At 43.3% G+C, this 72089-nt stretch overlaps 2 protein-coding genes across 2 annotated transcripts; one reads left to right on the top strand and one right to left on the bottom strand.

The window, feature by feature from the left end:
• Positions 1 to 13516: 13516 nt before the first annotated feature.
• On the top strand, positions 13517 to 44913 carry slc41a1 (solute carrier family 41 member 1; the record flags this gene model as incomplete). The annotated part of the gene is made up of 10 exons (XM_080727520.1): positions 13517 to 13999; positions 23400 to 23507; positions 31348 to 31419; positions 36122 to 36266; positions 36358 to 36504; positions 38971 to 39118; positions 39691 to 39770; positions 41387 to 41521; positions 42884 to 43032; positions 44728 to 44913. 10 exons carry the CDS (start codon positions 13517 to 13519, stop codon positions 44911 to 44913), a joined length of 1653 nt encoding a protein of 550 aa, XP_080583646.1.
• Positions 44914 to 48998: 4085 nt separating this feature from the next.
• On the bottom strand, positions 48999 to 63177 carry LOC308287191 (EF-hand and coiled-coil domain-containing protein 1; the record flags this gene model as incomplete). The annotated part of the gene is made up of 10 exons (XM_080728309.1): positions 48999 to 49105; positions 50812 to 50976; positions 51331 to 51400; positions 51754 to 51864; positions 52832 to 52982; positions 54795 to 54966; positions 57045 to 57121; positions 58236 to 58370; positions 61233 to 61713; positions 62610 to 63177. The coding sequence occupies 10 exons, from the start codon at positions 63175 to 63177 to the stop codon at positions 48999 to 49001; spliced, it is 2037 nt and encodes a 678-aa protein (XP_080584435.1).
• Between the last annotated feature and the right edge of the window lie 8912 nt (positions 63178 to 72089).

Raw genomic sequence — 72089 nt, 5'->3', positions numbered from 1 at the left:
TTCCATTCTGACATCATGCTCTGACATCACTGTGATGTCAGGGGAACCACTCTAACAGAATGGGTTTGCAGCTCTGACATCATGCTCTGGCTTCACACTGTGATGTCACACTAACAGAATCCCTTTTATGCCCATATATGGAGTTCCCTGATGTCATCAATATTAAGCCCATAGGACTTCATATGGGAATGCCCATATATGGAGGCCACATCGGCCACATACCACACTAACAGAATCCATATATGGCCAATTAAGAATTGTTGCAGTTCTGTACATCCTGCAATAGTGCACATAATTACGGGTATGTAAGCTCTTGGAATTTGACTGTATACAGCAGATTAAAGTTCCTTGAAAGAGACGTCCTGCCCTCAGACAGTAGTTCACACAATAGTTCTGCTGTTCTGCCAACCATTTCATCAGTCTACCATCACAACAATGACACAGTCTATCAATGTACTCATCATGGACCATCTCCAGATCTCTCAGGTCATCTGGGAAAGGTCTGATTTCCAAAAATAAACGTGGGAAAGCAGCATTTAGTTTTTTTTATGCTCCACATATCTGGAACAAAGTCCCCCAAAACTGCAGGTCTGCATTTATTTAAATTAAAACACAAAAAATTTACTTTCTGTTTGCATGTATGACTCTTTCTCTTCTGCACTGTAATTGTATCTGTTATTTTAACTTCTTTTGTTTTGTGAATCATTGTATAATTACATTGAATTGCCCTGTTGTTTAAATGGGCTATACAAATAAAATGGCCTTGCCTCACTTCCTCTTTGAGGAAAGATCACCCATTGCAGCAATCGACTAGCACACTATTTTGCTATTTCTAATAACAAAATGTCATGTTTAGAAATATCTAAATATTGGTTTTGTGGGGGGGGGTACTGTACCTGTGACTCACCTAAATGAAAAGTTTCATCATTCATAAAGACTATTATTAATTCATATCAATAATCAATCATTATTAATTATTACAGAGCACACAAACACAGCTACATGTACATGGAAAGTTCAAGAGCACACACAATCACTCAGTCAGTCAGTGTGTGTGTGTGTGTGTGTGTGTGTGTGTGTGTGTGTGTGTGTGTGTGTGTGTGTGTGTGTGTGTGTGTGTGTGTGTGTGTGTGTGTCTCTCTATCTCTCTCTCTCTCTCTCACACACACACACACACACACACACACACACACACACACACACACACACACACACAGACACACACCCACACACACACACACACACACACACACACACACACACACACACACACAATGTACCGCTGTCCTTGGATGAACTTGTCATTACTGCCAAGACTAAAACGAGACACACCCCACTTCCATCTTCCACATTTCCATCTGTCAACTTTTACATAATTTTGTCCATGAAGTGATGATGATTTATGTTTAGGTTAATGGATGAACCAACCAAATGTTACCAAGGTTACTGTTTAGACCCCCAAACACACACAGACACACACACACACACACACACACACACACACACACACACACACACACACACACACACACACACACACACACACACAGACACACACACACACACACACACACCCACACACACACACACACACACACACACACACACACACACACACACACACACACACACAGAGAGAGAGGTCACACTAACGCACCGCCGTGGAAGGTGCAGTGGTTAATGTCTAACATTTTCGAGGAAGCAGGTTGAAGTGTCTTCCTCCATTCATATTCCATTACATCTCTCCTCTGCTGTATTTCAACCTCAATAACTAACAGTTGTAATCATCATACATGGCCCTGTGACAGTATGGCCCACTGTCCCACATAACATTCTGATATTGTACTTGGAACCCTGGCCTGAGCTGCATGCCTTTGTTATAGGTTACAGTAGAGACAGACTGGAAACAGGGAGAGAGAAGGATAGAGACCTGCAGCAAAGATCGTCGGGAACGGCAGTCGAACCTGTGATGCACTCTCAGGCTACACTTCAAACTAGCTGCCTGGACCACAGCACAGGCCGTGTTGTACTAAGTTTGATATGTTACCAGTAGCCTACATTCCCATGGCATGTCAGTTGATGTCTGATATAGAGCAGCTTAAAGGTGGAGACTGGTACTTATTACCATATCCATGGTCTTGGGGTCTTAGCTATGTTCATTCAAGTGTATTTCAACCTAGAGACCAAGGTTTCCTGAGCCAGGTAGACACCCCACCAGGAGCTCCGTCATTATAAGGTCACCTGCACAATGATATTTCACAGAGATAATAAATAGAGGGGAGCAGATGTGAATCCAGACTGTTGATGCAGATGACAAAGCGCAATGGGGACAATAGCCCCCCCTGGGGGACACTGGCTGATATTGCACAGGGATCAGACAGAAACCCCACTGCACAGCTCCTCACAATGAGCCAAAGGGGGGTGTCTGACAGACATGTCACCCAGTGCATGAAGCACTTGACAGTGCTTTACTGGGTCAAAACTAAAAGCAAAGGAGAAATCAACAAAAACAGCATGAACATCCATTTTGAGGTTGCTATTGAGTGCTTCCTGCCAGCATTGCAGGATCTGGATGAGCCCAGTGACAGTTGTTCTGTTCGCCATAAAACCATGGCGGGATGATCGTGCACTTTTTGAAATTGTGTCCTTCAGAAGGGCATCCCTTAGAATCCCTTCATACACTTTGCCAAGACAGCTGCTAAAGAGATTTGATGGTATAGTCCGCTGGAAAGCCGGGCTTTGCTTTTTTGGGAGCAGCTTTGACCAAAGCTTCTCTCCATAATTATTGTGTTGTCACAAGACTATACCCGGCAGCAAAGAGTAAAACGCAGCGAACAACCAAACTCTGGACTTGACGCAGCTGCTTTTTGATTTCTCCTTTCTGTGTTTGTAAAGGAGGTAGATTGTGGCTGGAGAGAGAAGGATAGAGGGAGATGGAGAGAGGGAGGGGGGGGGGGGGGGGGTTGGTGGACAGCCATTCATCCTGAGCAGAGTGTTCCAAATCTGCCCCTGACATTCTTCAGAGCTCAAAGAAGCCCAGGGACACAAGTGGCACAGAACTGGCACCGAACTGGCACAGAACTGGCACAGACTGCCTTGCTGTTGCCAGGGACAGCCACTCTCCTGAAGTCGTTGCTGGGGCCCACATGGTAAAATCCTGAGTATCGTTTAAACACTTCAACGTGTAGAAATGGACCAAGGAGGGTCAATTTATACACTTTTAGAGTTAAATTAACACTCAGGGCTTATTATGTGCACCACTGTTTTGTGTCCAGTCGTCACCTCACTTCCTGGTTTGAGGAGAGAAGAAAAAGGCGTCTGGAGGCTCATTAACTGTCAGAGAGTGCCTCTTACATGTCCAACCGTCCAGACCCCACCTCTGTACTCCAATCAGTTACCTATTCCTGTCTTTGCAGTCTATGGCAACTGCCCAGCATCGTGGCCGCCTGGCCGGGCAGAAGTGAGACTCAGAGGAAAGATTACTCATATCTGAAGTAGTTACACGGGCCAGTTGATAAATTGGCTCAGGCCAGACTTTTCCATGTCCTGCCTTTGTGTCCAGAGCTTACAGTATAACCTCAAAGGCATGTCCTCGACCTTACCAGCTTAAGACACAGTGATTCATATACAGTATGTCCAGAAATCTGTTCAGAGCAATTGAATGATAATGTTCCTTTGCAGCCATTATAATTGTGGAATTGTGTTGAAGTGAAAATACTGTGTCCCACTCACACCTCCTAAACATATCCCATACTGTAGGCTACTTTATATTTTACTGTTAACTCTAAGAGTGTAGAAGAAATTGACCCTTAGGGTTAAGCCACAGAGTTATTGAACTTTACATTTTACTGTTGAATCAAGACACTGTATATTGGGAAGAATCGATCAGATCACATTCTACAGTCTATTAGAGGCCAGCGCCTCAAGAAGTGCATGTGTGCATGTGTTGTGAGTGAGTGAGTGAGTGAGTGTGTGTGTGTGTGTGTGTGTGTGTGTGTGTGTGTGTGTGTGTGTGTGTGTGTGTGTGTATGTGTGTGTGTGTGTGTGTGTGTGTGTGTGTGTGTGTGTGTGTGTGTGTGTGTGTGTGTGTGTGTGTGTGTGCAGGTATCTGCATGCGTGCGTGCGCCGTGTGTGCGTGCGTACGTGCGTGTGTGTGTGATAGGGGAACAGTCTGTCCCCCAGTCTACACCTTAAACCCTACATTGCTGACCGGAGTCCCCCAGTCAAAAGACAGTGTGCAGTGCACATTGCAAATGTGCAATAACACTTTGTACTCGGCACTGTGCACTTTCTTTGACTGATATTCTTTCCCTGTGTTTATTGTTTATTGAGTGTTTCTAGGTTGTTTTATCATATTTAATTATCATCTTTTTATTGTATTGGCGCTTCCGAGCGTAAGTTATTCACATGCGAGTACCTAAACAGTTTAAGTGACAATAAAGTGAATCTGAATCTGCATCAGTCTTGGGCACCTTATTTTTTCCCTCTACACCAAATCTCTTCACCGACTTTTGGCCGATTTACAGGCTGCTATAAGCTTAGCTCACATTACACCTTGTAGATCTGCTTGATTTTTTCTGCCCAGAATCAGGATGCTAGGGTAGATGTGGTTAAATGCTTTTTAAAGGGAATGCTAATTATTTGCTCATATGATGATACTCACATCAGCAGGACGAGGTGCTGCATCATGTGTACTGAATCCAACAATGAATCCTCTTAACACATGAATCCTCTTAAGGAGAACCCGTGAGTTTCCATGCAGTGCGCCTGCATTCCTACAGGGCTGTGGTTGACATGTGGGGGGATACATTGTCACAGGACTACAGTAGCTCTCCCTTTATAACCAGTGTTTGATTTGTTGGGAGGAATGGGTGCATGCTAACCCTAACGCTAACCACACCCGTAGCCACGTGGTTGGAGTAATGAGATGTCTGACTTTCGTATTCCTTGGGGACATGACCTCTGGTCATCCATTTCTATGGCCGGTGGAGATGTTTTACCCCTGCTTCTGATAAGACTAGCATTTCCTATTGGGAGATGTTTGATAAATATCACAATGCATCAATTTAAGCTCACTGCCTCGCTGTTGCCAGGGACAGACACTCTCCTGAAGTCGTTGCTGGGGCCCACATCACATGGTAAAATCCTGAGTGTTATTTAAACACTCAAATGTGTAAAATGGACCCTATGTTCCCTGTTTGCAAATATGTAGATATTTGTTTTAATTAATAAATATTGAAAATACAAACTCATCGGGACTTGTTGTGAGCTTGTACAGTAGCTCTTTTCACTATTTGTCATACAAAGAAGTATGTAGAGCTTAAGAAGTTAAGTTATTGTTCTGAAGAAATTATACATTTTTGGTTGAAAAGGTCAAGGTCACAAATCACAATCAAGATCAAGGTCAAAAAGACATAATCGGTAATATCTCAGGAACTAAGAGACTTTGGTGTTTGGTCTGGTGAGTTGGATTCATCCTGCAAGATGGGTCAAGTAATGTAATCCTCACTTGTGACAGCACACAATGACATCAAATTATTTCAAAACGTAAGAATTATGTCTGATGTCTGTGTACAAAATAATTCAAAAACTTTGTATTTTTCACAATATTTGATGCATGACAAGTAAGAGATAACGTTTTGGTCAATAAGGTCAAAGGTGAAATGCCAATGTCACAACCAGCATCAAAATAAAAAATGGGCGAGCGTATTATCATGAAACTTGGTGGGAATGATCAGTAGGCAGTACGCTGATGAACTTTAGTGTAGGAATGGCCAAACGAAATTGGGCACAATCAATGGTGAGGGCAAAATGACTCACTCATAACTAGCTGCAGTGTACACGCAGCATATAAACGTCCAATGTAGGATGCACAAGTGGTTGTCAATCCATTTCACCTGCTTTGGAGCAAATTAAAGTAAGGTCCAAAGGAGAGGCAAAAGCAAGCAAGCACTGTTCTTCTGGTGTCCTTGTCAATGCTAGCTAAGCTCCTTCAGGATGGCACATCCATCCATACATGCAGTTAGTTGCAAGATGATTTGCTGGGTCTCCCAACACAGTTAAGAGCATGGAGAGGATACCAGAAGACCGTCCGTTACACAAAGAGAGCTGGACAGGGCTGTAGAAGGGCATCAACCCAGCAGCAGGACCTGTACTGTATCTGCAAATGTAAAGGTTGGCAGATGGGGGAGCACTGCCAGACCCCTACAAAATGACTGTGTGCATGATTCTGTCAGAAACAGACTCCATGAGGGTGGCATGAGTGCCCATAGTGGGACCTGTGCTCACAGCCCAGCTCCGTGCAGCTCGATTGGCATTCACCAGAGAACAGCAGTATTGGCAGGTCCCCCACTGGTGCCCCGTTCTCTTCACAGATGAGAGCAGGTTCACGCTGGGCACATGTGACAGGCTTGAAAGAGTCTGGAGACGCAGTGGTGAACATTATGCTGCATTGATTAGTCTATGTGGAGCAGTGGGGGACCTGGTGTTGTTGGAAGCAGCTCTGACGTCACAGTGCTGACATCACAGTGTTGATGTCCCAGTGCTGACATCATAGCTGACTGCCATAGACTTGCCTCGAACTACCATGCAATAACCTGCATGGGCAATGCTGGTATACCGACATCATGACGGCCATGAACAGAGCTGATGGTAAATTTATTTGCACTTATAGGTCTTAGTACTGACACCATAGACTGGCTTCCAAATACTCTGACCACAGGTACTTTAAATCTACTAGCTGAAGTGACACGATTTCAGAGACAATATCACTGATACTGGATACTGATACACAGAGGTTGTCTGGAGGGACAGAGGGACAGAGTGATAGGTACAGTATAAATGAGTGACAGTGTTGTTGAATTAATCTATGCTGGAATCCTCACCTTGACATTCATATCTGTAAACGTTTGTGTGCGTGCGTGTGCAGTGCGTGTGTGTGTGTGTGTGTGTGTGTGTGTGTGTGTGCGTGCGTGCGTGCGTGCGTGCGTGCGTGCGTGCGCGCGCGTGCGTGCGTGCGCGTGCGTGCGTGTGTGAGTTAATGTGGCTGTGAACAACCCAAAGGGAGGTCAGGTCCTCAGATACCCTCAGGACAAATACAGCCCACAGAGCCTCAAACACACCCTCTCTGTCCTTCCGCCTTGTGCCACTGCCTTCTGTTTATACATTATTATGTATAAACAAATGAAAAGGTTAATTTGTTTTACAGATGAGAGGTCAGATAATAGACAGGCACTAATACAGTAGTATCTTTATTCAATGGTTCCGAAGGTCGAGACAGGACAAACCTTTCTGGATACAGGGACTCTGAGATATATTCAGTCAAAACAGTTTGGCCCTGCTGGGACAGCAAGGAAGCCTATCTCTAGGGCCTAGGGAGGCTATAAGGAAGGTTATCCCTCAGCAACAGCAATACTCAGATGTTAGCTTGGATGGATATGAATTACAGTCTCCAAGCTAGAACTGCACTGTGTCATGGTGCCAACTTGCGGCTTGAGCACAAGTAGGCCATGCATGATCTACTTGTGTACCAGCAGAGAGCGCCATGAGGTGTGTTCACCACTGGCATCACCACTGGCGATGCCAGTGACATCACCACTGGCATCACCAGGAATGCTGGTCCCTCATTGGCTGTTTGGCATTTGAGTAACTTTATAGAGTAACTTTTAGCCAATGAGGAAGCAGCATTCTCCTTTAGTCACCTAAAGTTACATACCTACATACGCAGCTGAACGCAGGCGCAAATAACTAGATAGATGCAATTCTGGGAAATTGCAAGTGTGGTTGTCATTTTTGCATTCTCCCATTCAAGTCAATGGGGTTACTCTATAAAGTTTTGGGGGTTACTAAAGGTGACGTTACCGAGAATGCTTCTACCTCATTGGCTAAAAGTTACACAAATGCTGCTTCCTCAATGGCTAAAGGTTACTCTATAAAGTTCCTCGAAAGCAGCTTCCTCATTGAGAACAGTAGTGTGTTGCCTATAGCAACCACACTAATTACAATTGATGAAGTAATAAGGCAATTGAGTCAATATAGGCTCTCGGAGCCATGTCATAGTTCCAACCTCCTGTTTTTCTGACCTCCCATTAGGAGACCTCACAGGTAAAGAGAAACAGAGAATCCTTTTCGTAAGAGCAAAAAAAGAACGAAAGATATATAACTTCCTGCACACCCACAAGTGTGCATGCAAAGCCACAATGGTGCAAAACTCGCATTCCAAATACACACTCTCACAGACCATAAGCCACCCTGGCATGATACTGTATATAGAGACTTGCAGTGGGTTTTCTTTTCCCCCTCTGTAATTACTGGCTGTTTGGCTGCATAGCTTCCTTCACCTCACCACTTATTCTGCTAAGCAGACCAAGCGTGGCGTGATGGAGCTGAGCTGAGGTGTCAAGAGGCACCATGGAGACCTCTGATCTCCGCGATACAGCACGGCTCTCGGGAGATCTACCTCTCATAGGAGCAGGGTAGCCTAGACAAGAGCATGGCCTAGGTTACTGTATCTCTGCCTATTATCTGCCTATACAGTCAAATCCTCAGTGTTCATTTAAATGGATAAATTAACACTATAGGCTATAGCCCAGTGTTTCTCAAACTTTCAATTTTCAAGGTCTTCCCTTAACTTTGACAGTGTACAAATGGAACCAAATGAACCCGTTAAATGAACCCTAATAGGTTCATTTGGTTCAATTTGTACACTGTCAGAGTTACAGACTTGTATGGGTCAATTTAGACCCCCATAAAGGAACCCACAGAGTCCCTGGAATCCACATTGAGAACCAATGCTATATAACTGGTATTTCATTAGAGGATTTTACAGTGTATGTCTTTCCCCTCTCCCTCTCTCTGGTTTGTTTATCTAACTAACACGACTAATGTCATTTCTGAACAATCTCTTATGTAAGGTTTCTTTTCTTTTCGGTAGGGGCGGTAGGGGTAAGTGTGTAAGTGGTTGTTGGTGGATAAGTGACCAAAGTCGCTCCACTCCAGTTACCTTACCACAAGAGTCTAATCATTCTATTCTAGGATGTAGGATTAAAACTTCAAAATGTCCAGTTAGTAAATTAGTAGACTTGTGGAGACTGGCACCTCATGGCTGCAACTTTTCCACACAGACACTGAACGGCAGTGGTGGAAACAAATACTCAAGTTTTAAGTAAAAGTATCAATACTGCAATGTAGAAATACTCTGTTAAAGTGATCCCTGACTAATACGACAAATATGCCTTAATACATTATAATTGTTCTCTATAACTACAATGTAAAATTAAAAACACCTTAATTATTTTATTTCTTCTAGAAATAGCTAATCTTTCACTCAACAGGGGAAATGCCCGTCGCAAGTTGATGATGTCATAAATGTCATGTCACATCTATCCCTATGGAATTTATGGCATGCATGTGCAAATAAAAACAAACTTAATACTTCATATGGTTAATATGAGCATCAACTCAATATTTCAAATGTGTTTTTTGCACATGCATTCCATAAATTCCATAGGGTTAGATCACACATGACATTTATGACATCATCAACTTGCGACAGGCATTTCTCCTGTTGAGTGAAAGATTAGCTATTTCTTGAAGAAATAAAATATTGAAGGTGTTTTTAATTTTACATTGTAGTTATGGAGTACAATTATAATGTATTAAGGCATATTTGTCTTATTAGTCAGGGATCACTTTAAGTAAAAGTCCGGGATTCAAAATGCAATTGAATAAAAGTACAAAGTATTGGCATCAAAATGTACTTAAAGTACCAAAAGTAAAAGTACTCAGTATCCCATTTCAAGTTTTCAAATGTATAAAAATCTTTTGAAAATGGCAGATCTACAAGCTCACAATGCGTGTGAGCTTGTAGATCGGCTATTTTCAAATGGCCAAAATGTATACAGGGCTGAAGCGGTTACTGTAGGTTTTGTTTAATAAAAATCGACAAACTGATGAGGTAGTAGGCCTAAGTAAAGTTTTCAAATAATTGTAGTGGAGTAAAAAGTATAATATTTGGATCAGAGATCAGTGGAGTAGAAGTAAAAGCACTGAAAATTGGAAATACTCAAGTAAGCTACAAATACCTCAAAATGTTACTTGAGTAGGCTACAATCAGGGGCGTCACAAGGGGGGGGGGGGGGGCAGTGGGACTGAGTTACTATAGGGCCCAAGGTGGAGAGGGCCTTAGTTATTTTATACTTTAGCTATTGAAAAATAGCAGAACTACAAGCTCACAGCGCTGCGAGCTTGTAGATCTGAAAATGTGTTCAAATCTTTGAATATGTATTTTTTAAGCGAACATTTGTAACTCAAATCTGGCTTCTGGGGGGTCCCTGGAACTAAATATTTTGAGATGGGGGTCCGTGGCCAATCATGTTGTGGGTCCTTCACATGAAAAAGTGTGAGCACCACTGACATAGAAACATAGGTTTTTCAAAAAAGATTTGAAATATTCAAAGACTTGCCCAGCTTGTATTATATGCTATTTTTCAATAGTTAAAGCACAACATAATGCGTAATAATGCGTTCCCAGTTTAAATGGGTTAAGCCCCCTCTCCTATGAAGAACACTCATGGGGGGCCCGCAGTGAATCCTTGTACCCAGGGCTCAGAATTTGGTGCGACACCCCTGGCTACAATTTATTAGCCTACATGTACTTAGTTACTTTACACCACTGCTTGTGGAGACTGGCACCTCATGGGTGAAGTTTTCCACACAGGCACTGAACGGGCAGAGGGAGGGGGGCCGAGCTGTGCAGGGGGTCTCTCCATCGTCAGCAGAGTGCGTGGAGAACCCGCCTCGATCGTTCCTTCCTGCCCTGCATCTCACTGAATGCCTGATCTAGATGCGCCTGCAGCTGCCGGCGTGGTAAATGGAACAATGTGACGGGTCGGGAGCGACAGCCTTTAACCGCGCGGGGTTAACGATTAAACGCGGTGCGGGCCGTTCTGGTACATAAGGCATGCACACCGGTGCCCACACGCCTTGACCACATTGGTTGCTGGCACATCCAAGCGGACGATCTGGCTCCTGTCCTCTCTTCTTGAAAGGTAAATGTTCTGGTGTTTTACTGTTTTCCCCTCGCACCTGCTTGACATAGCCTATTAGTTGTGCTATTTGAGAAAAGCTGTAGCCTCCAGCTGTGCCCAGCGCGTTGTCATAGCCTATAGTGGAATTACCCACTGACCAGTGATAGCCCGGGATCAGCCGGTTTACATGCGGCATGCATGCCTCATGGAATCAGTTTAGTTTAATCTGGTCCATAGCGTTATAAGGAGTTCTCCTTAACGCTATGTCATCGATGATCCCTTGCGCTCACAGGCGCTCAGCCTCGTCTGTATTAAAAAATAAAAAAATACACTTTTGCTAATCATCAAAACAAAGACGGTTCTAAGATGTTGAAAGCCTACTTTCCTGAGTGGGAACACTCGGAGCCCCCTACCCCACGTCTAAAATACACATTTTTGTCCAGAAAAGAAAATATTTGCTACTCCACACCGCCCTCTACAGATCTTTTCAATAGAATATTCCCATTCACCAGGTTTTGCCTTCCCGTGAAATATTTTCCTTTCTGGCTAAAAGGTGTATTTTAGACATGAGTTGGGGGGCTCAGAGTGTTCCCACTGAGGAAAATAGGCTTTCACCTCCCCAAAGGCGTCTTTGTTTTGGCGGTTAGGGAAACGGTATCTTTTATTTGTACTACAGACGAGAGGGTGGCAGCCTTTCCTGCGACACAAGGGCTCATCAGTGACATAGCGTTAAGGATAACTCCTTCAAACGCCATGGACCAGTGCTAAGGCTCAACCACTGACTGGCAGTGTCTGCTTGATTTGAAAATGTCGAAATGTCCAATAAACAACAACAAATTGGTGACATTTTATATAACACAATGTTTGCTCGCATTATTATAGCCTAAGTTGCAATAGCCAGATACCGGCGGTGGTGGCAATGACAAATAGCCTTGTCTTGTGCTGAAAAAAAGAAATGAGCAGTAGAATAGGAGGGCTCCTCTATTCAGCCATGACCAGGGGAGCACTAATTTACGCCTTTGCCATGTAGGGTTCGCTAGTGTTGGTCCAGACTACTAAGCAGAGAGGATTGTTTTAGTGGTGGGGCAACCAAGTGCAAAGCACTGACGTTATGCAGCGGATCCTCTCTGCGGATGTCGTAACATGCGGGGAGAGAGGATCTGCTCCAGAGGATGTACACAGCATTTAATGGCAGAATATTTATAGCTGAAAGGAAATCGCACGTTTGGAGCTAGATTTTTTTTTAAAGAGAGAAAAAAAAAAGTTTCAAACACACAGGAGGTCACTTCTTATAATTACCTCTGCCATCATCTTTGAGGAGTTCGGTAAAGCCACCTGTTTGGATGATGGCACTGACTGGTGGACACCGGGGATGGTGGCGCTTCCCGCTGGTTAGGCCTATAGCTTTAAATACAAATTAACCCGATGATTGTCCTCCTGTTAACATAAATTAAAATAAAGAAACATTTAATTGACCGTTTCTTTATTTTATTTTATTTTTTTTAATTATGGATCTGGCATAAAAGGAAAGATCACAATAGCCTATTAGCCCTCTGACTTTTTTGGATGTTGTAGACTATCCTTTTGACAGATAGGCCTAAATGGTCATAATATGCTTTTGGGTGCACATACATCAACCAATCAATACCCCATCAGTGCGTAAAACTAAGTGATTATTGAATTAAAACTACATAACTTCATCGAAAACTAAAAGTACTATAGTCTCCTCTTCTCTGCTGTGACTGCGAGTGGAAAATTTGATGACACTCTCTAGTCTAGGCCTACCTAGTGTGGTTCTTCAAGATAAGACAATAGTGATAGTGGTATAGGCCTTTTTGAGATAGCGGAAAAGGTGTGCGCTGAAATCTGAGTAAATCTCTTCTCTTGCAGGTGACGGGGTGCTCTAGTTGGAGAGGTAGGCCACTTTTGCCCAGTCCAGTAACTCAATCTGCATGTGGTCTGTAGGCCTACTCTGCAGACCTTTAAATATCACTGCAAAAACCCTCCCATGCAGTGACCACGTGCGGTAAGGTGAGCCTGTCCCTTCCCCGGTACACCGACTAAAGAGAGCCAGTGTGACATGATCAGAGAACTGTGTGTGTGCTAGTGCATGAGGAGAGAAACAGACTTTTGAAAAGAAGATTTGAACCGACTATTGCCTAGCCTTCGAGTTTTTTTCAGGCTTGCTTTTGGCCTGTCCCCAAACAGCAGTATTTTTTTCTTTTTCTCATATATTACAAATGTTTTATTCTGCTTTTCGCCTGTTTACCGTTAGCTTGTAGTGAATGGAGAACATACTCGTCCTGCTCCCCAAGCACCGACAGGAACACAGTCGCGCCTGGAGACGCGCCTCGCACTTGCTCCTGCAGACGCACGGCTAGCATCTTAGCATTGCTTCTCCTTGATAGTGACCACCACGCCACAGGTGCCACTCACTAACTGCTCTTTAATGGGATAAATCAAGTCGACTGACAAGGTTAAACTCCCGCATGGTACTTTGGTCGAAAGATCAAGACAAACTCCCCGACATCGACATGTCCTCCGGGGCAATTGAGATGAAGAAGGAGGGGGTGCCTCTGACGCCGACCTTCCTCAACTCCAACGGCTCGGTTCACCAGGTCATCCTCGCCAAGGACCCAGAGGAGGTTAGCCAGGAGCCCGGAGGCGAGTACGAGCTCACGGAGGTCACCTCCTTCGCGGACAGGGCGAACAGTGAACACGGCGACGACGATCGGTCGGAGATCGTGGTGATAGACTGCCTCGCCAATGCCAAAGGTCAGCGCGAGGAGGACGCTCTCCTGGAGAACGCCAGCCAGAGCAACGAGAGCGACGACACCAGCAACGACCGGAGCCCTGAGCCACCGGCACCACTGAAGGAGACCTCCTTCACCATCGGCCTGCAGGCAGTGATTCCGTTCCTGCTGGCTGGGTTCGGGACCGTGGCAGCGGGCATGGTACTAGACATTGTTCAGGTGAGAAACGTCAGCTTCGTTTGTGTGACAATGTTGTTTTCTCATGACCTCTAGTCACCCATTTCAATCAGCATAGAAAAGTCAAAGATGGTGATATTAATGTGTAGCTACATAGGCAGTAAACCCATTGGTGTTATAAGCTGACTTTTGAGAAGCGTTTATGGTAATAAGGGTTGGGATCTAAAAACCTCTGCCCGTATTTTCACTATTAAGTTCCTGACCTGTGCTGTGAGTGTGAACACGACCGGTGCCTCATGCTACAGCCCATGTATAGTGTAATGAGGCAGGGAAGGGGCTGGATCTGACTGGGATCCCTGTTGGCTGAGGCATGTCATGTGTCATTTTGCTGTGGGCCTATTTGATCTCCTGCTGGTGGTGAGGGTGGTGGGCGGAAGGGGAAGTCATCACACACTGGATATTTACAACTGTATAACATCTTTTCCATCCATGCTGAGCACCCCTTAGAGGCCTACATAATATGCATCAAGCAGGTAGATGGGACCCGTACCAACAAAACCAGGCGCATATACTCATTGATTGCTCTCACATTATTATAAGAAATCATTCATTCATCCGTCCATGTAAAATGACTGATTGCTCAATGGGGCAGTTGGCAGTGGCACGATCGTGTACATTATGTTGGCATAGGAGTAGAAATGAGTCAAATAGAACAGAATACAGTAGGGGAAAGGTTAGACGTAGATTAGAGCAGAGTAGACTAGAATACCGTGTCTTGTGTTTATTACTATGGAGCAGCTGAACAGCATGCAGTCACAAGACTGCTGGGTCCACACAGCTGCCCAGAAAAGAATCAAACTCGAGTTATAATTACTCCCCTTCCTTCTTTCCTGTTGACTTGACATACTTGCTCTCCTTCTCTGTGTGCTGTGTGTGTGTGTGTGTGTGTGTGTGTGTGTGTGTGTGTGTGTGTGTGTGTGTGTGTGTGTGTGTGTGTGTGTGTGTGTGTGTGTGTGTGTGTGTGTGTGTGTGCGTGCGTGCGTGCGTGCGTGCGTGCGTGCGTGCGTGCGTGCGTGCGTGCGTGCGTGCGTGCGTGCGTGCGTGCGTGCATGTGTGTGTACTGTAACAGTGGCAGTGCGGGCTGACAACTCATATATTTCATTAAGGTCAGGGATCTGGTGGAGATAAAGCTAGAGGTGTCTGGTTGCCTGGAGACACAGGCACTGGCACACACACTGCCCGTTCTGATGCCAGCATGGTGCAGCTACCCCAGGAACTCAGAGCAGGGCAGAGGAACGGAGGAAAGGAAAGGGGGGATTACTTACTTATAACTGAGCACCTAGAATGGCAGCGTATAGCATTTGAAGACTATGGGGCTTTTAAGCCGTGACATCATTTTGTAGTCAGACCTCCAATCAGATTTATTGTCAATATCTGTCCCTCGCTGTTTCAACAGATCCGAGACAAAAATAACGACTAAAGTATAATTCTACCACTTTCCTTTCAACAACAAAGAGAAGAAAAATTAGTAAGTAGTAAAAATAGGAAAAAGATTCACGGGCGCTGGGGCCTTTTGGCCCCAAAAGTTCTCCTCTGCCTACAAAATGATGTCAGACTTAACAGCCCCATAGAATGATGCAATTCTGGGAAATTGCATGTGTGGTTGCTGTGATGCGAGTCACACTTGCCTATGAATTCCATCTTACCATTTGAAAATGTCCCATTCAAGTCAATGGGGAAAATGTATTCACTAGTAAAGCCTGATTTACACTGCAGCCAAATCCAGCCTGAATCAGACCTGTGTCACTTCCAGATTGGAATCTGATTGGTTTCATATGGCCATGTGACCATTTAAACCAATCAGATTCCAATCTGATTGGAATCCCCCCCCCCCCCCCCCCCCTAAAAACTATTTTTGAAAAAAAAGATTTTTTGAAAAAAAAAAAAAAAATCTTCAAAAACGGTTGTCGCTGATGTCAGCGACGGCAGCAAATCTGGACAGTCTGTTTTGAGAACCCTTGGGATGCTTTTAACCTCCGCCTTCCCAAAACCAGAGAAAGACACAACGGTCAGAAATGAGACTTTGTGAGGATAGAAGGTGCTAGTGGTGGGACCCCCCAAAAAAGGTTTTAAAATAGGAAAAGTGAAATGTCATGGTGTATCACCTTTAATGTGTCCAGAAGGACTGTCTAGTCTAGTTACATAAGTTAGGATCGGTGCATGACTTGGATCTCTGCTGTGAAATGTGACCTCTAAACATCAGCTACTTTCCCTCTCAAACACGCACACACACAGTCACACACACACACACACACACACACCCTCTGGCTTCATTCCCATTGGGGTGCATGGTCAAGAGTGAAACGAAGCAGTGCATTGGTCTTCTTGTGTAGGACAGCTGACCTGGTAGCACGTGTGTGACAGTTTTAGGTCACCCTGCTGATCAGAGGATCAGGACTCACAGGGATACCAGCTCAGTCCAAGCACAGTGTCAGACAGGTAACTGTTTGGTCATTGGTAATTAGGCGCAGTATCAGACCACATCATGCACGTCCCATTCCTTCAGTCAAATTGAAAAACAGAGAACGCAGGAAAACATGTACCGTAAATCAGTGGTTCTCAAAGTCGGACATGGATTAAAGTTCTCGGTCAACTTTGTTGTACACTTGAATTCAATGACAAAATAAAATCATCCATCCATCTATCGAAGTATCTCCCATAAAACGTAGCTTCAACTGATCAACTGTATGCAGAACAGCAAGAAAATACTGTAGGTTTAGAATGATAATGTCCTAACATCACAAATCACACATTTTCTGTTGTGAGATTTGTTTTTGCTTTAATCCCTGAGTGGAGTCCAGGGACCCCTAGGAGCCCTTGTGGGTGTTCCAGGGGGTCCCCAGCAAAATGAGTTAAAGGGATATTCCACTTTCAAAAAAACTTTTGGTAATTTTATAGTCTAATCAGGCTTTTATGAACACCCTGGATAGTTTTTAATTTACTTAATTCAATATTTAGATATTTGATGTAAATGTTACTAGGCCATCCAGGCCAACTTCCTCTCCACATACACACCCATTGTAACTTCAAACTCCATTTTAACCATGATAGATTCATTAAAAACACCCATTATTTTTTCTGGTGACTCATACTACCCTCCTAATACGTGAGCAGGCCGTGTCTTTTCGATAACCTTTTCTATTTATTTTTAATAATTCATTTTTGTATTACATATGTTTCATTTTCCCAAAGAATTATTAAAAATAAATGAAAATAGTTAACGAAAAAACACGGCCTGCTCACGTATTAGGGTGGTATTATGAGTCACCAGAAAAAATAATGGGTGTTTGTAATGAATCTATCATGGTTAAAATGGAGTTTGAAGTTACAATGGGTGTGTGTGGGGAGCAGCTCAAGCCTCCTGATAACATTTACATCAAATATCTAAATATTGAATGAAGCAAATTAAAAACCGTTGAGGGTGTTCATAAAAGCCTGATTAGATGATAAAATGACAAAAACGTTTTTTTTTGAAAGTGAAATATCCCTTTAACTCTTTCTGTGCGAAAACCGAATAATCTCGGTTCTTTTTTCCATTCCAATACTAATTTTTTAATCTATTTCGCTTACCCTGAGCTGCTAGTAGCGACGTGGGTGGTCCTGCCTCCTCCACCGCTTCCCAACGAGCCATTCTACTTGTCCCGATGATTTATTCCATTGAAAATGGTTTAGAAAAAAGTTTAGAGCCCCCCCAAAAAAACGCTGTTTCAGCAAGACGTATTAAGGATTACAAGAACCGACATTTTTCGGTTCCTTTAGTAAAATGAATTAAATAAACGGAGGCATCAACGAAGCCCCGGTCTAATTTAGCATCCTAGCACAAGGCCGCGATTCTGTTTACACGGCCCGTAATGGGAAGAAAAGGCCGCGCCACGCCGCCCACTCCAATAGAAAAACACATCTTTACAGCGGATTTTCTCCGGATTGTGTTCCGAGGCCAGCAGACAAGTTATTTTGGCGGCTGAATAACTTAAGATCGCTCTTGTAAAAAATTATATAGTCGATTGCTAACTGATAGCTAACTTCCTCCGGCTCGCTAGCATAGCACTCATTAGAGTGAAAAGCCAAGCCAGTTCAGGCTGGCGACCCGGATGTGATAGTGAATGCCTACGGGAGAATGGCTGGCACTCTAGCGGCACCTAGCGGCGCCCGGCAGTTATTGAGTTAATATAGCATCCAACTCTGTTTAACCCTATCACATATTTGAAAATAGCTGATACAATATACAACTGCACATCTGCTATTTTCAAAAACATCTTGAAAAATGTTGAATATCTTTCAACACAAAATAAAACAAAATATTTTCTGACGGGGGTCCGCAACCAGATACATATTCATTCGAGGGTTCTTGACATGAAGCAGTTAGAGGACCACGGCACGTGAATCACTGGATGGGATTGTTGCCACCTGTGTCCCTTTCAGCCAGACGTGTCTGTCTGCCACAGAGTCTAGTGGTTTCTCCCACGTTGTGGTGTCGGTAGACATTCTGAACGCCAAACTGAAGTGAACGAGTTGAACACTCAATTTGTCCTCAAAAACAGACAAACAGTCTAAAAATACGTGCAGACGGTAAACAGCAAAACACAATCAACACAAAGCTCCTGACACCAGCCAAGCCCTCCCCGCCCACCAGACACCATTTTGGGGTCGACCACATCCAGTAGCCTGGTTTTCACAGGAGCCACAGTGAAACCATGAGCGTGGGTTTCGGGCATCAAACTGACTCATCATCCACTTACTCGCCCCTGGCTTCCGGACCTCTGCTTTCTCTTTTGACGGGGGAGTATAACTCTGACCAGCTGCAGGGACGTGCAGAGAATGTTAGAGAGGCAGGGGCTGATATTTCTAAAAGGCCCTTTTGGTGAAAACATCGAAAATAACAGACCTCCAAGCTTACAACGTGTCGCACTGCTACACGTTGTGAGTTGTGAGCTTGGAGGTCGGCTATTTTCAGTGCTTGATACCACACTGAACTAAGCATAATGAAGTCAATACTGGAGATGTGGCGTACGGCATGGATTTCTACACAGAGAGGGAAATTCTTTCAATATAGGATGCTGCATTCAAGTTCAGGAGAGTTTGGACAAGGCAATTCTCTTGAATGCTGCCCTCGAGTTTGGCATGGAAAGAGGGCGTTTGCATTTCTTTCACCATAGTAAAAACTGCATTCATGGTCTGGAGAGGCCACTTTTTACAGGCAGAGAAAAGGGCAGGGGCTCAAGCCCCCTTTGATTTCTATGTGTGCACGTGCCTGACTCTGACCACATTCGATTGTGGTCCTTTTTTCTCACTGTCTGGCGGACATTTTCATTCCATGTATTGCAGGACCTGTCTGTTTGCTGGTTGACAGTGTCATAAAACAAATGAAGTAGCTTGATGATTGATGATATGAGTATAATCAATATTGACTGCAGTATATCCTGTTGCATTTGCTTGCTTGCTGAGTTGTTCTGAAAAAAGATATCACCTAGATCAGTTGTTCACAGATCTGTGGTATTATGACACGAGAGAAACCTCAAGGACAGAATTTCTGAATTTGCTTTGTGCTGTCATCGCCATAACGAGGACTACACATCCTACGAATCCCATACCCCATTGTCTCAATTTCAGACGTTCTATTGCACATTATTCACACAGGCTTATCAGTCATTTAATGATGCTAGCATCCTGTCAGATCAGGTTGGTCCTTTGCTTACGACGGCTAGCTGGTTAGTGTCTGACTGATGGTGTTTGAAAGGATCTGCATTAGGGCTGTCACAATTATTACATTTTACATGACGATTAATCACTCAAATAATTGCGGTTAACGATTTAATTGTGTTTTTGTGGTTGACAATTACATTTTTGTTTGGCTTTTAGGCTTTGAAGTTGCACATGGTAGATATGACACATAACCTAAATATACAAAGAAATTACTGACATATTTGACAACTTTATACTTAAAAAAGAACATTGATAGTGGAAATAGCCTATCTACAAGCTCACAACGCGATGCGACGCATTGTGAGCTTGTAGATCTACTATTTCCACTATTCTTTACTTAAAAATAAATCTATGAACATTTTTCAACATGGAAACGATTATGACGATTATGAAAAATAATCGCGATTATGTCAAATAATTGCGATTAGACGATTATGTAATAATTGTGACAGCCCTAATCTGCATGCTAGCCTGTTATTCTTGACTCCAGGATACTTTGAGTTAAATGCTGGTGGAGGTCGGGTCTTTCCTTCCAGTCTGACCCTGCCTGGGGCGCAGCAACGTCCCATGACAGAGTACTCGTCGTTACACATGCCCCGTGCTACATACCAGCAAAACACGCAACTCTGATGTCGATCATGTCATTGCTGTGACGTTGCCCTCTTTGCGTTGACACCGTGTGCTTGTGCACTCGATGTACAGTATTTACGGTGCGCTGTATTACGTGAACAAACAGGGCCATGTTACTCAAGTCAAGCGGGCAACCTGAGCCTGCCAGGCCGCATACCAGAGAGTGCATAGACCTGTAGACGGGAGATACTGGGACAGTCCAGTGGAGTTCCCAGAACCAGGGAGGCAGCTAAAGGGCTGAGAGAGAGAGGGAGAGTTTGTTTGGCTGGCGGCCAATGTTCCATGGAGACAACAACATATATCACTGCAGGGGTCTGCGGGGGGTTAGGAGAGAGAGCGAGAGGAGGGGAGAGAGAGCGAGAGAGAACATGAAACTGAGCAGGGGCCCTGAAAGCAGAGAGCAGCGCTTTTGGGGCGAGCAGTGCTGAGAGAGGTGCTCACAAGCTGCTGGGTTGGCAGGGAGCAGGGAGACGGGGCTCAGAGGTCTCTGTGGAGCTGGCAGCTTGAAAGGAGCTCTGGTTGGCCCGCTGACAGGAAGAAACAGACAGGGATGGGTTTTATCCACACTTGAGTTCTTCTCGCTACCACTCCTACTGTTACTGTACCTCACCTTCTGGCCTATTATATCTCTGCGAATGCCTCAGAGATCCTCACGGTAAAGTTGAAATAATGGCCCATTCGAGGCTCTGAAATTTGTCACACAAAATCCTCTCTCCTCTCTAGGGCTGTCACAGTTATTACATAATCGTCTAATCGCAATTATTTGAGGTAATGGCAATGATTTTGCATAATTGCCATAATCATTTCCATGTTGAAAAATGTTCATATATTTCCAAACATTTTCCAAAACATTGGAGATAGCAGATCTACAAGCTTGTGAGCTTGTAGATTGGCTATTTCCACTATCAATGTTCTTTTTTAAGTATAAAGTTGTCAAATATGTCAGTAATTTCTTTGTATATTTAGGTTATGTGTCATATCTGCCATGTGCAACTTCAAAGTCTACAAGCCAAACAGAAATGTAATTGTCAATGACAGAAACACAATTAAATCGTTAATCGCACTTATTTGAATGACAATTAATCGCCATGTAAAATGTCATATTCATGACAGCCCTAATAAATGGCCCATTCGAGGCTCTGAAATGTCTCAAAATCCTCTCTCCTCTCCTCCCTTCCATCCCCATCCCCTGTCCTCCCCTCTCCTTTTTGAGCCTCCGTGATTATTGATTTAGTTTTGGGCTGACTGGACAGTAAGTGCCCAGTGGGCCTGTGGGATGAGCTCCAAAGATAAGCACTTTTACTGGAGATGGATCGATGGGTTTATCCCTCGCCCTCGGCGTTCATTGGCCACCGTGAACCACGAGACCTCCACTGCTGCTTGGGCTCTAATGGAGACTCAGCAGAGAGGCACTTCACCACATTCCCCTGCCCAATCAGAGTCAGAGAGACACTCAAGGGCTGGACAACGGCCAGACAGAGAGGGCATCGAGGGACAGCTAATATAAAAAAGGGGGGGAAAAAGAAAAGACTAATCATCACCAAGACTGGTGTAAATGTGATTAGAATCAATCTCACTGTGTGTGTGTGTGTGTGTGTGTGTGTGTGTGTGTGTGTGTGTGTGTGTGTGTGTGTGTGTGTGTGTGTGTGTGTCAGCATACAGTATTGTGTGTCTTACAAGTGATTTATTTTCTTTCTGCATCGTTCCACTCTGCAAAAATTGTCTTCAGATTTAGCTTAGCTAGCTCTTGGCTGACTTTAGTCCCTGGGATGGTTGTCATTGGCTTTTATGCGTGTCCGTGTGTGTGTGTGTGTGTGCGTGTGTGTGTGTGTGTGTGTGTGTGTGTGTGTGTGTGTGTGTGTGTGTGTGTGTGTGCACGCGCGCGCGCGCATGTGTGTGTTTTATGCTGATAGAGGGTGGTAAAGGAGGTACGTTGATTGTGTTTACCCTAAGACAATGAGTTTTTTGCATAAAGATTCGCAGTTACAGTATGGGTAAATTCTAAACATTATTAAACATTATTGTATGTGTGTAAAGTGGATAAACTAAATGGATGGGGGGCACAGAGGAGGACCATGATCAATCATTGTACTACGAAGTCAGTGACCTTGTCCCTGTTAAGTGATGTGATACATAGACAGTCAATAGAGACACAATATACACCCCCATCAAACAGCACAGGTTTAAATATAGAACGGGCAATAGGTGAGGTCAGACAGACAGAGTGTGACTGACTGTACAAATCTGTAGGTGACACTGTCCTGTTCCTCTGTGAACATTACACGATGTTTCAACATGATGGTATTACATCTGAGTCAGTAATTCACTTTCATTTCATCTTTCATGTCATTGAAATTCAATGACCCAGGCTGTAGGCTATTGGCCCCCATTTGATATGTTGATCTGTTGATCTTTTTAACTGTGACCCCAATCTGCAAATGGACCTGTCCTGTAAGTGTCCATTTGGTTTAATTTATACACTCTCTTAGTAACAGACCCGTACGGTACAGGTCCACTTGGTTCCTAACTATCAATCATTTACACACGATTCAACAATGGGGTCCGCAGACCTCATGCTGAAAAAAACAGTTCTTGCTGTGTGTTACATTTATTTATTTTAAGAAGTACATTTTATTTTTTCCCCCCGTTTCTACGGTTTCTTGGGCCGTTTCTATGGTTGTTCAAGTGCAGCTAAACTTGGCATGTTAGTAAACGTGCCACAATTAACAATAATGAATTGCACCTGTGCAGCTGAACTGCGGAACATGGGAATATACCATTTTGTCAAGATGGGGAAAATACAAGTGTGGAGAATATAATTATAATACCTTGTTAAAGGGACCATTTTGATAAATGTTGCATTTGTAGTTATTTTACTGTAATTTAACAACATAATAACCAGCACAGATAGACAAAGAGACATTCATGGATTCATATTTAATATTATTATTATTATTATTTCCCCCCCCTGGACTGGCAGCTGTATACCCCTGCCATACCCAGTTGACGCCCCTGGTTACTGACAGTTGTGTGACGGTTTGCGTTGCAGCACTGGAGGGTGTTTACTGAAGTGACCGAGGTCTTCATACTGGTTCCAGCACTACTGGGGCTCAAAGGCAACCTGGAGATGACACTGGCTTCAAGACTGTCAACAGCGGTAAGAGAAGTGTGTGTGTGTGTGTGTGTGTGTGTGTGTGTGTGTGTGTGTGTGTGTGTGTGTGTGTGTGTGTGTGTGTGTGTGTGTGTGTGTGTGTGTGTGTGTGTGTGTGTGTGTGTGTGTGTGTGTGTGTGCGTGCGTGCGTGCGTGCGTGCGTGCGTGCGTGCGTGTGCATGCGCATGCGTGTTCGTTTGAAAAGCATACTAGAAAAACATGTTATTCTATTCTACAGTATACTACAGTATATCGTCGTTGTCGGGCGGAAACCTTTTATCTCCAAGTTTCAAATGTGTGCGTTCTTTCGCAAAGTAAAGCCCTGCTTCATCATACAAGACCGTCGCACAAAAGTAGTGAAAACAGCCGATCTACAAGCACACAGTGCTTGTAGATCGGCTGTTTTCACTAGTTCAAATCATTTTAAAAATTATAAATGCAAAACAAACGGTTTTGGACCTATATATTCTCAGTGTACCTTTACAGTAGGCTACATGACCTGTAATCCGTTCGAACTACAGCAAAGCACCTTGTTGGAAGAAATGTTAGCCTGCAATGTGTTTTCCCCAAAAAAAGTTGCTTAATCTATGTAGGTATTATTACCCAGCATTCCTCAGGCTGATTTATCAAGCTAGTGGCCTGTCTGAGAGATCAGGGGTCGTGTTGCTTAATGTGACTGGGGTCACCATCTCTGGTTAGGATATCCTCACTGACCTCCACCTGACCACACCCCTGGCCTTGGATCATCTTGGTTGAAGTAGATTTACTGCCAAATTTCCTCTTCAGCATTAAAACCTAACCCTAACCCTAACCCTAAGGATAAGTAATTGTTTCTCAAATGGTTTTCTATGAATACCAGAAGAGTCACGGAAAGAAACTTGCCTGGGCTGATGGTTTATGCCTTTTGATTCATTGATTGAGGAATTTGAGGTATTTATTAGAAGTTTTGGATAGGAAAAGGTACAGTAAGGCAAGGCGTATTTGTTATTTTCCATTGAGTTCCTCGCAGTTACTATCAAAACCTCCACCGGCTGTCAGTCACACGTCACACTTTTGCCCTTCTCATATCTCCGCCACCGTTGCCCCCATCCATGCCAAAGTTTGCACACACAATCCTTGCCTGCCAAACCACTACCTCAATTCTCACATGGCCCTCTTCTAGCGCCACCATGAGGCCGATTCTTGTCAAACACATTTTTGGACACTGCTCCTACAAATTCTGCCCTAAAATCACGCAAATCGGTACACACTTGGTCTACACTCATGTCTTCAACATGAATCTGTCCCATATAGTGCCACCATCAGGCAGATTTTTGCAAACACATTTTTGGACACTGCTCCTACACATTTTGCCCTAAAATCACGCTGCGACCTGATGGTTGCTTATCTCCCGATTAGGGAGTCTTACTGGTATCCTTATATACCTCTGTAAACTATGCGGTTTATAACTATAACGGTTAAACCTAACCGTATTCCTAATCTTAACCTCAGAAAGATATGCGGAATCTTGAAGTTATTTCTAACCTTATTCTCAGTAAAACAAATACAAGAATCTTTCCGGCGACTCTACCAGTTACATTTTCTGTTGTCATCTCACACTAATCAGCAACATTACCACGCCATGTTATCACATTTTCAACACAGTTGCTGTGATGAAAAATTGCTAATTTACACTGTCAGTACTCAGTATAGTATTTGACAACAATAGCTGCTTGCTTATTGTCATGCTAGCGTGGGTTTATAATCCAACCATTGGCCTTGGCTTGAGGGTTGTTGTACTTGGCACAAATGTTTCAATTTGACCTGAACTAATAGGACTACTAAATGCAAAATACGATATTGTAGTGAGATGGTTCACTGACTTGTTCATTACTAGTTTTGGTTCTAAAACACTTGTATGTTCCCAGTGTGTTAAAGTGATCCCTGACTAATACGACAAATATGCCTTAAATGTCAAGTGTGTTCTATCCCTATGGAATTTATGGCGTGCATGTGAAAATAAAAACAAACGTAATACTTCCTATGGTTAATATGAGCATCAAATCAATATTTCAAATGTGTTTGTGTTTTGTTTTTTTGCACATGCATGCCATAAAAATGACACATGACATTTATGACATCATCAACTTGCGACAGGCATTTCCCCTACTGAGTGAAAGATTAGCTATTTCTAGAAGAAATAAAATATTTAAGGTGTTTTTAATTTTACATTGTAGTTATAGAGGACAATTATAATGTATTAAGACATATTTGTCGTATTAGTCAGGGATCACTTTAAGCGATTTCGTTTTTTTGTTCAGAATACTTTGGCCTAACGGCTGAGTAATTAAAATCTAATAACATTAGGATTACAATATTGGAATCAGTGTTTACACAAATGCCATTTAGAAACTCGATAAGACCAGCCAAATTGCTGTGAAGGCAAGCGGCTGAGATCCAGATTGTTTCAGTTTACAGTTTACAGTTTAGGCATTTAGCAGACGCTTTTAATCCAAAGCGACTTACAATAAGCAGATAATACATTACTATAATAACAAGACAACATGTCAGAACATCAACAACAATATAACAAATGCATATGAATATCAATCTAAAACAATAAAATCAGTAAAGGGAAAAATAAAAAAAGAATGTTGACTAGCTTCATGTATGGTCATTGAGTGTTTCAGTGGTGCTATGGGTGGGAGTTAAAATGTTTTATTTAAATCTTATATTATATATATATATATATATATATATATATATATATATATATATATATATATGTGTGTGTGTATGCAAAAACTTTTAGGATTTCTCTATAATTGCAGATCTACATGCAAGTGAATGAATATCTGTTGTTTTTGTCTTGACACATATAGCTAAATGCTTTCCTGGTTTTAATGGGTTAAAGTGCACCAATCCTCACATTCTTTCCACTGGCCTGTGTGTGTGTGTGTGTGTGTGTGTGTGTGTGTGTGTGTGTGTGTGTGTGTGTGTGTGTGTGTGTGTGTGTGTGTGTGTGTGTGTGTGTGTGTGTGTGTGTGTGTGTGTGTGTGTGTGTGTGTGTGTGTGTGTGTGTGTGTGTGTGTGTGTGTGTGTGTGAGAGAAACAACACCATGAAGCTGATTAGCCACAGTGTTGCCTACCCAGAATGGAAAGCTGCCTCAGACAGATTCAGACCTCAGACTCTGTCCCAATTACAAGGACCTGTCAATAGGCATGGTCTTTAACCTGGCATGAAGGGGGGTCCCAGTGTGCGTGCTGGCTTTCTCAGACAGTACCTGGATCAGCAGGCCACTACTTGGCTGGCTGCTGGTAATTATCAGCAGATTAAGAGTACTGTAAGTTTCCTAATGCGCTTATAAATGAAAGGGGCAAAAGAAAAACTAATCCAGGGCTAAAGGGGTATTCATTTCACATGATCTTTTGCATTTACTTGTTTGTTCTTTCTTTTGTTTGTCTATAAACATTATTATTCCCATAATTATCTACATTATGTAGGTCTTAGGTTATGTTAGGTCATCAGGTTGTAAACCTTCAAAACAGAAGGTTAACAACCTTGCCATTTTCAACAACGTAAGCATCTCTTTTAAATCACTCGTCTTCAAAACAATGTTTTCAAATAATTCAAGTAGTAAATGTCTTCAAATAAAGTTTTTAAACTTTAAGTATTGTGAGGTCTGAACCCAAACCAGCACACGGAAACAGTTATCAAGGTGAAAACGCAATAAGCGTTGTTTTATTCAAGGGGGCGTTCCCCTAAAACACGAAATAAAGTTTTTCCCAAAACCGGGGATTTTAACTCAAAATATGCTTCTTTCAGGACTTAACAAACAGGGGTTATGTTCGAAACACGTGTTTCACAGTATGCCGTTGCTTCCATAAACACATGCCATTTCTCTTCATTTTTTTCACCACTGGTTAATGTAAACAGGTGCTGACATAACTTGATGAGGTTCCCCTCCAGTGATACTGTTCATATTGATACTGATATTAAATGTAAACATAGGTTAATGAGGCTTCTTGCCTAACTGGTCCACATGCAACCATTAGTCCAGCACAGAGAGGAAAAGGTCTTTGGGATATTGAACATTTTGTGCAGAGCATATTTGCCTGTGCATACCTGCTGTATTCTTATGTTTGTTTTGTATAACTGCTGACTACAGTACATGCCCCTGTCTGTCTAAAATATGCCACAACTAAAGCTCCTTTAACAAAAACATTCCTCAGGTTTTTTCACAACCATCAAACTCAAGGGAATCACCATGAAAAGAAGACATCTTACTAACGAATACCTCTCTTATATCATCATATTTATAGGGCTTCAAACAACCAAAACATAAAATATCTTCTTTCCTCTGGTTTGGCGTTAAACCTGCCAGTCTCCAGAGCTAATGGTAACGTTCCTGGTGAATTATGTAATAATAATAATAATAATAATAAATATAGCTGCAAGCAGCGATAAAGTTAACTCCTCAAGGTCTTAACTCTCAATATCTTTATTTTCCAACTTTTTCATTTGTTGTCTTCTTTGTTGAAGAGCTGGTCATCAGGTTGTAAACCTTCAAAACAGAAGGTTAACAAACTTGCCATTTTCAACAACGTAAGCATCTCTTTTAAATCACTCAAGTCTTCAAAACAATGTTTTCAAATAATTCAAGTAGTAAATGTCTTCAAATAAAGTTTTTAAACGTTAAGTATTGTGCAGTCTAAACCCAAACCAGCACACGGAAACAGTTCTCAAGGTGAAAACGCAATAAGCGTTGTTTTATTCAAGGGGGCGTTCCCCTAAAACATGAAATAAAGTTCTTCCCAAAACCGGGGCTTTTGACTCAAAATATGCTTCTTTCAGGACTTAACAAACAGGGGTTATGTTCGAAACACGTGTTTCACAGTATGCCGTTGCTTCCATAAACACATGCCATTTCTCTTCCAAGATTCAGATGCGGCTCCTAAATTGCCTACAATGGAAACAGATAGAACCACCATTAGCAATGTGGCAAAATACAGAGCAAATGTGCGACCGAGGAGAACATAGTGGAGTTTTGCTTACTGCCCGATGGAAGAGTCCCTTCTCTGATGAGAGCCAGCTACACAGTGAAGCAGAGCTCTGTGCTTAAGATACAAACATTTGGATTGCCTGACTCGGCCGCAGCACAGGTGCTGACATATCAACATCTCTACATCTTTGACCAAATGCCATGAACGTGTGACTTTGCATGTATGATTTAGAGGCAGAATAATTTGCTTAAAACTGCAATATTCATTGAATTATTAAAAAATAATGTTTCACTTAAAAAAAAAATCCGCCAAGACAGATCTGACCGTATTGGTTCAAAGTTCATGTAAAAAAAGTTTTGTGCTCGTGATGTGAAAATCCCAGGAGAAGATAGATTTTTACTGTCTTTCATATCATTCAAAATGGTGGGAGAACTAAAGGTCAGAGGTCAAAAGTCAGAGTGTAAAAGTTGTTCGGCATGAGGAGACGCATATGTGTGTCCAGGTTTCATGGCGGTGCTTCAAACAGCACATGAGCTATACCTGTTCAAAGTTTGCTCTTTCAAAGGCTTCCTACAGCGCCACCTTTGGCCAATTGGTGCGAGCTTCGCGTTTTAGCCGTTTGGCATAGTCCTCTAACATACTGCCGAGTTTCGTAAAAAGCAACTGCACGGTCAAGCCACTAGAGAAAAAGTGGCGGAAGAATAGAGAAAAAGTACAATATCAATGAGTGGCCTTTGCCACTGCGTGGCTTGGCCACTAATAATAATACCTAATAATACCTGGAATATATATAGCGCTTTTCTGAGTACCCAAAGTCGCTTACAAGTGTGTGGACAGGGGCGGGGGGGGGGGGGGGGGAGGGTATGCTTAGAAGCCTCATCACACCTCATTCTGGCTCCTCTCGGCTCTTTATCTGTCTAATCAGTTTGTTGGAATGTGCATCTCTTTGGGAACGTTTAGTTGTGTGTGCATGCTTGTGTGTGTGCGTGCGACCGTGCGTGCGTGTGTGCTTAAGTGTGTGTGTGTTGGCTGGCCCCTATGTTGCCCTGGTGCTTTACAAAGATGTTTAACCTATGCTTCTCTTATCTGTTTGTCCAAAATCACTGCCTTATCACTGTTGTGTGTAGTAGTCTGCCCTTCACTGGCCTCTGACATCACACACACATGCACACACGCACACACGCACATGCTCTGATGGTCCAGGAGCCAGTGTTGTTGGCTGGCATCACATATAGATACCCAGCGAGTCTTCCCAGTGTCACAGCCAGGAATATTTGTTATGTGGAGATGCTGGCAGCTCGATTTATTTGGTAATCAGAGCATATTAAGCAAATAATTGTGTGTACACACTACACAGAGGAACATGTTGAAAGGATTAAGCCCACGCACCAAGGCAATTGCACATCTCTCATTCAATTATTGTGGTACACCAGAAGTTGTAATTAGGGGTTGAAGCCCAAAGGGCTGAGACCCTATTGTGTTATTGTGTATTTTCTTCACATTCTGCTGGAGAAAAATAATAGCCCTGAAAACTTGTTTTTCTACCTACGTAGAAATACTGTACATTCTGTAAGTTCAACATGCTGTACCTTACCTGGGGTTAAGCTACAGCACTCTGAGGAATGTGTGGAAGTGAAATTGCTTTTGTCTCTGCGTTGTTTAGAAGCAAAAACTGTTTTGAAGAAAATCAATATCAAGTCAGGCATAAGCCGTTACTTAGGTATTTTAAAATATTTTTTGCGTGAACGGAAATGGCGAACGATGACAACTTCCTTTGTACTGCTTTCAGGGGAAGTACAGATTGTAAATTATATAGCTATCATACTGTAGCTTGAGAGACTGACAGATCTTTGACATATCTATGAAGTATGACTCCACATTTGGGCAAGGTTCCAGCTTGATCAGAGCCCCTTTGACTTCCAATTCCATAATTAAAGTTAAATGTTTCCTAAGGTATACATCATGGGAGAAATGGTTTGTGGAGGTACTTCTATACTGGAAGTCTGCACCAGAAACATTTGGTCCAGTGGTTTGAGAGATTAGCTCAGGACAGACCCCTCACAGAAGGCTAGTCTCCTGCAGAGCCACATAGTGAAGGCCTCTTTTCCTTCAACAACTTGTACTTGTCAGACCATTGGTCCCAGCTTTTAATGGCTGAAAGAGGAGGACAAAAGGTGTTTTCTGACCAACCGTGCTGCGAGCGAACCTGTTTCTTCCTATTTCTGTGAGTGGAGATGTTTAGTTGAACCTCCATTCTAGGGGTCCGCGATCTGTCCACAACGGGTGCCTGTGTGTAGGGAGGAAGGAAGAGAACTGCTTCTGTTTGCGTCCTCTTGCTATGAGCTGTTAGGATCATAGTAGTGGATACACAGTGGCCCACTGTAGCCACTTGATTCTGCAGACCATGAGGGCGTGTGTGTGTGTGTGTGCGTGCGTGCGTGTGCGTGTGTGCGTGCGTGCGTGTGCGTGCACGTGTGTGTGTGTGCGTGTGCCAATGAGAGATGAGATAAGTGGAGTCGGCCGCAGGGTAAGGGGGTGGAGGCGTCACAGAGATCAGAACATCTTTGTCTCCAGAACTGTCACCTCTTTGTTCTGACAGAACTAAGAGGCAACAGCATGCGCACACACACACACACACACACACACACACACACACACACACACACACACACACACACACACACACACACACACAACCCATAAAACACAAATACACACTCATTCACTAACACAGCACATGCAAATACTTGTGCGGATAAATATAAACACTCTCAAACTCTCTCCCAACCTCTCACACGGATGATAATCGAATATGTTAACATTGTGAAGTTGGAATGACCATGTGTGTCTGTCTCTCCGCCAGGCTAACATTGGCCAGATGGACACAGCAGAGGACATGTGGAATATGATCATGGGCAACTTGGCCCTCATCCAGGTAAAGCGTACACTGTATTAATCACATGAAGCCTCTAGTGCCCCTATTCCGGGGCAGAACATTCAGTGAAAATAGCAGATCTACAAGCTCTGTGAGCTTGTAATATGCTCTCTTTCAGTGATGAGATTTAGTGTAGAGGGAAAAAAGGAGCGGACCAAGTATAGAGCCCTGGGGCACCTCAGTCAACTAAGCATACGTAGTTAGTTACTCTCATCTTAAAGTGATAGTTCGCCTATTTTGTAACCACAGCTGTAATAATAATAATAATAATAATAATAATGGACTTGTTTCGAGGGCATTATTTAGTCAACTGAATGCAGTGGTCAGAGATGTGGTCAGTTTTCTGCTGAATTAAAAGTAGTTCCATTGAGTTGCCCGACCCATTTTTTTGTAATAAACTAATCCACAAAACCGCCGTCATTATTATTGTTGACATATTTCTACTTCTACGAGTAATGCTCGTTCAACTTTGACCCCTCTGTAACATGGTACTATTTCTTCTCTTGAGTAGATCACTGCGCCGCACTATAACTCTATGGCGCCGCATCACTCACAGCGTATGCTCTGTGCTGCTGCGAGCTGCTGCAGCACACGCTGTTTATTTGTTGTGTGGTCGCTGCTGATCGCTCCTACTAGCCTTGAATAGCAGCTTAGCTAACCTTATCTGCCATTGCTAACACAAGGGAGATATATCCACGCATTTCTGGGTAAAAGAAAAAACGTCTTCACCGTTTCCCCAAGGATAAAGACAGCCAGCGAGCTTTCCCCTCTGGTCCCGTATCTAACACTACGCTATGTCACTGGTGAGCACTTGCGCTCATAGCCACGGCAGCCCAGGCTGCTCAGCCTCTCGTCTGTAGTAAAAAATAAAATATACACTTTCACTACTCACCAAAACAAAGACGGTTCTAAGATGTCGAAAGCCTACTGTCCTCGTAGCCCCCCACCTCACGTCTAAAATACACATTTGGTCCAGAAAAGAAAATATTTCACTGGAAGTTTTAGCTACTCCACACCGCCCTCTACAGATCTTGTCAATAGAAAAGTCCATTGACCAGATTTTGCCTTCGGATGAAATAGTTTTTCTTTTATGGCAAAAAGTGCATTTTAGACGTGAAATTTAGACAGATTGCCCCCACTTCTGAAAGCAGGCTTTTTACTCTATGGAGATGTCTTTGTTTTGGTGAGAAGCGAAACTGTACTTTGTATTTTTACTACAGAGGAAAGGGTGCGCAGGCTTTCCTAAAGCGTAAGGGCTCATCGGTGACATAGCGCTACGCTATGGACCAGAGCTACCGATTGCCGAGCGTAAAACAACACTGGACTAATAAAATATATCGTCTGTACCATTGGTTCTCAAAGTGGGATCCGGGGACCCCCAGGGCAGGGTCTTTGAGGGAATATAAGGGGGTCCACAGCTAATAGTTAGGACCGAAGGCAAGATTTCAGCTTTCAGGAGCGACCAGGCGGATATCAGTGCAGACTGTTTTGGGGGCGTGTGCTGCGGCTGCCGCGGGACGCGCCCGTTGAGTTGAATGCGGCGCAGTGATCTACTCAAGAGAAGAAATAGTACCATGTTACAGAGGGGTCAAAGTTGAACGAGCATTACTCGTAGAAGTAGAAATATGTCAACAATAATAATGACGGCGGTTTTGTGGATTAGTTTATTACAAAAAAATGGGTCGGGCAACTCAATGGAACTACTTTTAATTCAGCAGAAAACTGACCACATCTCTGACCACTGCATTCAGTTGACTAAATAATGCCCTCGAAACAAGTCCATTATAGGTGAGTACTCCATACAGCTGTGGTTACAAAATAGGTGAACTATCACTTTAAATGTCTTATGATAATCATATATACACTACTGGAACAACAATATACACTATACAACCCATATTGACATGCTATGTGGGTCTTTCTCCAAGTTTCTACAATGTCCATAATGTACTTTATGGGGCAAGCACCAGTCTGCTGTCTAGTATGTATGTAATAGCAGCCCATTACATCAACCATATTAATAGTTTCAGGATAGCTATTTGCCTTGTCACAAATTATGACACAGCTGAAAAACAAGGGTTGTAGTTTTCACTGTCACAGAACTTTACCCAGTGGCAGTGGCATCACTGGGGCAAACGGGTCCGCGTCAATATGCCGACGGGGTTGAGTAACTAACCTGCCGACGCTGGTGAGTTCCTACTCGGAACAACGGACCGGCGGAACAATGAGCGAACCCCGCAAACAGGTGGCATTTCAGAGACACAAAGACTGCTCAGTTCTATAAGCAATTCCAAAAAAGATTGTTCGTTAAGTTATACCTGACTTATTCTTATTCTAAACTCCTCAACAGACCCTCTGTGTTAGAGGATATGTGGTTAATCCCAGATCAGTCCAGAGTCGACATAAAATGTTGGAGATTTTTGTTAGAAATATTTTGCAATGCTATTCAAAATATTTCCAGCTGGTTTCTATACATATCATTTATTAAAAACAACTGTCCTGGTGAATGGAGAGTGTGGAGTCAGGCATTATATAATATTTGATAAGCCTGTAGTTCCTGGAAAACGTTTAATTGTGTCTGAGGTGCTGAGTGATTGTGCGTGCTGGTCTGTTTGTGACACAGCCTGCCACGAGTGGTATCGGTACTTGTCATACTGGTTGGATTACATGTGCGGGTGATTTGTAGTCACCCTCACATACATGTGCTGTACTATGTACTATGTACAGCACATTCACTCACAAAAGCACAGGTATGCACACACGTGCACATGCATATACGTACACATGCGCATACACCAGTAAGATGCCCTAAGGGCGAAAAGCGACCTTGGAAACAACAGAGACTGACACAGTATTATATAAATAAAATAAATGTGATACGTTTGATTGAATGTGTCCATACATTCCCAGATATGGGCTTAATATTGATGACATCAGGGATCTCCATATATGGGCATAAAAGACGCAATTTATTTGCAAGTGTGACTCGTGTCACAACAACCACACTGGTTATAATGATACTGGCACAGTATGTCCATATATGGGCATTCCTAGATATGGACTTAATATTGATGACATCTCTCTCACATCTCCATTTATGGGCATAAAAGGGTCAAGGACAGAAGCAATTTGCAAGTGTGGTTACCATGACGCAGGTCACACTTGCAAATGAATTCTGTCTTGGCCATATATGGAGCGTGACATGAGGCGTGACTGACTGAGTGACGCACATGAGCTGCGCAGGTTTTCATAGTAAATGCGACCTACGGTCGCAAAAAAACACTCAAATGTCCTCTCTTCAGCTCCATGTAAGTCATTATAAAAGGAATATTTGCAAATTATAACTTTTAAATGGCAAATACACTAATCTTTAAGTTCACTTTTCTGTTTTTCTTTTTGGTTGGTGCTGAAATAACTTTACTCTGCCCCAGGCCCAGGGCCAAGTGTCTGACAACATACTGATCACTATTAAATATTATTGCCAGAGGCGCTGCTTTGTAGGGGAACCAATTATTTGAAGTGCTCCATAATTTCATCAGTTTTTAAGAGTGGATTATGCTTTCATCATAAAATGACCAACTCAATAACTTATCAAAGTAATTGATAAGTATATAGCATCAATATCAATGTAATAAATAAGTGAATCTGTATATCCATGTATGTGTGTGTATATGGGGGAAAGAAAAGGGGTAAAAAGTCTATATGAATTTGAATGCAAATAACGTATGTACCGGTATGAGGCAACCAATCACTTAACTCATTGATCGCAACCCCTGATAGTCCCAAGAAAATCCCTATGTATCTCACTGCCTGTCTTCTCTTACCTTTTAACGTGGGCGCGAGAGTATCCATCGTGCACGATCGGACCCCAACCATGCATCGTGCATGTTTATGTTGTCCTGTGTTGTATAAACAGTGTGTGAACCATCCCATGGCTCAGAGGGACGAAATCTGCTTCCGGTTGCCGGTTGCCATGGTAATAGTGCCGCGATCAAATGGGTCTGTGAAGAAACCGTTCCGAGAGGTTTAGTTCCGCTTTTTTAGTTCCGGGGGTGATACAAAAACGATTTTAATTAAAGCTTATTAAATTCTCGGGTTTATCGGGCCTGGCAGGGAGCTACATAGACAAGTGAGTTTTAATATACTGTATATAGAAAGTGTGTTATTGAAATATATAAGCTTATATAAGCTTCGGCTTCAGCAGATACCTTTTCGGCCAAATAGTCATCTTGGTGACTAAATTGCACTGTATTTTCTGTTTTGTTTTTAAAAACGTATGACTGAAATAAATAAACTAAACTAAACTAACTAAACTCAAAATCAAGGGTTTTCCAAATGATGCATCACTTCATTTGACAGTTTGCCCAACCTAAAGGCCTGTCCATACTCCCTGTCCATATAATCGTACTTTCCTCAGAGAGTTCCGACTTTCCGATGTGCAGCTTTCTAAACTCTAATTCGGGGTAATGGTTTTCAGAAGTTCCGATTGATGTCATTTTGTAGTTGAACCGGACCTTTCCGACGAAAAGTTCGGTTTCGGAGAGAGTATGGACAGGCCTTAACTGTTACTATGTGCTTGTGTGTGTGTGTGTGTGTGTGTGTGTGTGTGTGCGTGTGTGCGTGTGTGCGTGTGTGCGTGCGTGCGTGCGTGCGTGCGTGCGTGCGTGCGTGCGTGCGTGCGTGCATACGCGTGTGTCCTCAGGTCCAGGCCACCGTGGTGGGTTTCCTAGCCTCCTTAGCTGCAGTTACGTTTGGCTGGATTCCAGACGGTCACTTCAGGCTGGGTCACGCCATACTGCTGTGTGCTTCCAGTGTGGCCACTGCATTCATAGCCTCTCTGGCACTAGGTAAGACACCTCTGGATAGGTCATTCTTGAGACACTGCACCAATGTGATTGGTTTGTTGGAAGCTATAAGATCCCGCCTTTGTGATTCCAGGGCTGATCATGATTGGTGTGATCATTGCATCCAGGAAGGTGGGCATCAACCCCGATAACGTGGCCACGCCCATCGCTGCTAGCCTGGGTGACCTCATCACCTTGTCTTTGCTGGCGGGCATCTCAACTGGGCTCTATAAGGAGTTAGGTAAGGTGTGCGTGCACACATCTAATCATTTATTTATGTCCACATAAGAGATGCAATACATTAAGGACACAAATATTACAAGGTGCTGTAAATAATGTAGTGTCAGCAAATCTTGGACAAATATCCATTACCCACACACCCTTCAATGGTACAAGTAACAACGTCTTCCCCATATTTGGCAGCTACCGATTGCACATAATTTTGCAAGCCGTTTAGCCGCTTTTTTGGCATCCCAAGTTGTTGGAAGCTCTTACAACCAACCTATGTACATGTCCAAGACTGCCGAAGATGAATACAAGTAGACTAGCTCTGTGATGGTTTGGAGAAGCGGCTGGTATTTAATGAAGTTGGTCATAAAGGAAGAAGCCTTTATAATAAGCTAGAATCAAAGGTGCAGGCCACTTCAAGAATGGAAACTGATTTGTTTCCTTCATTGAAAAAAAGCCTTTATGATTTAGCAGAAAGATTTTCGGGATTTTCAGTACAGAGATAAAACATGGAAGGTTTGACACAGGAATGTTTGTACAATCTGAATGACAGTGAATTCATACACATGAACATGTGTGCGCGCGCACACACACAGCCTTTCTCTTCCTGGAAAGTTAGCATGCTGAAATGATGACGTCATTGGAAGGCATGTTTCTGAACTGTCCACGTCCCTCCTCTGAGACACAGAGCAGTAGACAGAAATGGCACCATCTTAAAGTCTTAAACGTAATGGGCATTAGTGAGAACCAATTAATGTGTATGAAGATAAGGATGGAAATGAGTGAAGTGCATCTTTAAAACCTTCATGTCCAGTTATCGTATCCGTGTGGAAAGCCATACCCATACATTCGAAGTCATTTATGAAATGTGCATAAATGCTCAGATTTGCACTTAAAGGCAACTCTTAACCGCAGAGATTCGGCCACGATTAGCCGTCTGAAAAGTCTCCTGCCGATAAAGCTGCCGTCTGCAGATTGTCATCAGCGAATCGACTTCTATCGACGCGTCGATGGGAAACCGGACTTGCTCAGTTTTGATGAGTTATCCTTGCCCCATCTGGAGTGAGTTTTGGTGAGAGAAAAGACAGGATAGGAAATCTCCGGTTGCCAGTTTCTGTGAGTGAAACAAGCGACCAGGTCTATACAAACCCAAAAGAAGGGACCATTTTCACCACTTAAGCTATTACATCAGCTATTTTCAAAAAGAATCTTGAAAGCGAGGCCAAATAAGCAACTACACTTCAGAAACAAGTCCAAACAAAAGCAACTATGAATGTTTACAAGAGACTTTACAGGAAAACAAGACCAAAGTCACTTAATAATAAGCAGACCTGGCAACCCTGGCAGGCTAGTGTTGTCGGCTACCGAGGTGTCATCTGAATGCAATGTTTCATTGCCTTACCTTTTAAATGCTAACTAGTGCCAGCAGGCTACAACAAACTAGTAGTCTGTTTGGTGGAGAGAGGCCTTAAAAAGTTTTTTTTCCCATAATGTATTTCTGCCAACAGAATGTATTTGTTCGTATGTGTGTTTAGAAACATTTGGTAAGGTATTATTCTGACCTGGCTTTGATCAATCCAGCCTTTAAAATGGGTATATTTTCTATCTATAAGGATGGATAGACAGACAGACAGATCAATTATGATTATGAATTCCTGTTATTCATTCATTCACAGTGCTTCTGCGCTGTTTAATTGCAGTTCCCTGATTCTGTCAGGAACAGGTGTTTGGACCCAAGTACAGGAACTCAAAACAGACACAGGAGACAACAATGATGCAGTCGAGAGACTTTATTTAGACTTTGGCTTTTTGTGTTGGTTTTGATGAAAGCCTCCCATATTTAACCTCACTGGGTGGGAAGGGAGAGAAACCCCACAGCGATATGTGCTGTTTTTATCCGGTTGATACTGTCCTCACCACACCCAGGTTTTCTGGGCTGTCCGCTGTCCCATGGTTTCCATACCACAGATAAAGGGGAGGGGGGAGGCAGACAGATAAGCAGATAAATAAAAGTCACATGCAAACTCACACATGGAACAAGACCAAACATTGTGAAGACAATCACATAAACTCTCTGAGTTTACAGTCTAGTGGGTGTATGACGCATGCACAGTTTTATAATTGGGTATACTGGACATACTGTTTTTGAATGCTACGTATATATACTGTATGCTGTGTTTGCGGGATCGTTATTTGATGTTGAGTCAATTCAGTCGTAATGCCCGCATCCTCTTGGAGACATTAAAGTAGAATGATTTATCTTGGTTCATTTTAGTCTACATCACTGCAATTCAACCAGACTCAAATAAAATCAATAGAAAAATGTGATAAAAATAAAAGTACACTGCAAAGAGACACAGGCCACGTTAGATTGTTGGCAACATTGTCCCCTGTCCTCTCATAGCATAATGAAGTGCATAATAAAATCACTTGTCTGTCGGTATAAGATCCCAACTTCTGTCGATGGTTTTCTTGTCAGATCACAACGACTATGCCAACCCGTTGGTGTGTGCCGTCTTCGTGGCACTGTGTCCTGTGTGGATTTTGATTGCCCGGAAGATCCCCTCCACCAGAGAAGTGCTGTACTCAGGCTGGGAGCCTGTCATCATCGCTATGGCCATCAGCAGGTAACACACACACACACACACACACACACACACACACACACACACACACACATTCTCACACAAATGCACGTAGACACATGTACACAAAACACATACATACACTTCAACACACACAATCATCAATGCGTGCGTGCGCACACACACACACACGCACACACACACACACACACACACACACACACACACACACACACACACACACACACACACACACAATACACACAAGACACATTCGATAAGACGTCGCACACACTAACAAAAAATCACACACAGGCTTTTGAAAGTTTCATGCAGATTAGAGATTACTGATTGCCTAATTACAGTCAACAAATAATCTATAACGCAATCTTATAAACAGTTTCCCAAACTTCGTGAAATGACAATTTAAGACAAAGACAATAATAGGACAAGCAGCACCTGTTTCATCAAGACAGGCACATTTCTGTTCATTACAGCAGAAGTCAGAGTACAGACAGACAGGCCCCGTCTGTATTCGGATGCATACAGTACTTGCAGAGTATGAATGGGCCGTAACTCACACCTTCCTATTCACACCTGTTGTTGTTCCTCAGTGTCGGCGGTCTCATCCTGGACAAGACCGTGTCCGATCCAAACTTCGCTGGCATGGCGGTCTTCACTCCGGTCATCAACGGTGAGCAGCCACAAAAAGAAGACACACCCTCATGCCTCATTCTCTCTTCACGTAATTGTTATGCGTGTATCAAAACACCGTCTGGGTTAAGATAAGACCCGCCCGCGGAAGCTTGTGATTGGCTGATCACAAGCCAATCACGCCAATCACGGAACACTCCACTGTGTTCACTTAGAACGCACAGAGGTGCCGAAAGTCGGGGGGACGAAGATTTACTATTCTGGCCCCTAGAGCTTGGATAGCCGAGCAAAAACCTCTTCCCCGATCCCAGCTCTTTGGTTTACAACTTCTAACAGCGCTGAGTCGGCTCATGCATGCGACCTTCGCAACGCTCGACACGTGGCTCAAGGTCGCCTGAGATGGCGTCATCTCCACCGAAAACAAGCGCTCCTTTATCTTAACCCAAACAGTGTTTTTGATACACGCAAATTGTTGCGACCGTCAGGGAGCAGTTTACTATGAAAACCTCCACCGGCCGTCCGTCCGTCCGTCACACGTCACACGTCACACCTTTGTTTGTGTACGGTGTGATGTCATATATCTTCAGTATGACATCACACCACATGTGTACACAAACCTTTGTGTACGTTGCTGTGGCAACAGTCTGTTGTTGCTGGTCTGTTAGTGTACGTTAGCAACCACCTTAGCAACCATGGTTTTACCCTAGCAACCAACTGTTTACCCTAGCAACCAACTGTTTACCATAGCAACCATGTTTTTTTACCCTAGCAACCAACTGGGCATAAAAGGGATTCTGTTAGGGATCTCCATATATGGGCATAAAATGGATTCTGTTAGGGATCTCCATATATGGGCATAAAAGGGATTCTGTTAGGGATCTCCATATATGGGCATAAAAGGGATTCTGTTAGGGATCTCCATATATGGGCATAAAAGGGATTCTGTTAGCTGTTAGTGATCTCCATATATGGGCATAAAAGGGATGCTGTTAGGGATCTCCATATATGGGCATAAAAGGGATTCTGTTAGGGATCTCCATATATGGGCATGAAAGGGATTATGTTAGGGATCTCCATATATGGGCATAAAAGGGATTGTATCCCAGATGATGCCCTGTTAGGAGATCCACACTAACAGAATCCACATATGGTCCTACCGACAGCTGCTATAAGCCAACCCTGGCGATAAGGTCTGAGTCGAAGAAATGCTTCTTTCCTGGCAAGAATTGCCCCTTTATACTGTAGGGCTCGTTTGTGTATTGTATGACATCACGCCACATCATCGGCTGAGGACTGTGTGATGTCATCATATCTCCATATATGGAGACATAAGTTGCTCATGCCCAAATATGGGCTGGTGAGGTCAGACTTAGTGTGATGCGTAGGTTATCTCCATATATGGAGATTCAACTTCAATGAGTAACCATGGCAAACTGTCAACTGCCCGTATGTCTTGATAATTGGTAAAACAAACTTTTGGCCTATTTGTGGAGATAAGCGACCAACGGTCGTTGGTCGCTTATCTCCCGATTAGGGAGTCTTACTGGTTATACTGCTGCAATGGGGGCATTTTAATGTGTGTATTTCTGTGTTTTCCCCACACTCCTGTGTGTGTGTGTGTGTGTGTGTGTGTGCGTGTGTGTGTGTGTGTACCAGGGGTGGGAGGAAACCTCGTTGCAGTTCAAGCCAGTAGAATATCCACCTATCTGCACATGAACGGCGTTCCCATGGGGGAGCCCAGCACCAATGCGCGGAAGTGCCCCACGCCCTGCACCACCTTCTTTAGTTCCAGTAAGTGTTGTTGGGTGGACTGTGGAATAACACTGTCACCGTTTAATCACGTGATGTTACTCCCTGATAAAGTTGTCATGGTGGTCCATGTCTGTGAATAGAATGGAAACACCATTGAAAAACTACGGTCCAAATTTGGGCTAAACTTGCATTACTGCTGTTTAGTCAGGAGCACTCTACGTCAAAGTAGATTTAACCATTTATTGCAACAATGGAATGCAGTTAAACTTGGCGTTTAAGGGCTCCGCGTTCAGAGATGTTCACTGACTTTTGTACATGCATGCCTGCTAAGCAAAATCAGGGAACTTTAAGCAAAACCCCCTAGGAATACACTAGTAGTACAATAGCAGTACATTGACATATTAGCTTGAATCAGCAGGCATAAAATCATAAGTACCGGTATTTGAGCCTATGACAGACTCTGATCATAAGGTGGAGGCTGGGGTGGAGGAGGCAGCTAAGCAGCTGCGGATCGAAGACAAGCAGAGTTATAGTGAATGCAAGCCGTATTTAAAGAAGCCTCCCTTACTGGGCGTGAGCTCTGATTAGATTATGACAGTGTGATGTAATGACCAGCAGATCTGTGAATGAGGAAAGGATCTGGCTGACAGCTGAGGCGGGCGAGACTCACGTGTCCTGCATAAACTAACACTATGCTTCATTTAGCCTCTGCCCTCATGCCTACGTACAGCGGAACTTTTCTCAGGGAAGGACAGCTTGTTGTGATTTGACACTTGAATACAGTGGTCTTCAACGTTTTCAGGCCAAGGACCCCTTAGTTGAGAGAGATGAAGCAGGGACCCCCATAATAGATTCCATATAGTTTCATCGTTTGACAGCACAATCATCAGTGTATTTTGGATTCATGTCAATTTGTGTTTTCAGATATTTAACCACTTGAACCGTCAATACTTAAAGGAGCTATTATAGTCAACTTTCTTTTGTAGGGCCGACACTTTGTTTACATCCTAGTCTAACATATACAAGAATGTAAACAAAGCGTCAGCCTGACAATGGCCAAAATGATTATGTTATCATTATTTTACGCTTTGTGTGGTAATTCTTCAACAGAAACACATATATGAAGCTTATTTTTTCATAAAATATTATATAATATTTATAATATAATATATTTTTGAAACATTATTTTTATTTTAGCATCCGTTAAAAAAAAAAGAAAATTGACCATAGCTCCATTAATAAACTTGACCTTTCACTCTGTACTTAGTCTGCTCTTTTTCCCCTCTACACCAAAGATTTGGAGGACCCCCTGTAGTAACTCTGGGGACCCCCTGTTGAAGACCCCTGCTTTAATAAAAGTGAACAGAATCCCTCACTAACCCCCATTCCCTTCTCTATCAGCGTTGAACTCTCGTTCGGCCCGTGTGCTGTTTATCCTGGTTGCCCCGGGACACCTGGTCTTCCTCTACACCATCCACTCCCTGAGAGGAGGCAACACCAGCCTGACGTCAGTCTTCATCGCCGTCTACATGGTTGGTGCTCTTCTGCAGGTAACACACACACACACACACACACACACACACACACACACACACACACACACACACACACACACACACACAGTACACGGGCACAGCCACACTGCAGCATTGTTTAAAGCAGCTTTTCTTTTGTCTTGCCTGCCAATTTTCCCCTTTTTCCTCCCAAATTGGTTCTTATGCCAATTCCGAATCCCCCAGACGTTTGTGTAGCCTTGTCACTGCTGACTCCTACTGGTTTGTCTTTAGACTGGTTCCTAGGGTTGGTATTATTGAGACCACATGCCTCCTCCGATACACATGACATTGCAATGCTGTCAGTCTAATTCAGGGGAGGGCAACTTAAATGATGGAGAGGGCCACGTTATGTCCACACTCACTTCAGAGGGCCACATTGCATACTGTATACTATCGAGCAGTTATCTCGTATTTTAACTTTTTTGGTAAATTAATGCACTACTCCATCATTCTACATTCATATTCTACAAAAGTAGCAAAAATAGATAGGCCTATAATAGCTGCTATTTTTTGCTATTTTTCAAATGGAATCCTGAATAATCTTTTGCTATTTGAATTGGAATCCTGAAAGTAACATTTTCATTTCAAATACATTTAGTTATACTTTTACTTTATGAACTTAAATACAAATACATTTGACATAAAAGACTATTTATCATCTTTGTACGTTTGGAATTGGAACAGCTGAAATCAATAAAATATCAGTATTCCGATATTAACTCATCTACTGCTTATGACTAGTTTGACGAGTTATATTTACTAGAAATTTGCGGCCGCTCATATCTAGAAATCGCGCCCTAACGGGCGCTCACATTTGTAATCTGGCGCTGTTGTTTGGCATTGCGTTTGGAAAGATAATCTACTGTCCCGTACTGGGAAAGATCATAATGTCTGCACTACACTGTTCCTGCCACCAGGGGACACAGTAGACCTACTACACTCATAAGTACACTGCACCGTGGAACTATTTGTAAGTCTGTGTTTCGGCCGGAAGGTTTATAATGGACGTACTATGATGTAGTTCGCGTCATAGCATTAAATTATTGTTTTGTTTAATTGTACATCGTGCAAGTACAATACGTTCAGGGAAAGCAGCTAGGAATGTAGGGGGGAAATGCAGCGATGTATGTGTGAAAGGAGGAATCTGTAGAAGCAGTGGTGTGAGAGTCTATCAATGACATGCTTAAACACCACCATGAGCTGGCTTGTCAATTAGTTGTAAGGATGGGTCCACTCTGCCTATGATGAGTATGACGAGTTTGAAAAAAAAAGTAAAAAAAATATATTTTTGGACCCCATTAAATCTAGTAAACATGATTTCAATCGCGATTTTGCATGTTCCACCCCATACAACCCCATCTTTCATACAGGGCAGCCATCTTTGTTTACATAACATGTAAAACATAATGGCTATTATCTCAAGAATGCCTGAACGGATTTCCAATCGGATTTTTTTGTTTGAAGCTGTGAACAGCCTGCACAAACATGGTGCATGATCTGTGCATGGGCGTGCATGATCTGTGCACTATAAATTACATGGAAGTCTATGGAGACTTCTGGCGAGATAGCCTGAAAAATGGCATTCAAAATGGCAGGAAATGAGTTTTTAACCTGTGGGCCGCATTAAGTGAAGGCGGGGGCTGCATGTTGCCCATGTATGGTCTAATTCATGTTGTCTTTCTGTCTTAGGTGATGATCCTGCTCTACTTGGCTGACTGGATGGTCAACTGGATGTGGGGCCGAGGGATGGACCCTGACAACTTCTCCATCCCCTACCTGACAGCCCTGGGAGACCTGCTGGGGACCGGCTTCCTGGCCCTGTGCTTCCACATCCTGTGGCTTATTGGGGACAAAGATGCTGATGTGGGAGACTGAAGACACACTCTCACACACACACACACACACACACACACACACACACACACACACACACACACACACACACACACACACACACACACACACAGTACACACACACACAGTACACATACACTGACAAACACCTCCTGTATGCCTGTACCTTATATGAAACTGGACATGAACAGTCCTAAGGGCTAACTCTCTGATGACTCGCTTCACACCCCATCCCGATCCAATTGATCGCATCTCGATTGGAGACTCCGTTTGGGACATCGCTACACTGAGGAAAAACAAACAAACTTCTCAGTATCTGGACAATATCTGTGTTGCTTCAGCATGGCAGCAATCTGGACGAGTATATCTCAACCTCAACGTACTCGACCGCCAACTCGCTCAAGACAGACGACTGGACCTGCTGATCGGCAGTCAATTCATCAGCTTTCACCTCAGCCTTCCCCTGACTATGCTAGTCCTTTTTTTGTTATTCTACTAAATAACAAAGTCCTACTACTTTTCTTTTTGTTTTGGTGTCATTATCGTTACATTATCATTTGGACGATGATTTTTATCCTTGGTAATAGCGTATTTGATATGAATCGATATCTGTACTATTTTCGTAGGGCCAGTTCCTCATTATTTTCAATGGGGATGCTAGCCTTGTGGGCCGCGACGGCGGCCCACGTTTGAGATCAAACCTTTTAACACTTGAAGATAAATGGAAAGACAGGCGGGAACAGCAAAGAGACAAAGCAAAAAAAATATACACACATGAATGCTTCACCAAGTGCTATATTGTTTATAGAGAAGTTGAATGGAAATGATTTGAAACGTGCACCTTAAATGAGTCCGACTTTGTAGTACAGTGCATAGGGCTATGGCAGAGCATTGCTCTCTGTCTCTGTCTGTCTCTTCCTGTTTCTTTTTTTCTCTTGGTATCTACCACTTTCTCTCTCTCTCTTTCTCTCTCTATGGCCTTGTGTCAGTAAGAAAGGGCGATTGGTTGCAGTGCTACGCGGTTATAAACCGGGATTGTAGCCAAACAATCTCTTTCGGCACCCCTCCCATGTGGATCGCTTAATTCGAGCAGGGACAGGAACAGGAAATCAAGGTTGTAATATCCCACTCTCCACTTCCTCCGAACAATCCCTCGGGCCTCTGTTGCAGGAACAATTTGCCACGTCTGACCTTAGATGGCCCCTCGCCTTGCTCTAATCTTAACTACTACAGGGATGGATTGCTGGCTAGAGTCATCTTTCTCCTTTGGACAGGTCCACAGCTTTTTAAAGAATAGGGGCCTTTGTTTGGAATGTTTCACGTCCTTGGGTTTTTCTGCCTGAATCTGCTAAGCGTTGTGGATTGCGACATGTCTTAAGTCAGATTGTGGCCCTTCCGTGTTTACTTAGTTAGCAAACACAAACACACAGAGACAGGGAAATGCGTGGTATGTGTTTGCTCGGGTGGGCGATTTATCATTTAGTGCATACACACACGCACGCACGCATGCACACACGCACGCACACACACACAAACAAACACACACCTTGCTTTGCACTAGGTTCATTGGGGTTAGAGTTCTCAGGCAGAGAAGGGTTCTTGTTCAAAAACAAGCTTTTCCAGGTGAGAATAGCACCAGTTTCATGGTAAAACACCATCTGCCAAGTCCCCAACCAGAGCCAGCAGGCTGTTGTGTTGCCCCTAGCTGGGCTTACAGTATGGTGTGACAAGAGGCCCAACACTCCTCTGTGTGCTTGAACAGAATGCAGAGAGAACTCTGCCAAACGGTTGGCATTGTGACCAGAACACACTGCACCAGCATGTTGCAACAGAATTCACTCTGTTGTTGTTGCTTCTTTTATGATTTCCGCCTTCACACCTTTGTCACTGCTGTAACGCAGAAGAAACCTTGTGGCCTATTGTCCAAAAGGTTTACTTTTCGAACCTCATCGGTAATAGCAGATCTACCACTTCTCAACATGTCCTGTCATGATGTGACTTGTTATGAGCTTAGATCATCTATTTTTGATTTAAGGTTAAATATTTGTAAAAATCCACAGACAGATATAAGAGGAAAAGAAAATATTATGGAGTTACAGTAAGAGATATCCGTCCAACAGTGACACACACACACACACATAACGCACACTCAAGCGCTGGAAAACACACACACACACACACACACACACACACACACACACACACACACACACACACATAATGTCTGCCATGAGACTTGGACATTGATGGCTTCCCGATAAGTTAAGTCAGTGTCTTGCACTCTGTAAGCACATCCAAGTGAGGAGGAGGAGGTTGGAATTCATGAAGCTATAAGGTCACAATGCATTATAAGCACACACACACACAAAGCCATTTTGATAGACTGTACCGAGTACAGACAGATCCCAGCGATTAGGCCAATTCAGGCTTGATCGTCAGACCAAGTTCAACGGCAAAAGGTATTGCGTCAACAAGGTTTGTAGCCCTCACTATCCTGTGCTATTTTTTTGAGGGGCCAGTAGAACGCATGTGCAGGGCACATATAGATGCAAATATATGTTGATTATTACGTCCTTGAAAAATGTCTTTCTTCTGATTTCCGTCAGATTTTTTCTTTTTTTTTCTTCTTTATTTCCTTTGCATCCATGTCTAATCTTTTTTTTTTTATCGTATTTTGCCTTTAATGATTATTGTTTATAGTTTAGAGTAAAAGGATTTAGGCAAGCAGCCACTGTTAACTTCAAACGCTGGTCTCACACACACATGCACCTACACGCATGCACACCACACCACACACACACACACACACACTGGGCACCAGAGGGCGCCACTGTGTCATTTGAGTTCATTAATGTGGTGAACTTTTGCTCTGCATTATCTGTGCCCTCTGAATTTACAAGTACATTAAACTACACTGATGTTCTGTCATATTCTACATTCTGGAGTGCTCTGGCCAGAGATTCTAAATCCTGTATTGATGAATTCCAGAACCCGTACCCTCCCCGGCTATCTTATCCACCAGGTGCCAGCGTTCAGCCTCCAAGTCAATGGAAAGTTGTGAATACTTCTGTTGGGGCAAGTGACGCTTTGTCTATTTATTTTTTAGATGCACACAAAGCAGAATTGTACATACTATATTTATTCTATAAATAAGGTGTTTATTTTATCATTTTATTTTGACTCAGTTCTTTGTCAATGTTGCTCTTTTTTTTGTAATTGTTGGTAATCCTTTTCTTCCCTTATGTCTTCCTTTTTGTCTCCCTCGTTTTATTTTTATTTGATTTTTTTGTTGCATTATTGGGCCAGTAGATGTTTTTGGCATTAGCCGCAATAGATTAGCGGATGGGCTAATAAATAGCATGGTGCCTAATATTAGTCAGAAAAAGAAAAAAACCTGACACACCTCACACATACCCTGTCTCACAGGGGGAAACCATACTCAGACTATATTAGAATGGCCTTAACCTATCACAGCCTGCAGGCTCAACTCAGTAACCAATCAGGAGCTATGGCTCACCACAGAGTAGTGTCTCTACACAGAAATTCGCTTTGAATGAATAACAGATGTACAGTAGATTTATTTTGATTTTGTAATGTTAATGACTTAATACGAGCAGGGCTGTAAGGGGAATCCCTTGTTGTTGCGATGAAATTGAAAAAAAAAAAGTATCTTTGCGAGACGTCTCTCACTGTGAGAAAAGGATTATAAAAGTCTCCCAAGAGGATGGGTTCTATCTAACCGCCAGCCACCGTACCCATAACCACCCACCACTTTCTGCCTTGTTGACCAGACCTCAGTGCTTCCAACACCCAAGCCCCCCCTGAACCCACAAGGAACCAGGCCCACACTCTGCGTGTGGGTGTGACTGCTGGCTGCCAGCACAGTGAGCACACGTGCCATACGGCACTGGTGGCGTGCTCTCTGGAGCAGAGACATGTAGATATCACCTCTGGTCTATCTTTGGCCACCCGTGTCCCCATGCCAACCTTGACAGTGACACCGCTTATCGTAAAAGCTGCCAGCCACGTACAGTATGACACAAATGCACGTGTGAAACAATAAATAACACTGTAAAGGAAATGTATGCACATGTACAGTAGGCTACTCAGGCCGAGGTTGTTCTGTTCCCTGTGCGTTCCTCCCTGTAAAGCTTGCTCTCTTTCTCTGTGAGGCTGTGGGAAGGCTCTCCTCCCTGCAGGACTTTGTAAATTGCTGGAAATAAAGGAATATATTATTTCGTACCATTCCTCTAAGGCTCTGTGAATGTCTGTTGAGTTCATCTTAGGAAGTTGCCACAGTACATCAGGTGCTGACCGTTTACATCCACACCAGAATGAAAGTATTATCCGGCTTATACTCTAAAGGCTTGATATGTTGCACGTGGTATAGCATACATTTAAGTGTAAATCTGGCTGTTTTTTATGGTGAGGAGAAAGGTTTCCATTAAATAGATTACAGTGGTTCTCAAACTTTTTGGGCTGTGACCCCCAGAATAAACATATTTGAACTGGGGACCCCCACACTGACAAGCACTTGGAATTGTAGGTATTACATTTAGCATTACTCAGTTCCATAGATAAATATTGTGAAAATAGTCGAAATACAAGCTCGCACTGCGAGGCGTTGTGAGCTTGTAGATCGGCTATTTTCACAATGTTCGTCTCTTTCTTACTTAATATTTGCCAGTTTGATATTAAAAAGGTCTTGAAAGTCCTTAAATTGTCACGGATTATTTACCGTTGAGTAAGAACAAAATTAAGCTAATCATCTGGTGACCCCACAAAATAATTTGGGGTCCCGACCCCAAGTTTGAGAACCACTGGAATAGAATATAGAAAGGTTATCCTGCACACAATACCTTTTTAGAATTTAAAATACTGTATACTTCCAAATAGTAGCCCACGGGGCACCAAATACCAAATAGTCTGACACCGTTTTGCGTATCGACCGCCATTCAAATGGACGCAAATAATTGTCGCAAATAGCCGCCCGGTTCTTTTAAATGTTGGGGGTTCAAATCAATTAAACGCCTGAGCTGCTATTTGGAAATAAACGGTACAATATATATATACAAAGTATATGATACAAAGTGGCCAGAGTTTCTTTTCAGAGGTTGTGGTGAGTTGTTAACAAACAACAATAAACTAACTATGAGGTATACGGTTGATTATTTAAATTAACATTCTAGATTGTACTGTGCAGTTATTGTTTCAACAGTGACAGGTGTCAAAAACGTATTTTGATACAAATTACAAATACTGGGTCACAAAAGGTATCACAATACAAACACAAAATACTGTACAAATATGTATTTTGAAAATACATGAAAATACATTTTATAAAAACTGATTAGCAATGATTAGTCAATTCATAGATTGATTGCCAAATATTAAATTAATTGCCTATGTTTCTAAGAATAAATTGATCATACAAGCAGGGTGTTTTTCATGGTGTTTGGAACAGGCAGACAAAATGTTTACCACTGTGTGTGAGATCATAGGCAAGAGTAACATTGTTATTAAATACAGCACTAGATTAACATAATGATATAAACAGCGCATACAGTTAGGACGTTCAATTAAGTGAATACAAAATATCCTTTGAAATGTACACTCTGTGATATACATATGAGAAATATACAGAATGAAAAAAAAGGTGAAAGAAAATAAACTGTAGGAAAATAAGATGTATGTGTACTGTATGTACAGCATAATATAAGTGCATTGTTGCAGAATTGCTAAAGAGTTTGACATACTTTATTGCACACTGCTTGCTCCACACCGGAAATAGCAGATCTACAAGCTCACAAAATGGCACAGTGTGACATGTTGTGTGAGCTTGTAGACCTGCTATTTTCAGTGCGCAACACTGGCATGCGACAAAAGTTCTAATAGTTAGAATTGCTGTCACTAACTAACAGGAGATGAGCAGGGGGTTGGCGCTGGTGGCCTGGTGGGGGGAGGATGAAGCAGCTGCCTGCTTCACTGCACTCTCTCCTCCTCCTCCTCCTACGTCTCTCAACAGCTCATTGGATGACAGCTGGACACAGAGAGCATCAGCAACCTGAAACACCCAGGAGGGGCCTGGAGGAGAGCATTGGAAGAAAGAAGGAAAGAAAGACAGACAGACAGACAGACAGACAGACAGACAGACAGACAGACAGACAGACAGAAAGAATGCGTGAGTGAATGAATGAATGAATAAAGTAAGAATGAATAAACATAAGAAAGAAAGAAAGAAAGAAAGAAAGAAAGAAAGAAAGAAAGTATGAATGAAAAAGAAAGAATGAAATAAAAAAGAAAGAGAACAAACAAACAAACAAGGGAGGAAAGGAAGAATGTAATCAATGGTTGCATTGCATGTTTCCTGGAGGTTCATCCACAGAGCCAGTCAATGCTGAATAGCAGACTGTAAAAAAAAGTCCTGTAGAAGCTTACCATTCCCCTGGCTGCTGCACATATCCAGAGTGTCCACCAGGATCTTCCCCAAAGCTCTACGAGATACATTCTAGAGAGAGAGAGAGAGAGAGAGAGAGAGAGAGAGAGAGAGAGAGAGAGAGAGAGAGAGAGAGAGAGTGAAAAAGGATATAAACAGGCCTTGTATATCTCAGGGTGAGTTGACAGATAGACACAAGTATCCATATCAGTATAATATACATAAACACTGGGTGGCACTTGAGTACAGAAACTGATACAGCACAACCACAGCATTTTGATGTGTTAACTGTGTGCGCACGAACAAACATACACTGTATGTGGCTTTGTTCTTTCAAGTTTATCAGGGAAAAAAACTGCTTTGCTACAGTCTACATAGCTAATTTATGTGCAGGTCTATTTGCATGCGTGCGTGTGTGTGCGTACCTTGTTGCGTAACTCCAGCAGGAGCGAGAGGGCGTCAGTGAGTTTCTCCTCTAGCAAAGATAGATGGGCTCTCTCAGTCTCCCCCAATTTCCCCTTCTCCTCCTCAGGCCACTGGCAAACGAGAGGTGGAGCAGGGAGAGGTAAGACTAACGAAAAGGTCTCTGTCAAAAACGTTCACACATCCCACGAATAAGAAAAGTATGTTACTTTTACACCGGTCACATCCACATCGGCCCTCCCTCCAGGAACTACAGTATGAGAAGCGGTGTTTGGCTAAAGCTAAGCGCCTCATCAAGGACAATTACCAATCTGTTCACGCCACTACTGCGTCAACGGCTCCCGGGCCGAACAAGCAGCTACAGCATCATGGGACTATTAGTGTAGCAGCATCAGTTGAGCTATGTATTTCCACTTTTGTTTCCGATTTTCTACTCAGGGGCCAACAGTACATATTATACAGACCAACACTGTTCAAGGCGGCTGCCTCTTCGCCGTAAAAAAACAACAACAAAAGAAGCTGGGTTGTCAGAACTATAAATGAACCTGTAGTACACTGAAGGTTTGAGAGAAGTTCACCACCTCTTCCCTCTCAACCTGTGTTTCCCTCGCAATTTCGAGTCACTTTCACACATGCACTGTATTATGGAAGTTTTCCAGACTTGGCTGGACCCTTGACTTAAGTCCGGGTAATGTCCGATTTGGCTCAAACCGATCTGTGTGACTGTGAATAGACACAGTGTTTTGTTTGCGTTTTGCATGGGTGCGTCAAAGGGAGACTTCAATGTGTCTGTCATGTTCTGTGGAATGAAATAAAAAAAGATTGCATTTGATTCTCACATCTCTCTCAGGCCGTGCCAGCGTTATACTGTATTTATGTGGGAGTAGCTAATGTGTGTGTCTACTACCCAGACTCCGCCCATCACCTTATCAAATTGACTATTTACCTTCGCATCTGAAACATTCTCCTTTTACATGCTACAGTACATGTGTGAAAGGCCAACACCGGACAACCCGTAAGAGGCTTAGGTCTCTCACCCACCTTCACCCTTCACCTTATACCTCTCTCGCTCTTACCTACCTTCTTCTGTCCACAGCTTCTGATGACACCTGTCTGGATTGGTCCCTTCCAGCCGGAAGCCCTGGCCTCCTCAGTGATGGCAGGAGGGAGGCTGTCGTCATGGAGACAGCCCTGAGACATCATCACATGGTGGACAGTGGGTCTCTGACAGCTGCATGGGAGAAGAATATAAATTAGGTTAGGTTAAGGTTAGGATTGAAGTTTGAGTTTTATGGAATGAATCTCGCCAAAGGTCCACACAACACCTATTAAAGGTGATACACCATGCATTTAAAAAGTATTTATATCATATTGTTTATGTCCCAAAAACCTTTTTCAAAAGGTTTGAGGCTAAATTACCACTCTTGAATAGAGAGCCCCTCTCAGAGGACTTTCAACTGCAGTATACACCTACTGTAACATGAAATATGATTGTAGGCTAATCCTAAAGGAAATATGATCTATAATAAGCCTCTTCATATTGCTCATTGTTCCATATAGAATGGTATTGGCAAGGGTAAGCAGGGCTAGTAGAATCACCTATGATAAGATAAGATGTTTATGGTCACTGTACAATAGCAGGGTTATCACGATACACAGTGTTTTCGGTGCGAGCACAACACACGTAACACAACGTTGTCTGCACAGCACTGCATGCACACCGATAGAAGACGCTGCCCCGGCCCCCGTCGGCAGTAGAGATGAGCCGTTCGCTCTTTTAAATGAACGATGCGATCCGGTTCGCAGTCGCGAGACACAGAGTACTGACTGAGTAGTGAGTCAGTTCACGAACAGATTCAAAATCAACGGATCATCCACTTGGGGAGGCACAGCTCACGCAGTTCCAGCTAGTAGCAGTGTGGATAAGGAAGCGTTGCGACTAGTCGTCAACAGACAAACACAGCGCACAAATGGCATGGATTACACTGACACAAACACACTGGAACAATTCAGAAGCACCTAATTAGAAAATATAACTAGTACACTTGTGTATGTTAATCTGACATTAGTAGATTGTTTACTTCTTGGACATGCATTTGTGGCAGGTTATTTAATATGGGATTTTGACAGCTTGCTTCTTCTGGTTTGGACCTGAAGGGCAGGGAGGGCAAATGCAAGTAGAGTGCCGTCGCTGACGTCAGCGACGGCAGCAATTCAGCCTGTTCTGAGAACCCGTGGAAAGCTTTTAACCTCTGCCTTCCCAAAAACAGAGAAAGACACAATGGTCAGAAATGGGACTTTGTGAGGATAGAAGGTGCTAGTGGGTTTTAAAATAGGAAAAGTGAAAATTCATGGTGTATCACCTTTAACCTTGTTTGTCGGTTTTCACTCCATCGTGTTTCATTGAGGAATACGCCAGAATGTGAGGAAGAAACAGAAATCCCTCAACACTACCTTAAACTAGTTCCGGTATGAGAAATACCTTGGTCAAGCCTAGATACAAATCTGTGTGTGTGTCTCTACTCCTGTATGTCCGGTTATTTATTGAACACAAAAGGCATGTTTTCATTGCAGTTCCGGAATCTTTCCTGCAAAATAAATATAATTATAATTAGCATAACTTGCCGGGAGTTTAGTTTTTTGGGTGTCTTCACATGCCCTCATTTGCAGCAAAAATGCTGGTATCGCTCGTTTTCATTAAACCATTGTAACCATATGTCAGTCTCATGTGGTCTATGGTGTCAGACATACTGTATTATGATGTCAGTCATCTCCATATTTGGGAAAAGTTTAATTTTTGCATTTTCCCATTCAAGTCAATGGAGAAAATTAATTCACAAATAAATGAATATAAATTCAACAATATAACGTATCTCTTAGCAAAATGCACCCAGACGAGTCCCGATGGAGCAGTGCCACCAGTGTGTGTGTGTGTGTGTGTGTGTGTGTGTGTGTGTGTGCGTGCGTGCGTGCGTGCGTGCGTGCGTGCCTGCGTGCGTGCCTGCGTGTGTGTGCGTGCGTGCGCTTCTGATAAGGAGCTAACCCTTTGCCACAGCCATGCAGTTGGCTGATGAGCTTCTTCACCTCCATCAGGCAGCACTCTGCTTCCTCTCTCATCCGGTGCATCTGTCCTGGCCTCTTCCCCTCCTCCTCCTCCTCCTCTTCATCAGAGGCTGCCCTTCCCTCTACTGCCCTCTGCAGGCACTCTGCATCTACTGTAGAAGTAACACAGAATAGAATAATCAGAATCAACTTTATTGTCACATCACAGCATTACTCGTGTAAAGAAGTGGGTGATTTTGTAGTTGTTTTAGTTTTCAGGAAAGGTATATAAAAGAATCAAGGTAAAAAGAAGATTAGACTGAATAAAAATACATATATGTACATATAACGTAACAGGTATGTACATGAGAAAAATCAGTCAATATGTATACGTGCACAGTCATTTAGTTTTTGTACTGTTGTCCCTGTCACTGCCAACCTCCACTGTTTCATTATGCAAAGAGTAGACAACCACATACCTCAGAGTCCTCCCATACACACATAAATACAGCCTGCTTCTTTTAAAAATAAAGCTTTAAGCCCCTGATACACGTAACAATTTTTACATCAATATCAACCAGCAACGACCAGAGGCATCAATTGGGTATGGCCTTTGGCAACGTCATTGGATTAATTTGTTTGTGCCTTCACGCGTGCAAGACACCAGTCATGTTGCCATACTGTACCTTATCAACAGCCATGAATTTATTTTAGGAAGTACATTTTATTTTTTTTCCCCTTGAGCCAAGGTGGAAACTGCCTTATCTAGCCATACCCAATTGACGCCTCTGGTTGTTGCTGGTTGATATTGATGAATAAATTGCTATGTGTATCAGGGGCAAAGCTTTCTACGCAACTTTTGTTTTTGTAACAGCCAAAAAATATATTGTATACACACAAAGTTGTTGCTATGATATTCGGCAGTGAGAACAGTGAGTGTAGTAATGCCTCACTTATGTGCTATATGAGCCACCAAGGATGATATTTTGTTATCAATGCTGATATTTTGTATAGCAAAATGTCACTTGTAAACAGAAGGTTCACATTAACAAAAATACTTCCCAAGCGCCTCAACCAACCTGCAGCTTGTGCAGCAACAAGGACACAAGCCCCTGCAAGCTGCTTCACACCCACAAACACTGCCAATTATGTTCATTGGAGTGCCTGGCCAAGCCGGAGGCACCGCTGCTCTGATGCAAACCCAGGGCTATGTGGTGGTAGGTAAGAAGTGATTTATCTCTACGCCCCCCCAGGCATCCACACGCAGAGTAATTGTTTGATACATTCCATACCTGGATTATGGACATTGTCATCCTGTTTACTGTAAATTGGTTGCATAAGATTTGGCTGCACATTTCTATGTGTGGTGTTGTGTTGACTGTGTGCATATCAAAGGCTGAGAGCCTGTCACCAAGGGAGAGTTCCAGAGAAATTCTCAAGCGGGAGAGTTCCAGAGAAACTCTCAAGCGGGAGAGTTCCAGAGAAACTCTCAAGCAGGAAAGTCCCAGACTCCCAGAGAAACTATCAAGCTATTCAATGGATCTGTTTATTTGTGGATTTGGTTCTCATGAGTCCTTCCCTGTTGTATGTATTATTACATGTTCAAGTCAACTGGTTTTTAGACCATTTGCTAGAACAATTCTTGCTGCATTTTCAAGGAAATTACTTACACATAGCAATGCTTCATGCCCAAATGCAATTTCATACACAGTCAGAGCAATGAGCAATGAATCTATACCTTCTAGCCCAATATCCTGGTCTAGCTTTAAACAGAGTTGCCAGCTCCTTGACTGTTGAGGAAGCATAGAGCAGCTTACCCAGTCTCTGTACTCTCTTCGATCTTAGGATAATTTAGCCTACTGTACTTGAGCACATCAACCATGATCCTGTTGATTTCAGGACTATTTAAGTCAATCTTATTATTACCGTATCTAGGTTATATAGGGCATTTGTTTAATAGGATGTTATGTGCACAGATAACAATGGTAACAGTGTTGCACCCTGGCTCTGTTTACTGCTTAAAATAGAGCCATACATCAAAGTCAGATGTATATAATAAATAGTAAACTATGAGAAGAATGTTTCTGACTGAACCAAAAATATAAAGACATGGATTGTGTGCCTCTGCAGACATTCAGTACCACTGTAGGTACATTATATGAAACACAATCTAGAAACAACTCTTCACCTTGTCCTGTCACTGAGCTCTCACTCTTTGATGCAGTGATTTGTGCCTTCTCTTGCCACTCACCTGTCCTTCTGCAGGCATCCTCTGCTCCCACTGGGAACGAGGGCTGAGGAGTGTCAGCCATGCAGGTACAAAGGGATCTGAGTGGGTCAAAGGTAAGACATGTTTCAAATGAATTTCCGCTATGTCTGATTGCAACAACAACAACAGAATGTTTTTGACCCCAGTAGAGACGTAGTCTGAAATATATCTCTCTATCTCTCTCACTCGTTCACAGACCACAAGCACATACGAAACATACAATTATCAGTTAAATGAGCAAATGAGCGGCTGTTACTTTTCAGGAAAACATAACCTGTGTTCCAATGGATCCAAATTTAGTTATTATGTAGTCAAAATCTCATGTTAATACTTTTCATTGGTTAAATATTTATAAAATGCAGACTTAACCACTTTAATTTGAGCAAAGATCGCCAGAATAGCAGATCTACACAGCAAGCCATGATATGACACGCTGTGAGCTTGTATGTAGATTGTCTTGTGTGATGCTTGTACGACAAAGTAGGGCAGCAATTTATGAATGGTTTCAGCCTAATGGCTAGGTTCACGCTTGCGGTTACAGCTGCCCATTTAGTTGTCCTGATGCTAGTTGATGTCAGACTGCCTGCAGTTGACACAGTGTCCTAGTGGCTGTAGAGATAATCAATGACAAAAGGTTCACAGGTCAATCCCGTTAGAACAACTGCAGATGTCAATGAATGTGTCCTTGTCCAGGACAATGAATGAACCCTTGCATACGCACTCATTGTAATTGTAAGCTACTCTACTGTAATGATTAAAGGTAAACAATGTACTAGAAACTAGAATCCTCCTAAGCTGGTGCAGTGTTATGTGGTCTATTGTTAAGACTTCAATGCGATATCTGGTTATATATTAACCCAACTGCTTTCACAGCAGTGACAGCACTCTCATTAATGTAATTTAATCCACCTGTGGCTGAGCTTTGACTTGCAAACCCGGGCGCAGTCAAATTATGTGGAAATTCATGCACGTACACCCACAATGCATTTTCCTACTACAACACAAACACACACATGCCACACACACACACACACACACACACACATGTACACGACATCACGTACGTACGTACGTACGTACGTACACACACACACACACACACACACACACACACACACACACACACACACACACACACACACACACACACACACTCACACTCACACACACTACCTCATTTGGTGTAGCTCAGTCTCCAGTTGTTTGACCCTGGCCTGCAGCGTTGGGACAGAGTGTGCCTGTTCCTGGATCTGTCGGACCCTCTGGAGGCCCTGTCTGAGAGCTTCTCTGGCCTCCTCCGCTCGTCTCCTGATCAGCAGAGCAGATCACATCAACAATTACCCCACACTACAAATCACTTTTTCAAGTCTCTCTCCAAACCAGTATCACCAAATGACTTCAAATCAATAGCACGATTAGTTAAAAATGGCCTAGCTAATCTACAAGCTCACGGTTTAATCAGACTAATTGATTTAGTTGATTATAAAACTAGAATGTTTTCATGTTGATTCGTTGTCATGAATGTCGAGAAGACATTCATGTATTATACATGAGAAAGATTAAGTCGGATATTGGTTAATATTGGTTTCAGTATATCATATTTGTGGTCTTTAGGTCGTCCTCAGACGAGCCTTCCATCGTCGCTTCCAGTCATCCCGGTTCTCCATACATCCAGCCAGCTCGTTGGTGCTTTGCGCTCCTGCGTCTTCCTTGAGTACATCCACATATGTTAGTGTGGGACGTCCTCGTGACCGGTGCCCATGTGTTGGATCCCACAGCACCAGTTTACTGGCTGGCAGCTCTTGATGTCTTTGGCAGTGTCCTGCAAGTCTCATTCTCCTGGCTGCTATTTTATCACTCACCCGTAATATTCCAGCATATACAGATTCTTGTTGGTGACATGTGTATACTCTTGCTGATGTTATGGTTAGGTTATGCAGCTCTAACCAATAATCACCCCATATACAGTATATCACTACCAGTAAGACTCCCTAATCGGGAGATAAGCGACCGTAGGTCGGTTGTCTCCACAAATAGGGCAAAAATGTGTTTTTCCAAAATCTCCCTGGTCCATGTTGATGACATGAGTGTAGACATACTGTGTAGTGATTTTCGTGATTTTAGGGCAAAATCTCTAGGAGCAGTGTCCAAAAATTTGTTTTTAAAAATCGGCCTGAAGGTGGCGCTATATGGGACAGATTCATGTTGATGGGATGAGTGTAGACATACTGTGTAGCGATTTGCGTGATTTTACGGCAAAAACTGTAGGAGCAGTGGCCAAAAATGTGTTTTAAAAATGGGCCTGAAGGTGGCGCTAGAAGAGGGCCATGTGAGAAATGAGGGGTGGGGTCTCCGCGTTGCCTTGGCGGACGAATAGGTACCGGCCCCGGCTCTCCCGGGCGCTCCCAGCCCGAGTTACGGCATTTTATGTGAGCTGCAGTGGAGGGGGTCCTCCACTGGGGGCGTCACCACTTTTGCATCCGTTCTGGAGCACCAGGAGTGGGTGGTCCCCAGGAATTCCCCGTGAGCAGCCCCGTTGGGGTGGTCATTTGGTCATTTTTGCACATTTGGTCATTTTTTACACCTGGGGGTCCCCCAGGGACCTGGGGGTCCCTGGAGCTCCGGGGGTCCTTGGAGGTTGTAGTTTGGCAGGTAAGGAGTGTGTGTGCAAAATTTGGCATGGATGGGGGCAACGGTTGTGGAGATATGAGCAGGGCAAAAGTGTGACGTGTGACGTGTGACAGACAGACAGACAGACGGACGGACGGACGGACGGACGGACGGACGGACGGACAGCCCGTGGAGGTTTTGATAGTAAAAGCTCCCTACGGTCGCAATAACCAATCACTCCTTCACATGTTGAGTCAGGATTGTATAGAACCATTCTTTCCATCTGTCCATCCATCCATCCATCCATGCATCCCTCCCTCCTTCCCTCCATTCATTCATCTGTCCCATTCAATCAAGCTCAAATTTTTATTACGACATTTAGTAAGAGAAAGTTAGCCTTTTGCTACATAAATCTGGGAACTAAATCTAAATCACTAGCTTTCTTCACAAATGTGTTCATAAAGGTGTCACCTTGAACTTTGTCAAACCCATCTCCCTTGACATACTTTGTGGGAGCCAATCAAAGTTGGGGGTATCGGGATACCCAGGGCCTGGGATTAAAGGGGGAAAATTTTAAAATGACCAATATGAACGTATGAGGTGTGTAATTAGGGTATTGTTGTGCTGCTGAATCCATCCCAACCATTAGTTATCAGTAAAAATTACTCCTTGGCCATAAAAAAGGCCTAATTGGCTAAGGCTTAACCAATCATGTCATTCGAGTTCACCTGTGTCCTGTTAGTCCCTGTTTTAAACACTGTGTTTGAGTGTTCCTTGTCAGATTGTATCATGTTATCCTGTGTGTCATGATGTGTGCTTACCCACCCCGATCTTGAATAGTTTTCATGAATTCAAACCCTACTCCAACTTTTTTTTTTATTGCCAATATTATATGTCTCATGGACAGACAAAAGTAGCTGTGGCCTATTTTATGGCCAAGGAGTCATTTTAACTGAAAACTAATGGTTGGAATGGATTCAGCAGCCCCAAAATACCCAAATTACACACCTCATACATTCATATTGGCCATTTTTTATTTTTCCCCCTTTAATCCCAGGCCCTCGGGATACCCAATAACTTTGATTGGCTCCCACAAAGTATGTCAAGGGAGTTGGGTTTGACAAAGTTCAGAGGTGATAGTAGACACCTTTATTAACACATTTGTGAAGAAAGCTAGTGATTTAGATTTAGTTCCCAGATTGATGTAGCAATAGGCTAACTTTCCCTTACTAATTCAGCTACACAATAACTAGAGCTGCACTCTGTCAAGGTGCCAACTTGTGTATATATACGCCAGAAGAGTGACATCACCACTGGCATCACCAGGAATGCAGTCCTACATACCTACATACCTATCTACCATAAAGTCCTACAATGTACATACCTACCTACCTACCTACCGTACATACGCAGCCGAACGCAGTACTTGCGCGCTCTGCTGGCGCATGTAATAATAACTAGAAAAGTGCTCTCCGAGGAGCGCAAATCCTCGCCAAGCCGGGTTGCCTAACCAGGGCCTGCAAAATTTGGAAGGCAGATATAGCCAATTGGCAAACCAACCTGATTTCAGCATTTTCTTTACGCAGCGCAGACTCCACCGCCTCACGTTTGCAGGCCTCCTGATAGGCCCAGCACAGCTCCTCCTCCAGGCGATGGTTATATTTGATTGCTTCCTCCAGCTGTCCATCGCGAGAGGACCGTATGAGCTTCAGCTCCCTGAGAAGTGGGTCCCTGGCATCACACCTCTGTGGTGCCGTCCTCGCCACCTCTCCTCCTACCCCACTTCTTCGTCCTTGGGAACCTTGAGGCACTTTTGTACTGTTTGTTGTTGTGACGTTTCCCACAGTACAAGGGGACTTGGAACGGGGTGCTGTGCTTATGGGGGTAAAGTCTGAGGAACCAGAGCAGGTGTAGTTGAGGGCATTACGGGCCCTCTCCTGTCTGAGCGCCACCTCCAGGGCCAGGCAGCGAGCATCGCTGCCCTGAAGGGCCGAGCGCAGGTCCTCCACCAGCTCCCTCAGAGCTGCTGCCTCCCCAGGAGCTGTAGAGGAGAGGACAAGAGAGAGACCTGTGACAATTTAATATTGGCAAAAAAACTCAATCCACAGTCTAATGCCTCATTCACACTGTAAGCAGCAAAGCTAATGGTTTGCTTGGTAATTCAATGTAATCTCAATGGAAACCAGCTTTAAGATGCTGGAGATGCTGAGAACAAAGCTTGGAAAGCTTTAAAGCTGGTTTCCATTGAGATTACATTGAATTACCAAGCAAACCATTAGCTTTGCTGCTACAGTGTGAATGAGGCATAAGCCTTCAACAGGGGGTCCACAGGGATACTGCAGAATTGTATTATCAGTATTGAATGCACAATAACATGTACATGAAACACAATTTTATACATAAATAGGCTATACAATAATATTGTACCCCCACCCCGCGGGTGGGGCTACCTGGTGGTGGGCAGGGGTCCCTGTTCCATCTCCCCATATCAGTTTGGGGGTCCCTGGCCTCAAAACGTTGAAGAACCCTGCCTGGTCTAAGCTATTTTCTTTGTATCTCAGATATAGGCTGATTACTAAAGGTTGTAATAAACATGCCAAGAGGACAGTAAAGGCCTACTCTAGCGTGTGTGTGTGTGTGTGTGTGTGTGTGTGTGTGTGTGTGTGTGTGTGTGTGTGTGTGTGTGTGTGTGTGTGTGTGTGTGTGACGTGTGTGTGTGTGTGTGTGTGTGTGTGTGTGTGTGTGTGCGCGCGCGTGCGTGCGTGCGTGCTGCGTGCGTGCGTGCGCGCGTGCGTGTGTGTATTGGCTCAAATAGGCTTCTAATTTCTATAGATGAAATTACACCTGCTGTCATAACAATAATGCCTCTAAATTCCATACCACTTTCTTTATCGTCGGCAGCCTTGTTAGGACCCCTTTTCGTCACGGTTCGCACACTTGTCTGGTCCTTGGTATTGAGGTTGAAACTGACACATTTCCTCCGTCTGACGCGTGGCCACCGGAGACGAATCTCGCGTTCCACAAGCTCAGTCTCTTCGGAAACAGGCAAGCGCACCGCGCCGCTCTCCCCGCCGGTGCCATTATTACGCGCGGCAACACGCACACGAAAGAACCCGCAGAGTCGCGAATGAAAGTCTTTGAAGGACAGCTGGCAAGGAAGCCCCGCATAAACATCCTGGAACTCATGTATATCTTCCCCATGCGTGTCTGTCGCGCCCCTGCCCTCTCCTCCATCATCTCTCGCAAGTCCCAGCACTGCGCAGAGGACAGTGAAGTCCTCCGCTGACACGGCGTCCTCCTGGTTGGGGTGAGCCAGGTGGTGGAAGACCTCCTGGAGGTATTGGTCTATTCCTGTCGCCAGCACGACGATCTCGTTCTCCACGCCGGGCTGTGGGGAGTGGTGATGGGCGAGGGCGCTCCGCAGCCACTCGCTCTTGCGCGCTGCCCGTGGAGCGCAAGGCTGCAGCATCGCTGGAACTGGAAGAGCCACTGCGCCTCGCTTCATGCCAGCTTTTGAAGCCAATGTTGGTGTTATATGTTACGGGGTCAAATTTATAAAAATAGATTTAGCCCTAGGTTGTTTTCAGTGAGATAATGTAACTCAAAACGTTACCTGCAAAAAAGTAACATGATAATAATTGCAGCCAAAAGCAGCTGCTGGTGCGTGTCCCACCCAAAAATCTATGCTTGGATGATTCTTTCAACAAAGCATCAAGTCACGACTGAGCTCTGAGGTCTTCTGACGAAAACCCCAAGAGAAACCCAATCCCGGCTCCACCCTTTTCTGACAGTGACAGTTCATTACACGTTCGTAATTGTGCCACTATAGAGTGCCCTTTCTCCTCGTTTCAGTGGCACAAACAAACACAAAAGAAGGGTCCAAAATGAGTCATGAGGTCTCAGTTTCATCTTTACAGCAATTTATCTCAAGTGTGTCTGAGTCAGCTCAGCAAGCAAAAACATAATGGGACATCAGACACAAAACCTGACACCCAACACCTAACAAGTGCAGTCACCCACCTCTCTCGCCAATGGGCTGCCATGCATTTTACAGACATACCTTCACTCAAAGGTTAAATGCAAATCTCTTTTCTATCTCTTTTCCAGAAACATAGCCTCGTAGCGGAAATACCTCCACACCTTAGTTCAGCCACTCATCAGACACCTGACACTCAAAACAAAGAGAACATCCATAACACTCTCCTATGCCTCACCACACTGCACTTAGTTACTCCAACACAAACACAATATACATGCACTTACTCACACAAGCATGCACATGTACACACATGCGCGCGCGCGCGCGCACACACACACACACACACACACACACACACACACACACACACACACACACACACACACACACACACACACACTGAGGATAATTCACTGGCCAGTGGTTGAGTCATAAGGAGCACATGCAGTCAGAGGAAAAACTTGTGAAGTTTAGTCTTTCTGTTGATAAGATTAGCCATAATCTTCACGCGCGGTGAGGTTCAGTCCCGCTTTGATTCTACGGGGGTTTCTTATTTAGGCTCCGGGGCTATCATGAGTACACACAGGCAGACATACAAAGGTATATTGACTGTGACCTGTTTCATGGACATGTCAAGGCATGTACAACTAGTGGCTATATATTCTGGTGGAATCCCCTGGAGTTTCCTGTGGTTCCTGTCCAAGGAATACTCTCTGATATGATAATCAAAGGTACATGAATTACTGTACAAGTTTAGGCATTAGGGACAGGAAATGTAGGCTACTACTGTACACAGTGAGTCATGCATGAAGCACACACACACACACACACACACACACACACACACACACACACACACACACACACACACACACACACTTCTACAGTATGCGCATTCAGGAGGGCCTTTATAGTGCTGTTAGTCAAGTTAATCATTAGCTGTCAGTCATTTAAGCACTGTTCACCTGTCACTCAAATTTGCAGCCACATCCCCACATATTTATGCACATCCGCCCTGGTAGTTACTGGAGATCATTATCTTACAATTCACGCCAACAGTTCTCCTCCTCAATTGTGGGTGCCACCAAGTATGTTGTCATGGATGGTACCTATATGCATGGCCTTTCTGTCTGATGCACATTATACTCTAAAATAAATGGTCTTTATCATTTGGGAGTGGGAGCCTCCTCTGTGTATTTATTTTAGTTGTTGCAGATGTTTTTGCTCTAATGCCAAAGTGCTTCGCAGTCACTGCAAGGTCATGCCTTGTAAAAAAAAAAACAATACATTCTGCTTGGAAGTTGGGGTAGATTGTTGACCCCTTAACCAAGATGTGACGGAGGGGGCAAGCTAGTGCCAGTGAGTTTAAAGGCAGTCCATGAAGCCCTGCTGTCAGCCTCATAGCGAGAGACAGCCCTCCAGCTGCTGCCTGCTTGCTCCGGGTGAAAGGGCCTGATCTGGAAATAAAAAGGATAAAAGACTAACAGAGGGGTTGTATGGAAGGGGGGTGGGCCAGTGAGGGAAGGAAGGAATTGTGTGTGGTTGTGTATGTGTGTGCATGTACCCACGCAAGCATGCTTACACAGGCATGGCTGCAGTGGCCTGTGGTTCACCTCTAAGAGGAGGAGTGCAGTAACATCAGTATTGATGTTGTTTTGGGTCCGGCCTTTGTCTTCACCACCATATGGCCCAGCAACAGGGAAAGACAATATGCATTGAGAGCACGAGAATGTCCCAAGAAGTCCCAACAACTGAAGCCTTGTGGGTCTATAAGGTCTCAAGACAAAAAAGTGATGATTCTATATGTTCGTCCATCTTATTCTCCCCAGACAGCTTAATGACAAATGACCCCGATGAACGTACATGGTACATCTGCATTGTTCCCTTGCAACCATACTGTTATGGGTTTATCAAATATGTAAATCAAGTGTGTGATGACTGTTTTCTTTTTTTTTTCTCTTTTTTTTTCTTTTTTAAAGCCAGCTAACTCCCAAGTTCAACTGATTTGGTGATTTCAATATGTTGTGTGCTCAGACAGGTCTGGCTATCTAGAGAGGTTGGTATGAGACAATCGCTGACCTAAATCAGCAGCTGTCAGTACAGGAGACAAACTCTGGTTCAAAGAGACTAAATAAAGTCATACAGTGACAGAGATATTCTGAGACGTTCTCAAATCTGAAGCATGTCTGCTCAAGACATCACCATTATCTTAATGTGCAAAGGCAAGCCACAGTGTGCTGACCTTTATTTTCTGTTTTGTCTATGGGTCCGGTCCGGCACTGCCTATGCAACAAACCTCTCCGTTGCCACTGAAAAGCATTGGCAGAATGTGCCGCATTGGTAGAATCAAAGATTCTGACAACGGTCACCCCATACCAACCAGAAAAGCTTGTGAAATGAGCACAAGAAAGCAGAAACATGCAGGAAATCCATTCAGTTCCAATAGTTCTACAGTGTCCACAGATGGTATAGGCTTTGAATGAACTACCATTCTCGTTTTAGTTGTTGATCATAAATTGCACACATTGTTAAACCATAGCGAAGAACATCTGTCAACTGTGTGTGTGTGTGTGTGTGTGTGTGTGTGTGTGTGTGTGTGTGTGTGTGTGTGTGTGTGTGTGTGTGTGTGTGTGTGTGTGTGTGTGTGTGTGTGTGTGTGTGTGTGTGTGTGAGGGAGGGAGAGAGATGGCAACCTTTGGAAATTAAGTTACAGCTGCAATCCAGAAGCTATTTTAATGAATAAAAGGTTATTTTAGCCAATCTGCGTGGTACAATATAACTAGAAATAGCCTTTTTTGCTACCACCTGCTCTTACTTGTCTGTCCTCTTAGATCATCAACATCGTATAGGAAATGGGTCGCACACAGTGGCAAGAGTTGATTATCTTTTACTTTATTGCATCTTCACAATGAGAAACAATGAGAAACAAACGTTTTGGCTGAAAATGTTTGTTTCTCTTCATTGTGAAGATGCAATAAAGTAAAAGAAAGTCAACTCTTCCCACTGGGTGCGACCCATTGCTTTACAATACAATATAACTAGCACATCTTGGTTGGAGGTGGTCTCCCTACTGTTCCATTGAGACATTTACCCTGGTGTTAGGTGGGACAAGTAGAACTGCCTGAGGTTCATAAAGTGTAATATGTCCCCTGAATGAGCGGGTATTCCCTCTTGAATGAGTGGTAGATGTTTGGTCTCTCACACTGGGGACCAGTGTTTCAATTACCATTAGGACATAAAAGTTATGCTATAGATAGGGCTGTCACGATTATGACATTTTACATGACGATTAATTGTCACTCAAATAATTGACGATTAACGATTTAATTGTGTTTTGTCGTTGACAATTACATTCCCGTTTGGCTTGTAGGCTTTGAAGTTGCACATGGCAGATATGACACAACCTAAATATACAATAAGAAATTACTTACATATTTGACAACTTTATACTTGAAAAAGAACACTGATAGTGGAAATAGCCGATCTACAAGCTCACAACGCGTCGCATCGCGGCTCGTTGTGAGCTTGTAGATCTGCTATTTCCACAATTTTTGAAAATGTTTGAAAATATGAATATTTTTCAACATGTAAACGATTATGACGATTAGGAAAAAATAATTGCGATTATATCAAATAATTGCGATTAGACGATTATGTAATAATTGTGACAGCCCTAGCTATAGATTGCAGCTCTGTGGGGTTTATGGTTAGGAATTGGATTTAGGGAATTAGAGTTACTGTATGTTAGTTGTGATTAGAGCCCAGCCAATGCCATATTTTTGGATCCGATGCCAATGCAGATTTTGGAGTGTCTATAGACCACCGATTCACTTTGACTAAAGATTTTGCCTCAGAACATTTAACTTATAAGCAAACACATAAATGAAACTAAACACAAATAACGTTTTGATTGATAAGACATTTTATATTAAACTTATATATGAAAAGAACATTTAACTTAATAATGTAGTCAATGGAAATCAGCCAAAAGTCCTCAGACCTCAGCCAAAAGTCCTCAGGATATAAAAGTCAAGTCAAGTCAATGTTATTTCTAGAGCACATTTGGCATTGGTCCGACATTTCATTGTTCCTGGCTGCATCCCATTTAGTCCGAATCTGGTGAATGTTAACTTGGTGAAAATACTATGCCTAAACCTATACCTAACCCTAACCCTAACCTCAGTACAACTATGCCTAAACCAAACGCAAACCCTAATCCTAACCTCAGTAAAACTATGCCTAAACCTAACCCTAAAACCTAACCCTATACCAAATTTGGACTAATGAGATGTACCGGTAGGACTTATGGGCCATTTTGAAAACCAGACTAAAGACATTATTGTACCTTTGCCTCCACAGAATATGTACAGTATGTATTGTGTACATTTCTTTGTATAATGTATTTTGTGTAAAACTGTTGTTTTGCTATTTTATTCTATTATGTTGTGCAGCTCTTTGGTCGACCCTGGTTATTTTAGTTACACAAATACATTATACAAAGAAATGTACACAACACATACTGTACATATTCTGTGGAGGCAATGGTACAAACATTTAGCCTGGTTTTAAAAATGACCAGTGAGGATGCAGCCCTAACAGTTATAGGCAGGGTGTTCCATAGGTTGGGTGCTGCGACAGAGAAGGCACAGAAGGATTTTGAAGTTGATTCTGAATTTGACTGGCAGCCAGTGGAGGGAGGCTAGAATGGATGTGTGTGTGTGACTGTGCGTGTGTGGGTGGCGTGCGTGTGTGTGTGTGTGTGTGTGTGTGTGTGTGCAGGCCCGGATTTATATGACATGAGGCCCCTGGGCAAGGGGAAATAAAGAGGCCCTCGTGCGCGCGCAAAAATTCCACCTCCGGTCCACCTGACCACACCGTGACCGCACCTCCGGACCGGCCCGTGCATAATCTGACTGTGTATCCTCATTGGCTCATTGGAAGGGTCTAAAGCGGATACAGAAGTGGGGTTTGTGTGTAGCCTAGGTGTGTGGAAAGTACTGGATACATAGAGTGGGCGGGATTTAGACTGCACTAAGCTTTCAGAGCAGCTACATGCAGTGCGGCCAGCAGAGCGGAAGCTCTCAATAATAAAACAAAATATCACTTTATTTGGATTGCATTGTAATGCTTCCAAGTTCCACACCACCTCCCTCTCCATAGACTTCCATAATTGATAGTGCACTGATCATGTCATGTCCATGCCTAGACCATGCACCACGTGTGTGCACACTGTTCACGGCTTTCAAACAAAAAAATCCGAATGGAATCTGTTCAGGCATTCATGAGCTAGCAGCCATTATGTTTTCTTGAAATGTAAACAAACATGGCTGCCATGTTTGAAAGATGGGGTTGGTATGGGGGTTAAACATGGAATTTCGCGATTGCGATCATGCCTACTACATTTTTTTGGGGTCCAAACTTTTTGAAAAAAAAAAAAAAAAGATATATATTTTTTTTTTCTTTTTCGGAGGCCCCCCTCCCCCCGAGGCCCCCGGGCACGTGCCCACCCTTGCCCAATGGTAAGTGCGGCCCTGTGTGTGCACGTGCATGTGGCTGCGAGCCTGCGTTCGTGTGAGCAAATATTATTCACATGAATTGGTTAACTTTGTTACTGGTTCCCAAACATCTCCATTCATTTGAAACAGCCATTTCTGATAGATGAGGTGTGAGTCAATAGCTCTCTGACATGAGAAATTAGGATAGGAAGAGAGAGGAAAGTATGAGCTAACCTTTTTTTGAATGGAGATATTGATTCATGTTCCATTTTGATTTATAGGTGTGTGTGTGTGTGTGTGTGTGTGTGTGTGTGTGTGTGTGTGTGTGTGTGTGTGTGTGTGTGTGTGTGTGTGTGTGTGTGTGTGTGTGTGTGTGTGTGCGTGCGTGCGTGTGTGTGCGCACGTGAGTGCATGTATGTGTGAAAGAGAAAGAATGTAAACATTTCCTCATTCCTGATATATCAAAAGGGCATTGGTCTACCATCGAGCAGACCGTACAGGGTCATGGTTGAAACACATGTGTACTTGTGTGCACAGTGAGTGCACACATGCCGTGCATGCTCAAATGCACATACACACACAGCATGTGCCGAGTGCACACTCCGGCCAACACAAATTTGATGAACGCATTCCTAATTGTCAGAGTGTTTTAAAGGGAAGTGGCTGGGCCTGTGCCTACAGGTTTTGAGCTGTAGGCGTATGTGAGGCAACGGTCAGATTACATTTGCACTCCCCTCATCTGCGTACAGGAATGGAATCTGAGTATTCAAGTGGCCTCAGAAGCACCAAAAAGGGATACAAACCAAACTAATAAAGTTCTGTAGTGGTCTAAAAAATACAGGCAAAAGGGGAACTAGCATGAAGCAAGTCAACAACAAAGTGGCAAATTAGGTTAACCACTTGAACCCCAGAATCCATAATTTGGTGGGAACATTTGCCAGAAATATACTATTTCTGGATGGAAAAAAGCAACAAAAGTAGGCTCTATACTACTTTTGTTGCTTTTTTCCATGTCACTAGATTGTAGGATTTAAGTGGTTAAGGCCCAGTCAGAAATGCCCTGGTCATACAGTACCTGCTCCTCCCAACAGTCCCCATGGAATACACGCCTGCATTGCGTTGTGACTCGTGAGTGATGCATTGTGAACTTGTAGATTGACGTTTGCGTAAATGTTTGTGTTTAGGCCCTTAGCCAATCAGGGACCAGCATTCTTGGTGATGTCACCATCAACAGCCAATGAGGGACCAGCATTCCTGGTGACGTCACCGTCAACAAGTGCGACCTGATATGAATAACAGGGCGCGCTCTGCTGGCGCACAAGTAGGCCATCTTCGACAGAGTGCAGTCTAGTTATAGAATGGCAGCATTTTGGTCTACTCACTCTGTGCCTCAGAGATGTGTATTGTTTAAACCTGCCTACCAGTGATATTATCTGTGAGGATTCCAAGCTAATGGAAACTATACAACCTTTTTCTTCCTGGAAGGTTAGCATGATGAAATAGAAGCCATTGTTCTTTTGTCATTAAAATAAAATACATAAATAAATTAATTCTGATCTGTCCACAGCACACCTCTGAGCACACCTCTGGATCAAATAGACAGAAAAGTGCCCCCCCCCCCAGTAAATCTGGACAGCCTGTTTTGAGAACCCGTGGGATGCTTTTAACCTCCGCCTTCCCAAAACCAGAGAAAGACACAACGGTCAGAAATGGGACTTTGTGAGGATAGAAGGTGCTAGTGGGACCCCAAAAAAAGGTTTTAAAATAGGAAAAGTGAAATTTCATGGTGTATCACCTTAAATAAGTTTAGTTCAGCTAGACCCTGGAACGGTCGTGATGTGTTGCCGTTTAAATGGCATATACTGTATCGGAGTAGGTACATGCCACCGGACTAGGTGGTGTGACTTATGGACCCAACATTGATACAGGTATACTGTATGGGGCAAGATGCCATGGGGTAAGATGAGAATTTTGTCAGGCTGATGTTAGTCTTTACTGTTTGATATGAGTGTGTATGTGTTATAGTACAGTATTATGTATTGCATCAATTTGCATACTATAGTGTAGTGAGTCTATATGCATATGTAATGTGTCCAATAGATGGCGCAAATTCTTTGCATGTTAATTTATCTATTTATCTATTTTCTATTAATCTGGATAGGAAGCATTCCATCTCCACTAATCATCATCAACGTAGATTTAACACTAAACAAGGATCGAACTCGTTCTCCTGCTATACCATCAACATGTGGAACGCCCTTCCACAAGCCTTAAAGGAGAGCAAATCCCTAGCCTCCTTCAAAATTGGTATGAAAAGTCACCTTCAGACAGCTGCTACCCGTGACTTGTAAATAGACTAAGCCCCCATGCCCCCCCCCCCCCCCCCCCCCCCACACTTTTATTTTTTTTCTGCATTTGTATTTGATGTTATGCTTTTGAAACTGATATTATCCTAGATAAAGTACTATGTTCTATCCGTCTGTCTTTCAATGTTATATGAGGTACTTAAAGTGTGGTTCCTGTGGAAATAAGCCTCGGCTTTCTAGGATCTCCTTTTAGTTGACCTTGTACCAGTGATTTGTACTGTAATGAAACTGTACTTTTTTCTATTGCAAACTTCTAATAAATTCTTCAATCAATCAATCAATCAATCAATCAATCAATCAATCCTGACAGTTTACTTTGCAGGCAGGAATATTGCAAACCCACGCCATCTACTGGTTGTATTCAAAACATGTGTCACCATTAACACTTTCTCTGTCTACCAAGCAAGTTCCTACTCTCACCCATGGAAGTGTGGGTCATGAACGAAAGGTCACGGGTACAAGCGGCCAAAATGAGTTTTCTCAGACGGGTGGCTCGTATCTCCCTTAGAGATAGGGTGAGAAGTTCAGTCACCCGAAAGAGACTTGGAGTAGAACTGCTTTGATTGATTGATTGAAG

The sequence above is a fragment of the Nannobrachium achirus genome (assembly GCF_963921795.1).
Source record: "Nannobrachium achirus genome assembly, chromosome: 6".
NCBI lineage: Eukaryota > Metazoa > Chordata > Actinopteri > Myctophiformes > Myctophidae > Nannobrachium > Nannobrachium achirus.
This window is presented reverse-complemented; position numbering and strand designations above follow the sequence as displayed.